This window comes from Lampris incognitus, chromosome 1 (assembly GCF_029633865.1).
Source record: "Lampris incognitus isolate fLamInc1 chromosome 1, fLamInc1.hap2, whole genome shotgun sequence".
Lineage (NCBI taxonomy): Eukaryota > Metazoa > Chordata > Actinopteri > Lampriformes > Lampridae > Lampris > Lampris incognitus.
Window position 1 is genome coordinate 19,664,939 of NC_079211.1, and position 64,841 is coordinate 19,729,779.

The 64,841-nt window shown below is 42.6% G+C and overlaps 3 protein-coding genes across 8 annotated transcripts; 1 reads left to right on the plus strand and 2 right to left on the minus strand.

Moving 5' to 3' along the window:
- Positions 1-2,514: 2,514 nt before the first annotated feature.
- dctn4 (dynactin 4) lies at positions 2,515-16,303 on the minus strand. Its single transcript, XM_056285526.1, has 13 exons — positions 16,098-16,303; positions 15,340-15,410; positions 15,017-15,195; positions 14,689-14,732; positions 14,383-14,490; positions 11,332-11,405; positions 10,964-11,076; positions 10,582-10,691; positions 10,382-10,455; positions 4,961-5,015; positions 4,007-4,114; positions 3,752-3,849; positions 2,515-3,592 (listed from the first exon to the last, which is right to left on the minus strand). The coding sequence occupies exons 1-13, from the start codon at positions 16,230-16,232 to the stop codon at positions 3,373-3,375; spliced, it is 1,389 nt and encodes a 462-aa protein (XP_056141501.1). The 5' UTR covers positions 16,233-16,303; the 3' UTR covers positions 2,515-3,372.
- Positions 16,304-27,133: 10,830 nt separating this feature from the next.
- gpx3 (glutathione peroxidase 3) lies at positions 27,134-30,897 on the plus strand. The gene is made up of 5 exons (XM_056281232.1): positions 27,134-27,303; positions 28,466-28,613; positions 28,724-28,841; positions 29,236-29,335; positions 30,249-30,897. Exons 1-5 carry the CDS (start codon positions 27,217-27,219, stop codon positions 30,468-30,470), a joined length of 675 nt encoding a protein of 224 aa, XP_056137207.1. The 5' UTR covers positions 27,134-27,216; the 3' UTR covers positions 30,471-30,897.
- A 522-nt stretch (positions 30,898-31,419) lies between these two features.
- tnip1 (TNFAIP3 interacting protein 1) lies at positions 31,420-56,443 on the minus strand. Of its 6 annotated transcripts, XR_008810346.1 has the most exons (19): positions 55,750-55,789; positions 55,016-55,199; positions 54,085-54,228; positions 53,859-53,944; positions 53,443-53,502; positions 52,384-52,599; positions 50,438-50,532; positions 49,729-49,897; positions 49,333-49,425; positions 49,141-49,206; positions 47,209-47,340; positions 39,305-39,433; positions 39,078-39,212; positions 38,859-38,984; positions 38,614-38,697; positions 37,883-38,101; positions 37,520-37,604; positions 32,773-32,905; positions 31,577-31,703 (listed from the first exon to the last, which is right to left on the minus strand). XR_008810346.1 is itself a non-coding variant. In XM_056281204.1 (18 exons), exons 2-18 carry the CDS (start codon positions 55,161-55,163, stop codon positions 31,579-31,581), a joined length of 2,112 nt encoding a protein of 703 aa, XP_056137179.1. In that variant the 5' UTR covers positions 55,164-55,199; positions 56,389-56,443; the 3' UTR covers positions 31,420-31,578. The 6 variants fall into 6 exon arrangements, 5 of the variants coding, with proteins under 5 accessions (XP_056137179.1, XP_056137187.1, XP_056137197.1 ...); XM_056281204.1 differs by lacking the exons at positions 32,773-32,905; positions 55,750-55,789 and adding an exon at positions 56,389-56,443 and having other exon boundaries at positions 31,420-31,703; XM_056281212.1 differs by lacking the exons at positions 32,773-32,905; positions 55,750-55,789 and adding an exon at positions 55,911-56,413 and having other exon boundaries at positions 31,420-31,703.
- Positions 56,444-64,841: the final 8,398 nt, after the last annotated feature.

The window sequence follows — 64,841 nt, forward strand, 5'->3', positions numbered from 1 at the left end:
TGATTCCACTTCTAAAAAAAAACACAGTCCACGAACAAGAGAGGATACAGACTCCTCCAAGGAGTAATGAGTAATACTCACGGCCCTGCCTGACAGACCTGAGGTGTTACCTTAATGGAGAAAACATGCCTGCCTCCATGCACATACATGCTGTGCAATTCACTCATGCAGGCACTAAATGAACCGCCAAGAGAAAGGATATGTCATATCACTGTGCGTATGCTGAGATCCCACCTTTTATTAGCCTGACTGACTTCACTGCCTCTGTTGAGGTGTAGCCTTCCTCATTTTTCTTCCTACTTGTATTGTGCATAGTCTGGGGGTGAGTTACTGGTGGTTTGTGGAATGATGTAATTGTGGAAAGGACCTGGACGGAGTCAAACTTGTAATTCAGTAAGGAATTTCTCATCTGGTCAAGGCTGTCTTTATAAATAAAGACGTTAGTCCTCAAATGAAATGAAAGGAAAAGAAAGGTGGAAAAGGGAAGGAAAGGAAAAACAGAGCAAAGTCTTTTCTAAAAAATATCACTGAGTATCAAGTCAGCTCCACTGAAACAGCTCACTGTTGTAATGCCGGTAACGATTTCAACTTAATATTTCTGCAAATGAGAGCACATTGCGCATGAAATAACGCCTGCCTCGATCCAGGGAAAATAAGGTCCTGGCAACCAGAAGCCTGGTTTTTTTCCCCCCGCATGACCATGTTCCCGAGAAAGTTTAATTTGTGTTCATGGGTCAGAGATAAGGTTATAGCACAAATTGCCCAAGCCATTAGCCATATACCAGTCAGTCAGTTGCAATTATGTTCTTTTTCATTAAAAAAAAAAAAAGAAATCACATGGTCTTAGACATGTCTGGAGAAATTAAGAGGAGTGTCTGAAAACGGAAAATAATCAGCATCTACTCTGGTCTAATATTGTCCATGGCTCCCTTACATGGCAAGTATTTACTACTTTCAGGGCACCTTTTTCCCAGTAGTCCTGTCAGACTCCAGGACCAAAGCAAACACACCAACAGTACTCAGTCAGAAACTGCAATTAGCACACATTTCTATTTTTTCCCGTGCTGTATGTCAGTGGTATGGGCTACTTGCGTTTGTTCTGTATTAGCTGATGTCCACAGGTGATTTATGACTCCCGCACAGGCCCCTATTCTGGGCTGTTCATATCTGCCCAAGATAAAGGAAAATCCCTGCTTTATTACCCAGACTGCATAGCAGTGTTTACACAGCAGACAGCCTTTTACCAGAGAAACACGACAAGCCTGCATCAGTTAATGGATTTGCAAACTCCAATGCTACTCAGATGTTCCAGATGAAGAAAAAAAAGCCACTTTATTTTGTCACTGTATTCTTACAATGAATTTGTCTTCTGCATTTAATCCATCCTATTGTCTAGGAGCAGTGGGCAGCTGCAGCGCCCAACTCCAGTTCTTCTTTCCATTGCCTTGGTCAGGGGCACAGACAGGAGTATTGACCCTAACATGCATGTCTTTTTGATGGTGGAAGGAAACCGGAGGGAACCCACACAGACACAGAGAGAACATGCAAACTCCACACAGAAAGGACCTGGGACGGCCTGGGATTCGAACCCAGGACCTTCTTCTTGCTGTGAGGCAACAGTGCTAACCACTGGACCACCTTGCATTGTCCTATGCACAGACAATCCTCAAATACAGAAGGGCCAATACTGAATAAAAAGACAAAACTTTCTGTTGGAACAAACATTTCATAATTTGTTGCAGATGCAAGCAGCTAATTGGAGTCCAACCAAAATTGGGAGTCCAATTAAACCGTTGAGAATCTGAAAGTGAGATCCTAGTGGCTTTAACTGGTTTAGAGTCGGGGAAGCTTGGGTCTGCTTTGGGTCTATGGTCTGCTCACTCAAGGGACTATGGGAAAAGCAGCAGCACCAATCCATGGTCTGTTTCTACCGAATTCCCAAAATTTGACCTTCTAACAGCCCTTTGAGTTTTCATATATGGCCCTGTCACTTGTTTTGTGCTATCTCAGTGGGCAAAAGCTGTTCCCGCTTCCTTCTGACTACATGTCGGAAAAGAGATAACATCTAGCTGCATCACAGCTACATTTGAAACAGGTAATTGTCCAGATGGAGGTGGGGTTTCCCTTCCTGCCTATTCCCAGTACCTTTTTTTTTTTTTAAATCTGTCTAGGGAGTTGAGTCTACTCAATCAAAAACTTGTGTTAACAAATTGTAACTTTGAGTTAGCCATGTAAACTACATGTCACGTATAGTAATTCAACAGCTTGTAAAATGACACAAGAAGCACTATCCTAGCTTAGCTCGGTGCTATTGGTTATGCTCGTCTCAACGCTTCTGTGAGCAGTCGCTGCAAAGCAAGTAACTATTTGTCTATAGCCCCATCATGTGGTAAAAATAGAGTATAAACCATGATCATAATTACAAAAAAGAAAGGTAAAACTCACATTTTCAGGCAAAAACTACTTTGAAATTCAAGTTACTCCAAAGACAAAACAGCTGTGCAGAGAGGTCAGTTACTATATCACATTTTATTAGCCAGTACAGCTTTGAAAGTAAGGTTCCATCTAACTACAAACCAAAGAATGAATTTCAGATTTTACACACAAGATGGAAAACCAAGTGTCAACAGTGTAAGACATCTACTGAAAGAGGTCATTTAATTCTTCAAACCATCGAAACGTTTTTCATATTACAACGGATGATAGTGTCTTTATGCATCAAACTGATGCAAACCTTATAATGTGCATATACAGAGCTTTTTACTACATATGCTAAACAGCCAACAAAACCCAATGCTTGACTTGATAATAAAATGTGCCGAACTGTTTGGGCAGGACCTGCCCCCAGCCAAGAGAACAACCTTGATGATCAAAATTCAGATCATCTTTAACTGTAAAATGACATTGTCCACAATAGGATATTCATGACTGCTACTGCATGCGGGTATATACTGTTAATGAAGATGCGTAAGCAAGAAGTGGGGAACGGGACCCGGCTGGGTTGGGAGTCAAATAGATTGTGAATCCTGATTCTGCTTACAAATTTGATTGGTAACCCACTTTTATACCATGTCTTATGGTAAACTGTCAGTAATAAAATCTTTCAGTAAATATACATAACTTCACTGAGGCAATGTTAAATGATGCATCTCCAGCACTATTTCACATCTGCATTACACAACTCTAAACAGGTGAATCCTTTGTGAAATTGAATAATGTCACCAGGTAGTTATACGCAGAATCAAAGACACCTTTGTGTCATTAAGAAAAGAAAATAAAGAAAAAAAATCCAGGCAAATAATTTGGATCTGCTTCCCAACCCTTGGCCTGAGGAGTAAATGTGTGTAACTGTGTTTGTCTGTGTTCATGTTCTCAAGGAGCAAGTGGTCCCAGACTCAGCTCAACATGTTGTGTGAGCCAAATGGCCTCAGTCGTAGCTTCACTACCCTCCTCACTTGGCCTAATGGGAGCTGCCAGGTTGCGGAAGTCATGGCGTATCTTGAATGACACAGTGACATCTCCATCTTCCTCCTTCTGAGGGATTACCTTGATGAAGAAACCAATCTTGTTGGATTTCCTAAACGCGACAACACTGTGGGGGGAGAGAAAAAAAAAGCATCCATGCTGAGAGTTCATACACAAACTGTGAACCTCTGTGTGTGTGTGTGTGTGTGTGTGTGTGTGTGTGTGTGTGTGTGTGTGTGTGTGTGTGTGTGTGTGTGTGTGTGTGTGTGTAGGTATGCTCTATTACTCTGGGTCATCATGGAAATCCTGGGGTTCAGCCAACTCGTCGTACTCAGCAGCAGCATCTTTTCCCGCCAAGACAAGCTCCTTAGTGGGCACCAAGACCTGCAAAAACGAACAAAAAGACAGTTCAGCATTTTTTGATATCACTTTTTGGTATATTCCTTACAGGGCTATCATAGTTATGTTAACATGACGAGCAAGAAGATGCTTTAAGTCTTTGCGGATGTGGTCCTTAGCTCAGCAGTGCCGCGAAACGTACCTTGGCAGTGCTGTTAATGTCATCTGGGTCTCCCTCCTCACATGCGACCAGTGTCACGTGAGTAATGTTCTCCACTGGGTTGGTCAGAGTCAGCAGCACTTGGCTCTCCTGAGTAGAAACGATTCAAAAGCAGAAGGAGATTTGTTTTTAAGACTTATTTTCATTTTCCATTTAAAGGCTGGTTGAGTGCCTAGCAAGGTAAAGCATGGAGAAATGGATGGTTTAAAGTCACCCCCCCCCCCCACGGTTTGGGCATTAGGGTTTTTGTCTCAACAGCCTCCGCTTGGCTTTTTATTTAAATTGTATGCTCAGCAGTTTTCTTATCATTGTTCCAATTTGGGCAACACAGTGGCTTAGTTGTTTAGCAATACTGCCTCACAGCAAGAGGGATGGATTTGATTCCAGTCCATCTGTGCGGTCTGCATGTTCTGCCTGTGTTTGTGTGGGTTTCCTACAGGTACTTTGGTTTCCACCCAAATACCAAAGACATGCATGCTAGGTGAATTCAGTTCTCTAAATTGCCCATAGGTGTGAATTGTGAATGGTGTGCGAGTGACTGGGTGTAGGCCCTGTAATGGACTGGTGACTTGTCATTTCTACCAATTAACTGCTGGGAGAGGCTCAAGCCTTCCACGACCCTGTATTTGATCAAGCAGGTATAGATAACGGATGAATGGATGGGTATTCCAAGTTGTAGGAGTAGTCATAGTAAAATTAAGTGCTAGTTAGATCGAAAAGACTGGCCTCTACCTAGTTAGCATTGCTGACACACAGCCAATGGCAAATTGAAAACCAAATTAAGCATAACACCAGTGTAAAAACTGACTGTCTAAAAAAGACAGATTATCAAAAAGACTGAAAAATATTTGCTACATTCCCAGTCAAGATTCACCAGTTTATGAAACTGCTGAATTTGTATTTACCAGAGGCTCCAAAACCAATGAGGACACTGACCTTCATGTGCCGGAGATTTGGAATGGACATAATTCTCACTTCAGGGATGTAGCTCCTGTGGGAGGAATAGAAAGCAAATGAATCAAACTGGCTGTAACCAAGCAAGATGGCATTCAGATTAAAAGCAAGGTTGACAACTACATAACACTGGAAATGTGTGGGTTGTATGTGAGTCTACACTTCTAGTTATATACAAAGTGGGAATGTGGCTTCCAGGGATGGGTACCAAAACCCGATATTAAACGGCCACCAGTGCTAAATTATCAAAAAGACCATAGTATTGATAAGCTCCGACATTAACGGTTCTTGCCATCGGTATTGGAGAAATTTAGCAAATAATTTTCCTACTTATTTAGGCTACATAAATGTTACATTGCACCTCTTACCTCACCAACTCAGTTTCTAATTTGCAGATCAAAACATTTGCCTGTGATGCATTTTCACTATTCCCAACCAAGAGGACAGATCTCTCTCTCAGAGCCTGTCATATGTGTGAGCCAAAGGGTGGGGCCAGAGCTCTCTAACACACACACACACACACACACACACACACACACACACACACACACACACACACACACACACACACACACACGGTGACAATGGCGGAGCGAGAACTAAATGGTCAAGTCTGGTTACGCTTCATTAGAGTCAATGCGGACAATGCTCGTTGCCACAAGTGCAGCAAGTCTTTTGCATGTAAGAGTGGATACAAGTGATCTTTCAAAACATCTAGCGAAAGTTCATCAAATACAGGCGGAGGAATGCTGCCTAGTTCGTAGTTCATCTCTTGTTGCCCCATCCACCTCAGGTATGTTATGTCTGCTAGCAGCCTGGAGCCCACACACAGTTAACTGAATTACACAAACATGGGTCAATGATTTAAACACTGTCCAGATATGAGAAAATAAAGCAATATTAATTCTGTTCTTAAAAAAACAAAACAAAAACAAAAAGAACCGATAAGAGTACCGTTAAAAGTACTGGCTCAATAAGCAGTATCGGTAAGAGTAGTAGTACCGTTAAACTCTTAACAGTACCCATCCCTAGTACATGCACATCCAAACCAAAAAAGGGCAGGTGCAGGTCCAAAAATGAGCCAACAATAACAAACGAACAGCTCACACACTGCAGGGCTTCAGTTTTCACTCATTTATTGCAGCAACACTATTATGATGTTTTTAGCACCATCACTCTTCGGACTAAAATCACAATGGGTGCCATCTTAAACCACATGACACTAGTCACATGGCACAGTCACATGACCAGAGTCTCTGATTTGACAGAAATAGTATCCATTGCACAAATATCCATCGCCACATCTGCATGCACATATACATACAATATACATGTATATAAATACACACACACACACACACACACACACACACACGATAGTGTACACAGCTCTGCATGCATAAAATATATTTCAACTGTGTGGGGTGAAAAACAAAATTTCATCTATGTACAAAAAAATAAAGTATGCACGTACAAAAAATTTTTTTGGAGGAAGACACTCAATAGAGTGTCCCCAACTACCGTCAGGCTTGTAAGTTGTCATCAAGTATGAGAAAACACTAAAAAGGCACCTCCATTTGTCCTATAAGTGCAATATTTCCAGTCAGAAACCAGGAAAATAGATGACAAGTAATAGATTTAAGGAGTCACAAAAAGGGGTGAATGTTCATTTCAAGACTTCCATAACACACAGAACGCATATCTGAGATTGATGGCTGTGATGATTTATGCCTATGACCCTTCCAAAATGAACTTTCTGGACATATTAGTAACAGCAAGCCCACTGACAGAAACTCATTGCTACATGGACAGTTGTATCACCCGACACCTTCAAAAAAATCAGCCTCCCTATTTCTCAGTTTAATCAGATACGCCACATATGCAGCTCAGACACTGATTTAAAAAAAAATAATAAAAAAAACGACAGACTTGTAACACAGATTCCTACAAAGAGGGTACAAAAGCAAATGGGTAACACAATTTTACACAATCAGAGTGCCTAAACGCCACCGAGACTAAAACTCCGGACAACGGGATCACCTGCGCTATTCAGTACTCACCTCTGGCCAAAAAAATGTCCGCTGTCATCAAAAAACATCAGCATATTGTAATCACGGACCCTGCCCTCGAAGGACACCTGGATAACCCCCACCACAGATTGTTTTTAAAAGACCCCCAAACCTCAGGAACATGTTGGTGAGGGGGGATTGTCCACTTAACCCCCCCCACTAACCCCACCTACATTTCTGAGTCATGTGGAACCAGGCAATTACAAGTGTAATCAAGTGTAATTTCACTCCCAAAACCACGACATTCTATCACCCACACACAAGGGAAATGTTCACCATTAAAAAGGTATCATCTCATGTAAAACCAACAACATAATATACACCGATCAGCAAAGACATTAAAACCACCTGCCTAATATTGTATAGGTCCCCCTAGTGCCGCCAAAACAGCTCTGACCCATCGAGGCGTGGACTCCACAAGACCTCTGAAGGTGTCCTCTGGTATCTGGCACCAAGACGTAAACAGCAGATATTTCTAAGTCCTGTAAGTTGTGAGGTGGGACCTCCATGGATCAGACTTGTTTTTCCAGCACATCCCACAGATGCTCAACCAGATTGGGATCTGGGGAATTTGGAGGCCAAGGCAACACCTTGAACTCTTGCTCATTTCTCAAACCACTCCCGAACAATGTGTACAGTGTGGCAGGGCACATTATCCTGCTGAAAGAGCCCACTGCCATCAGAGAATACCATTGCCATGAAGGGTCATCATGGGCACTCTGGCCAGTCTACAGCTACACAGCCCCATAACACAACAAGCTGTGATGCACTGTGTGTTCCGATCACAGCCAGCATTAACTTTGTAAGTAATTTGAGCTCCAGTAGCTCTTATGTGGGCTCGGACCAGACTAGCTAGCCTTCACTCCCCATGCACACCAATGAGCCTTGAGCGTCCAAGACCCTGTCACTGGTTCACCGGTTGTCCGTCCTTTGACTACTTTTGGTAGGTACTGACCACTGCATACCGGGAAAACCCCACAATACCTGCAGTTTTGTAGCTGTCTGACCCAGTCGTCTAGCCATCACAATTTGGCCCTTGTCAAAGTCACTCAGAACCTTACGCTTGCCCCCCCCCCTTTTTTTTGTGCTTCCAACACATCAACTTAAAAAAACTCACTGTTCACCTGTGTGCTGCCTAATATATCTCACCCCTTGACAGGTGCCATTGTAACAAGATAACCAATGTTATTTACTTACCTGGCAGTGGGTTTTAATGTTTTGGCTGATCGGTATACATGCTCAAATGCCCCTGTGGACTTGTATACATAGGCAAAACTTCCAGACCCCTCAAAAACAGAATCTCAGAACACACAAGTAACATCAGAAACTATGACCATAAGAGCCCTGTGGCCAACCACTTCAATCTAATGAACCACACTGCTGCCTCTCTGTTATATTGGAATTGGACACGTTCAACTTCCACAGAGGGGAAGTTGAACATGTCCAATCTAAAAACATGAACTATTTTGGATTTATACTTTAGGTACTATGTTCAAGCATTTAAGGACCCTGATGAAGAAATGGACATTGTCCCCTTTTTATGACTCCAAAAATCCACTACTTGCTAGGTATATCCTCTGTATACTACTTGTCATCTATTTTACTGGTCATCTGTGTTTTCCTTTTCTTTTTTGTCTCTGGCTAGAAATATTGCACTTTTTATAGGACAAATAGAAGCGCCTCTAGAGAGTTTTCTCATACTTGATCACGGCCTACAAGCACAAGGGTAGGTAGGGACACTCTATTGTCTACCTCCTAATATTTTTTGTACATAGAGTTTCTACTACTACTTCTTCCTTCGCCTGCTCCCGTTAGGGGTCGCCACAGTGGATCATCAGTTTCCATTTCTTCCTGTCCTCTGCATCTATCGTCCTGTCACACCAGTCACTTACCTGCATGTCTCCCCTCACCACGTCCATAAACCTCCACTTTGGTCTTCTTCTTTTCCTCTTCCCTGGCAGCCCCATGTTCAGCATCCTTCTCCCAATATACCCAGCATATCTCCTCCACATATGTCCAAGCCATCTCGATCTTGCCTCTCTTGCTTTGTCTCCAAACTGTCCAACGTGAGCTGTCTCTCTGATAGAATCGTTCCTAATCCTGTCCTTCTTCATCACTCCCAATGAAAATCTTAGCATCTTCAATTCTGCCACCTCCAGCTCCGCCGCCTGTCTTTTCATCAGTGCCATTGTCTCCAAACCATATAACATAGCTGGTCTAACAACCATCTTGTAAACCTTCCCTTTCACTCTTGCTGATACCCTTCTGTCACAAATCACTCCTGACACTCTTCTCCACTCACTCCACCCTGCCTGCACTCTTCCTCACCACTCTCTACACTCCCCGTTACTTTGGACAGTTGACACAAGTATTTAAATTCATATGCCTTCGTCACCTCTACTCCTTGCATCCTCTCCATTCTACTGTCCTCCCTCTCATTCAAGCATATGTATTCCATCTTGCTCCTACTGACTTTCATTCCTCTTCTCTCCAGTGCATACCTCCACCTCTCCAGTCTCTCCTCAACCTGCAACCTACATACATTTTTTTGTACATAGATGAACTGTTGTTTCTGGGGATATCTTTCATTTATCACCTCACACTATTGAAATTGTGCTTAATGTATGCAGAGCTATGTACACTATTGTGTGTGTGTGTATTTATATGAACGCATGTTATATATGTATGTATATGTGCATGAAGATGTGGAGATAGTATCCATTACACAAATACCTATTTCCATGTAACATCAGACTCTGGTCATGTGACTGTACCATGTGACTAGTATCTTAAGATGGCACTGTACACTGTGATTTTAGTCTGATGAAGAGCAGTGGTGCTCGAAACATCACAATGGTGCTCGAAACATCACAATGGTGCTGGTGCAGTAAGTGAAAATTGAAACCCTGCAGCATGAGCTGTTCATTTGTTCTTTACACTTCTAGTTATGACATTTCTTACTCAATTAACTTGGGTTAAACGTAAAGTTAAATCATTAGTTTAACTAGAATAAATCTTTACTCATACTATGTATTAATTGGTTTTATTTTTTGTGAGAAGTACAAAGAGCACTAAACATAATGACAGTAGCTGTTTACAGTAAAAACAGTCATCCTGAAATTGTGTGTTTTATCAGTTAAGGGGGGGGTGAATGCCCTTAACTAATAGCATTTGTCAATATGAAAAATTCACAACTAACTTACTGAAAATGAACCATCAAAGTATCTGGCACCCACCACACCAAACAGGTTAACAGTTCATTTTGAGGCTAAAAGCGAAAACTGAGAAATGATGCAAATCAAAACAGACTAGTATTAGGATGACCAATACTTACACAGCCACCAGCTGAATTTTGAACTTTATTGAAGTAGGGTTGAATTCTGGCTTGCTCAAGTTGTGCTCACATTTCTAGAGGAGGGAAAACAAGAATTATAAATAAATAACAGTGTAAATTTCATCTACAAAACATTTTGACCAGCCTTTGATTAGAAATAGCATAGCAATGCAGTCCTGTACTGTAGCACCGGTACTGACCCTGCAGCGTAGTGAGCGCTTCATCAGGAGATGCTTGTGCTTGGGGTGGAGCTGAGACGCCCCTGCAGGCTGGAAGTCAGGCTGCAGGAGACGCTGGCGCAGAGTAGTCACTGGAGTGATGTTACAAAAACACATTTTCAACTCTACTCCCAATCAAAGCAGGGTCTTAGCTGGTCCATAATGTAGTACAAAGCAACGACCAAGTTAGTTAACATAAAGTCTCTAAACTAATGGCATGGCAAAGCATTATATGTTGGCTAATTAAAATTAAAAAAAAGATGAGTATGACCAACCCAAAGGCAGTTTTTAAAATCATAGGTTAAAAGGTATATGCAATCAGGATACCATCAGATTGTGTGGCAAGTTCTAGACAAGTGCTTACCCTCTGGTAGGCTGATGGGCCTGGTATAGCAATCTTCAGGCAAGGGTTCCACCTCATCAAAGGCCTGGGCCGGCTCAATGATGATCTCTTTCTGCTCCTCACCCTCTTTGAGGCTAGAGGAGCAAACATAAGGAGTCATTACTATTAAGATAGTTGTATTCTCTTGATGAATTGTGTGAATATGCCACTGATGTGATCAGTCATATACAGCATTTTTAGGCTTGCAGTAATGATGATCGTCCTCACCTAAATATCCCAAGAAATTGGTTATTTATACAGAATAGCATAATTTACAAGTTCCTCACACCCAGAATCTATTCAACTTTTTTTGTTTGTTTTTTTTCATCACACTAATAAAAGCTACTCACGAGAGGCCAGCCAAAGTTGATACGGGCGCACCAGGCCTCTGTCTCTGCAGTCTGGTTCCAAGACCATACTTCTCCTGAAATATTTTGGGGGGGCTAATGAGAACTCACAACATCTCATAAAACTGCTAATTTAAAGATAGTGTGTTAGAAGCTACTAATAACACTCTCAGGTCTAGGCCCCAGAAGGAAACGTATGACATATAAGGAAATGGCATTTGACTTAAATACAAAAAACAAACAGGGGGGGGGGGGAACCAATTGTCTTGTGATAAGTGTGAAAAATAGAAGTTTTCTGGCCACAGCAGGGGGAGAGAAATTATTGGCTGATAGACTAAAGCTTAAGGGCTTTAACAGTCTTTAGTAAAATGTTTTGAGCTGGTGCCAAACTGGAATAAAATGTGTCCTATTCCTTCGCTCCCCCTAACTGAAAAAGGCCATGAAGGCTCCTATTGTATTGGGTCAATCTCTTTACCCTGGGGAACATTCATGTGATCTGGGAGGTCACTCAGCTAAAGATTAGACAGGGTGAGGGGGATAGGAGGAGACTTTGCTACTGTACATGATTAGACTACTCAAGTTGTGAAAAATACGACTCACCACCACATGAATTGTGTGTTGCTGAGGGAGGGTAAAAACCAAATTATCAGTGTGCAAAAGCAAAAAAAAAAAAAAAGAGAGAATAAGAAACCAGGTGAAACAAAGCGATTTGGCAAACATTAGTGGCAATTGGTGACATGCAACAGCAACTGAAGTGATGGAAAATGGTTGCAGGATCTCAAAGCTGATTTAGGTACTCAAATTACATTTTGACATTGCAGGGCAGATTGGTTTGTACTATTTAACATAAATATAATGTAGACAAACACTAGAAAGCAGAGGAAAAATGTTTGACCATGTAGACTATACATATGTACTGCTCCATCAAGAATTGTAAAATCAAGTTCCTCTTCAATTCATCATCAACCATGAGGCTGTAAATTTGGAGTATTTCACACAATAGCATCTTAGTTTTCTGGTTTCTAGCTTTGAGAAAAAGAGGTGAATGTTAATAAAATAGAGTGAACAGCACTAGATTGAAGTCTTCAACATTTGTGAGATCTTTGAATTGAATTCGGTTCCTTTTTATGAACAGCTAATGCCATCCTGGATGGTAGTGTGTTGGAAAGACTCTCACAAGCCAGTCTCACTATAATGAACCATCCACAAATCCAAAAATAAAAAAAATGCAATTGGTCCTCCAAATGTACACAGTCCTCATGTTGATATCCAACAACTGGTCTAATAGACTTTCGAGAAATAACTGACCGGAACTAATATCACTGGCTGATCTGAAGTGCATTTACTAATCCATCTTCAGCTTTGACAAATTTTGACAATACACTGATGAGCCAAAACATTGACCACCTGCCTAATATACCATTGGTCCTCCGTGTGCCACCAAAACAGCGCCGACCTGCTGAGGCATGGACATTACAAGACCCCTGAAGGTGTCCTGTGGTATCTGGCACCAAAACATTAGCAGCAGATCCTTCAAGACCTATAAGCTGCGAGGTGGAACAGCTGTGGATTGGACACAGATGCTCAATCATATTGAGATCTGGAGAATTTGGAGGCCAGGGCAACACCTTGAACACTTCATGTTTCTCAAACCATTCCCAAACAATGTGTACACTGTGGGAGAGTGCATTATCCTACTGAAATAAGCCACTACCATCAAGGAATACCATTGCCATGAAGGGTTGTAGCTGGTCTACAACAATGTTTAGTTGGCACATGTCTAATTGATGTCCACATGAATGGCCAGACCCAGGTTTTCCAACAGAACTTTAACCAGACCATTACACTCCCTCCATTAGCTTGTCATCTTCTCACAGTGTATCCTGGTGTCATCACTTACCCAGGTAAACAGCCATCTACATGGTCTAAAAGAAAATAGGACTCACTGGACCAGGTGACCTTCTTCCACTGCTCCAAGGTCCAGTTCCAGCACTTGCATAGCCATTGTAGACGCTTTCAACAGTGGATAGGGGTCATCATGGGCACTCTGACCAGTCTGCAGCTATGCAGCCCCATACACAGCAGGGTGCCAGGCATTGTGTGCTGTGACACATTCCTCCCGTAACCATCAATAATATTTTCTGTCACTTGTGCCACAGTAGACCTTCTGTCGGTTCGGACCAGACGGGACAGACTTCATTGCCCTCGTGCATCAATGAGCCTTGGGCACCCCCAACACCCTGTCACCGGTTTGTGGTTTCTCCTTCCTCGGACCACTGTCAGCAGATACTCACTGCTGACCAGAAGCACCCCACCAGCCTTGCTGTTTCAGAGATGATCTGACCCAGTAGTCTGGCCATAACAATTTGGCCCATGTCAAATTCCTTCAGGACTTTACTCCTGCATCTAACACACCAACTACGAGAACTGATTGTTCGCTTACCATCTAATCCAGTGTTTCCCAACCCAGTCCTCAAGGAACCCCTATCCTGCAGATTTTCTTTGCAACCCTGAATAGGTACCCGTTTGTAGTTATTCAGCCAATCAGCAATGAATTATGTCAGATGTCGCACACCTTGCATAATTAAGTGCTGTGATATGATTGGTTGAGTAAGTACAAGCAGGGATACCTATGCAGGGTTAAAATGAAAATCTGCAGGATAGGGGTTCCTCAAGGACTAGGTTGTGAAATGCTGATCTAATCTACCCAGACTTTGACATGTACCTTTGGTTGGAGATGATCAACGTTACCCGGTCATCAGTGTATGTTTTCCGATAGTTCAGACTACTGGATCAAATACGCTAAATATCGGATTTATAGCCAATTTTAGATTCTGCCACCAATATCATCAACTTAAAAAATAATGACAAGCATGACCGACTTTAGTGTACAACTGACAACACATGCATTTTTTTTTTTGCAAATTAACCAACGATTTAAATTTCAGCTGTTATCACTCAAAGAAGATGCAAAGTTTTAACAGGGCAAAAAGCTGCCGAGTATCAGCAGTTCATATGCTTAGATGAGTGCTAAGCTCAGAGGGTGCAGTCTACCGAGAACGCCATAGGCATGCATTGTCGTCTCCGAGCCAGCTTCTTCCTGTCTCTCTCTTGTCTCTCTCGTTGGGCCAACTGCTGGTAATACTCTATCAGCTTGTTGATCTATAGGGGAAAGAAAATGCCATATAGTCTAATCAAATGATGCATTTTTAAACAACAACTTGGAATGGAAATAACACAGCCTTTATTTAGAGAATTATTTGTAAATGTGTTTTATCTAAATTATAGACCACATGAACTTGTGATCGGGAAATGTGAACTACTTTTGAGAGTGTTTTAGACCACATTTGGGAAACATACCCGTTGACCATGAGGGTTCTCTGGCTCCTGCCATCCACCACTGGCTGCATAAGACAAACACAAAAAGCTTACAGTTACAGAAGACAATTGCAAAATCTATGAGTGGAAAGATGCCATCTTGTCTTAAGGAAGAGATTTTAGCCTTGAAACAAACCTATCTCTAGGACTTTGAGACAAAGTCATGTATTAGTCATCCCCTCTCATCAACTTTGAAATTGTAACGTGAAAGGTGGCATTTATACCTCATACTTTGCGGATGGGCCTGTGTGATCGAATTTAAATATCCTCATTGTTTCATTATGATCAGTGCAAATGCTGAGATCCTTACCAACAGATTTGTCTGCCATGCCTACATCCCTGGAGGTCCAGCGGCAGAAGCCACAGGCCAGGTAGTAGGCCTTCTTCATGGCTGTCTTGGTGGGATCATCAGGCAGAGGAGCAGGGATGTTGGTTGCCCGAGTAGACAGGGTGTGCATGCAACATGGGCAGTCAAAACAGTTGGCACACCTTGACCACAAAAATAATTGAAGAAGTTAGTAGAATTAAAAAGCACACCCACTGAGATAAATTAATTCTAGTATTTAACACTAAAAGGACACTGCCCTATTTGAGAGATATACAAATATATCACTTGCACTTTTTTTGCCTCACCTGTTCTTCTTCAGCTTTGCCTCTGCTGAGGGCATGTTCTCCAAGCAGCTTGGACAGTAATGGGAGTCCACCTGAACACCAGAGAAAGTAGCAACATTATAAGAGTAACTAGAAAGCAATTAACATCGCTTTTACCAAAGGGGGGGGTAAACAAAATGCATTTTAAGGAAGCATATTTGAAATACTAGCAGCTGAACTGGGTGTAATAAAAAGTTTATAAAAACATCAAAAACAACGTTGCCAAACCAGCACCAGCATCTTTTAATACTCTTGTCTGGGTGTGGTGTCTGATTGTGACCCTTAGCTTTATTTAAAGCTAAGAACTGGCAGCACTGTTCACAATAGCAATATTGACAAGGATAGGGCCATTATTGTCTTCTCCAACATGTTCTTTATTAAAAAAATATATATATTCACAATCAATTAACTGAACAATTAGATGCGCTCCAACAGCGCCGATAGCTAGCAGATTAGCTAGGTAAAGATGTGGACATTCGGCGGCCCGACGTTAGCCAGTTAGCAGGCTAGCCTAGAAACGGAAGACACACGTCAGATATATTCTATCAATCATTTGGTTGCCGAGTAACTGCTGATTGACAAGCGGCTACGCCACAGCAACAGCTGGGTTGTAAGGCAAAGCCCGCCTACCTGTCAAATAAAGGAAGCCGAGGCAGCGTAGACTAGCTGCCAGCTGCTAAACAGCTTGGTTAGCTTAGCATGCCAATTCATGGACCTTAGCGGTGGAAAACGTTACGTACCTCGTGAGACACACATTCCAGGGATCGTAGCTCACTACAGTAACGACAGAAATAAAGCTGAGATAAAGAGGACCTGATCTTCTTTTCCCCACGCACCAGATAGAGAACTCTATCTGGCTGCAAAAGGGATGCCATCTCCGAACCAATGGAGACGAAAACTCAAGTATACACCAGCGCTGATGTCACCGCGAGTCGTCTCGTCTGCGGCTTTAAAAGGGTCCGCTCAGTGGCGCCCCTGGGTGTTCAACCAGGGAAACGTTTACATGCGACGCTGCGCGCAATCGTCTCCGATTACACTGATTTCTTAAATTAATCGATAAATCGGACCGACTTGGGAGAAAATTTGGAGTCGGGGGCGTGAGAGAAAGGCGAACGGGAAAAATGTACAGTATATACAAACAACTGTACTGTGACTGTGACAATCATGACTGTTGGGAGTGAGGATGAAGGTTGGTGTTATGGAGGTATGGAGTGACAGAAAGAAGCGTCCATAAGGAAGAAAAGGAAAAGTAGAAATAGTGGTGGAAGCAGCGCAGGAACAGAGTGTGGTGAAACGGTCATGAGAACTAGGGCAGGCACAAGCCCGAGGGCTGAAAACCAAAACAATGACTGGAATGTTATAATTGTTTTTGCTGAGCATTTCCACTGGTGGCCAATGCTATGATATAGGCAAAGTGAAGTTTGCAAAGTATTTGAATAATACGTAACTTGTATACGCAGTGCAGTGAGTAAAGAACAAGACATTGTATTGAAAATGCATACCCTGGATGGTAAAGAAGTTAAAACCCATATACCTGTATGGGTTAATATGCTTCCAATGTCAAAGAATGGGTCAGTGCAAAGGCAAAGAAAGATGTGCAAGATGTGCTAGTTAAATGTTGCAATTGTGGAGGTGATCAGCTTTTGGGGGGATGTGCAGAACAAAAGCATGCAAAAGACATCCAAAAATTTAAAATGCTAAACAAAGTTTCATATGCACAGGCTGTTAAGAGGGTCAACAATGAACAGGTAGCAAAGGAAAACAGCACTGAAAGGAATAACATGAGAAACAGTCATGATCCTCTTATTAAAGAAAACAGACTCATCAGAGAGGCCTAAATCAGACCTCCTACAAATGCAGAATAAAGGAGGGGACCATCTTAATTGATAAAGTAAATATTGCTGCATTTATATGCAAAGTGGTTTACATAGGATTGGAACAAAATGATAGGAATGAGAGAATCGAAACTATTGTGGAAGCAGCAAAAGAGTACCTTGGGATCATATCAAGTACAGAATGTAAAATGATAAAAGAAATTATGAACCCTTTCGCATATGAATTGTCCAGTGATTACAAAATAATGGTATGTAACATCTTTCAATGGAATGCCAGAAGTTTATTAGCAAATGGACAGGAATTTAAGAAGGTCATAAAGGATTTAAATGACAAACCAGATATAATTTTCTTTAAACAAACATGGCTTAAACCACATCTAGATTTTGTTTTGGCAGGATACAATTCAGTCAGACATGATAGAGCAAAGAATCGAGGGGGGTGGCTTTGTCACATTCATTAAAGATAATTTAGCATACAGAAGAATTAATCATTCAGGTAGACATAAATGCACACTTGTTGAGATGTACAGAACACAAGATTCAAAGTAATTAATCTTTATAATCCACACCATACTTTAACTGCAGCGGTGTTTGAGGAAATAATGGGGGAGGAAAGTCAAAGGGAAGTCTGGTGCGGTGATTTCAATGCAAACAACAGTTTATGGAGAAGTGATCATACTGATAACAGTGGTGCGGTCATTGAAGATATGACTGACACAAAGAATCTTGTACGTATTAACAATGGTAGAGGAACATTAGAGATAAATAGGAATAGGATGTCATGTATTGATTTATCATTGATTTCTGCAAATGTGGCTGACCTATGTGAAAGGAAAATATGTAATAATAACATCGGTAGTGACCATTTTCCCATTATATGTAATATAAATACTGATAAATGTACCCAAGAAAATGCTCTTATATATAAATGGTGCTTTCAAAATGCTCATTGATAACATTACAACAACATTACAGCTAACAACATTAAAATGACTGGTAATTCAAGATTCAGGATCACTTTATTAGTCCCGAGGGATATTTGTCTTGGACATAAAGGCTGCCGCATAAAAATGCATAAAAATAGTTTGAGTCCGTGAGTATAACCAAAGAAGAAGATCGAAAGAATTTGAACCTCTCAAAGTCAAATGAGATTTAAAAGGAATATGAGACTTGATTACAAAGGGCAAGAACTGGGATTATCTACTTTTTTTCTTTGACCAGCACAGCTGCTAGGTTACCTACAAGACTTGTTTTATTTTTTCAGGGAAATAGGTCAAGATGGTTCTATTAATATAATACAATATAATACGGCAGCACGGTGGTGTAATGGTTAGTGCGGTTGTCTCACAGCAAGAAGGTCCTGGGTTCGATCCCCAGGGTATTCCAACCTTGGGGGTTGTCCCAGGTCATCCTCTGTGTGGAGTTTGCATGTTCTCCCCATGTCTGTGTGGGTTTCCTCTGGGGACTCCGATTTCCTCCCACAGTCCAAAGACATGTAAGTTCGGTGAATCAGCCATACTAAATTGTCCCTAGGTATGAATATGTGTGTGTGTGTGTGTGTGTGTGTGTGTGTGTGTGTGTGTGTGTGTGTGTGTGTGTGTGTGTGTGTGTGTGTGTGTGTGCGTGTGCGTGTGCGTGTGTGTGTGTGTGTGTGTGTGTGTGTGTGTCAGCCCTGTGATGGCCTGGCGGCCTGTCCAGGGTGTCTTCCCTCCTGCTGCCCAATGACCGCTGGAATAGGCTGCAGCATCCCTGCGACCCTGAGAGCAGGATAAGCGGTTCAGAAAATGGATGGATATCCTTATTAAATGAAACTTACATTTCAGTATTCACAAATTATTCCAGGGGAAATCTATCTATTTGTGCTGCCAACTCTAGGCCAGTATTTGACTGTAGTGATGTTTAATGCATGTAAGTCAGTCATTACGACCTGTGGGCCAAGCTGTGGGCCAAACTGTCCCCTTTCATAAAAGGCTTCCTCGGGAAGAATGGTCTTCAGCAACGTGAGTCCTACACTGGTGGTATTGTGTGACTCAGAGGTTGTGATCACCACTCCCAGTGGTAGCCCACCTGTAGTTGAATGTGTCAGGAGGAGGAAAATCCTGCCATTCGATCGGTCGCAGTTTCCTGATGAATCAACGAACATCATCTCTCCACTGTGCTTTTCGTGTTTGTGCACTCTTTTCATTATAGGACTGCAGACAACAATCATGGTTTGACCATCGTCTGTGCAAATCTTAGCACATATCTCACATTGTTCATTGTTGTAGGCATTGAGACATTCCTGTAGGTTGCGCAACATGCCATCCCCAGAAGAAAATGGTGTAGTATAATCTGTAATGACAATAAAAACACATGCTGGTACTCTTTTTGACACCCTTTTAAGTAAAACAAAGACATCATTTTCAGGTTGGTTTTTGTAGGTTGGGCTTCTTTAGATTTATTTTTTTTAAATGGGTTAATCTCCACTAGGATAGCTTAGTGTAAATAACTAATGTCCATAGGATGATCACTACTAGTTGTATTAAGTATGAACTGACAGCTGGCAATGAAACACAATTGTGTCAGGGGTATTTTAAAGATAAAATAACGGGGAAATTTGAATGCCATTGATACACTTCAAGCATATGATACATTTTGGGATTGTATTTGAATAAGCAATACGTTAGGAGCGATATTCATGAAATTAACCTGTAACAACACTTCATGCCGGAGCTGGTGGAGCGATCTGCGGAGGCACACACATACGAATCATCCTGCTCCTCCCGAAGGTCATATTTGAGAGTGTTCAGTGCTGAAGCGAGAGAGTGGCCACTTTCAAACAATTTCGTCAGTTTCTCTACTGTTTCTTTTGACACATCCCGGTGCTGCAAGGCCTCAGCACAAGTCAAGTAGTGGTTATGCTGGTTTTTAATGGTCACATGGAACAATACCCCTCTTGATTGTGGCAGTCACCAGATCTACAAAAAATGGAACTGAAACATGGGCATGTTACCTTGATTAAACAGTATGCAACCTCAAAATGATTGATATGGTATTATGATATTATTATTACTATGTTTAATAGCTAACCTGGACTTTCTGTTTTGACTGAAAGTAGTTTTTTTTCAGTACAAGGTAGAGTCCAGCTGGACAGAATGTGTTCTTTTTTTGTAGATGAAAAATGTCGTGTGTTGTGCTGACATCTTAAGTCAACCTTAGAACATAGAAATGCTTCATTAATTTTTTTTTTACTATTTAAACAATCATAAAACAAAGAACATTCATTTATCGTGAATGCTCTTACTCTGTACTTGTTGTGGTGAGCAGAATCCTCAGTAGCAGGATAGGTTTTTGCCACCCTCCAGGTAAACTGGGATGACCTATCAAAGGCCTCCAGCCACCTCTGGACCTCCTCCCTAGTGCTTAATTGTAGTTTCAAAGAGGCCCTGAAATTCCCCCCCTCCAGTGATCGTGAGAACACACAGCATGTTTATACCCCTCAGGGAAAAGTTGCTGTTTAAACAGATTAAATATAATTTTAGTAAATCAACATTATTTCAGAATTTAACTCTAACTGTCTTAAAACAAATTTACAATGAACTATTTATAATAACTGTCTATTTTACTAGCTTTGAATAGCTGTCTATTTTAGTAGAACAAAGTAGAGCGTATACATAGTCAATTCAGTCCTATGAGTCTAGTCCCATGTACCTGAGAGAAATGTCTTTTATTTTCCTTATAAAATTTTACCTCAATACAAAAATGGCTAATGCATGGTCAGACTGGAACTATAATCATAATAACGTGTTTAACAGGGAGTTACTCTTAGCCACCTAACCTCAACATGCTCCAGTATCTCCAAATCATCTTGTTTCTCACAAATATGACGCCACTTAATTGGCATAGCTTCCTCCTCTCTCTCCCCATCCTCTCTCACCTCTCCTTCCTTGAGTAGTCAATCTTTATTGAAATGAACGTATAAATGTTAGATATGGTATCAGTTGGTCCAAACTCTCTATACCAACGTATGAATGAAGGTAAGGTATGAATTGACTTAGCTCCTATCGGCACTGTAGTCATGCCAACATCGTTGGACGAGCTCGTCTAACGATGTTGGCATGACTACAGTGCCGATAGGAGCTAAAATTGACTGTGTTGGTAATAGCTGATGTAGAACGTCTTCTCTATTCCTGTTACGTTACACCAAAACATATTCATATAAAGTTATCAGTTCATAAACATCCATCCATCCGAGCTAAGGGCTATACGTGCTATCAGAGACGAGCAGTTTGTCCTGCATCTGACTCTCTTTGAGGATCTATTCAGAGTGACTAAATTCATGTCTGGTCAGCTGCAGTCACCGGATCTTGATCTAGCATCGGCCAGAGACCTGGCCCAGTCTGTAATCACTGCCATCTCTGAAAAACGCACAGAGGATTCATGGAAAATATTAGAGAATGAGCAGAGGTCCTGTGCTTGAAGGCTGGCATCACTGCATAGAGCCCACCACACAAGAAAAGACAGGCCCAACCACCTCGACACTTGGAGGGTTTTGTAGTCGAGTCTCCAGTAGAGAGAAGGCGTGACACCATGGATGACATGTGAAAGCACTCGTTCTATCATGCTATTGACACACTCTTTAGTGAAATGAGGAGACGCTTTTCAACATAAGCAAATGATGTGCTGATGGGTGTGACAGCCCTGAGCCCTAAATGCACATATTTTCTGGACAAACAATCTATACTGCCACGGTCCCGGTATTATGGAATCGATGAGGAGAACTTGGCTGCAGAGTTACACCAGGTCTGCCGGCTGCTTCAAAGAAAAGAAGAGCAAGGACACACCATTAACAGCGCCATGGAGTTCCTGTCACTTATTGTTTATACAAGAACTGATATGCATATCAATAACACTTCCCGTGTCATCAGCAAGCTGTGAGCAGAGTTTCTCTCGCCTCCGGCGTTTAAAAACATACCTGAGGAACAGCAGTGGGGACACCCAGAGCAGTAACCTGGCATTGCTGGCCATAAACACCAGGAGGACAAAAGATTTGGACACTGATGAAATCATCGATGCCTTTGCCAACAATCAAAATAACAGACGTCTTCTGTGAAGACGTCTAATGGTGAGTGACAGTCTTATAATGGCGCTGTGTTACTAGGCCAAGTATTGCCATGTAACAGTTGTTCTCATGCTCCACCATTATTCTTTATTTATATTCTGTAAGTTATCCTTTATTCTATGAGCTGTGCACTCAGTGCTTACTAGGGAGCCAGCAGCATTGTTATATACCCGGAGATTGTATGTTATGCTAGGCGTCTAACGGTTTGTTACGGTTTTTGGGATGTTGGAGAGAAATGGCAGTCGTGTTGTGTTATATCGCATTTGTACGGTTTTGGTTTTGATCTGGATCGAGGTCTGATACGCTGTTTTTAGACCAACAGCGGTGAATGAGGTTGCTGTCGCCGAGCCCGCTCTGTGTGTGTGTGTGTGTTTGTGTTTGTGTGAGCTTTTGTCTGATTCTGTCTACTTTTGTGATGCTCGGTGTGTGTATTAGCAACTCTTACCACGTGCAATTGCGTTTGGTCGTGTGTGCGTACACTGGTATATCCAGCACCCCCAAACTCCGACTGAGCGACCCCCAATAAAACTCCGCCGGCACCGCCAGTGGTACCAAGTTTTACGCCCACCGGTATGAGAGCCCCCTTCAGTAACTTAATTAATTATGCAGTGATCAAAAACAAATGTTAAATTTTGGCTAGGTTGAAATTTGGATAATCACATTAACATTTATACCTTTGTGCATTTGTGGTGCCCTATATGAATCAGCTTGACATTATCAACAGAGGTCAAGTACCCTGTCTATTCTATTTTGTTCCAAACATGAATCATGATTATGTGAGTAGTGACTAGCTTTGTGATTGTCACCCCTGTTTTTTTAATTCAGTGATAAACAGAGGTTATTATTAAACAAACCTTACTCGTTCATGCCTGAAGGAAAATTGCTTGTCAGGCTGAGTGGGTTTATGATAATTTATGTCAGTATTGGCCAATCTGCAAAAGCCTTCACGGAGGTGGTTATTCAATAAAGATAACATAGCAGAACATGCATCTTCAATAGTTGACAAGAAAACACTGTAAAGAAATGCTAGCTCTTATACAGTTTTTTCTCTCTGCCATAATGCTTTGGAGTAGGCTACAGATATATTTGATATATTTGGATCACCATTTCACTTGGGAAGGCAAATTTTGTTTCAAAATCTCTGTCAAAGACACGTGGAGAAAAACTACAGTTACACACAGGCACACACACTCGTGCACACTGCAACCCCAAATATGAATGTGAATAAGGTTCACAGGCCTCTTGAGGTTTCCAGAATAAATGCAGTGCTCATGGGACTTTTGTTCCTTCAGTAAAGCCTGTCGGCACTCCCTTCTTTCTACAAGGTTGCCAATCACTGATTCTCTTCAACACAAAAAAAGTTGCATCGTGATAAGGTAAGTGTGCTCGGGCTTGGAACGTTAAGCACAATGTGAGTACAGGCCAGCAGGGGAGTGGGGAAGGGGGACAATTGTGCTCGTGCACGGTACAAGGCATCCGTGCCCGAGCCCAGTGTGAGTCCCAGATAGCAAAATTGCTGTGGCCCACACCCGACACTTCATCCGGCCACATACCGCATGGAATGATGGCACTTGGGTGGTCCCCTCCTGTTTGCCAGATCTGGGCCAGAACCAAGCCATAGCAATATGTGCCACATATTTGCCAAAAGTGGCCCATATTTGTCTTGTGATATTTGGGCCATATTCACCATTTACCACATGGGCCACTTCAGGGTCACATCCAGATTACATGTTGCTGAGAGCACAGCATCTTTGCCAAAAAAAGCCCACATTTGATTTGGCATATTTGGGCCATATTTGCTATTATACATGTGGGCCATTTCAGGCTCACATCCATTTTGTCGGGGCCAGAAGAAGGCCATCAGTGCCGCGTCATTGCTGGAAGTGGCCCACATCCGGATGCTATTTAGGGTATGCTCTAAATGTCCACTAAGTCAGTGGTTCGCAACCTTTTCGAGTCACAACCCCCCAGAATAACCAGGTTAGTGTTTGCACCACCATTGCACTGGGACATTTAACTCACGACACCCTGATGCAAACACATCGATCACTCATAAACTGTCTGCTCAAGACTGTTCAGGGATTGGTGTAATATAACACATGAAAGCTACAAAACTCACACAGGGAGACCATTGCTTTGCCCACAGACAGAACAACTAATTCGATTTTGGCTTAAATTGGTGTTTTTAAATTTATTGAAATAACGGCAAGTCATATGTACACACACTTTGACTGACTCTCTCAAACATACAATAACATCTATTTTAAATCAAATTGGTACAGGTGATGTAATGTAAAAACCATTCCCCAGTCTAAAATATGTTTGTTTTATTTTTTCCTCCACAACCATCTGGTGACCCCCTTGGAGGTCCCGACCCCCAGGTTGAGAACCAATGCACTAAGCGACAGGAAGGTTCTACCTTGCTTTCTGAAAAAGCCGATATGATGCTCTTCTTACTCTACTAACAGCTACTGGTGTGGGTGCAGCTGAAGATCTCTATGTGAGTTGTCAATTACTCATCTCGTAAACTTTGACCAACTTTCAAAAGTACCCACTAATTGCAACTTCGACTTTCCTATTTCTGCGTTTGATGCCAACAAGGGACGTCCAAGTAAAATTTTTTCTGCCTGACATTTGATGACTTTTGCCCGAAGAAACACCAGCATTAGAAAAAGAGCCCTTTTTTTCATAAAGGCAGTATACTTTCAGGGTACACAGATTGTCTTGCGGGTCATTTTTGACCTGGCAGATATTAAATCAATTACAGACCAGCTGGACTCTAAGTGAGTGCTCTATGGAAACTATGAAGCAGAGATAACAACCCGGGGGCACTTTCTGTTGATATATGTGTTGCTCCCTCTTCTCCGCTCAATGCACATATGCACACAGACACACAGACACACACACACACACAAACACACGTGCACATGCAAATGGAATTCCGGTATTTTAGTCTCTCTGTTTCTGCATGTCTAACGCATGCATCATGCAAAAGCTGCCCTAGACTCCAATGAGTCAAAAAATGAAGTAAAAAATAGGAGGGTCAGACACACTGGTGTGTGTTTGTGTGTGTGTGTGTGTGTGTGTGTGTGTGTGTGTGTGTGTGTGTGTGTAAATACACTATACAGCTGGTTTGTTGGCTGATGTTCAATTAAAATAATCAAATAATACATTATAATAATATAAAAATGATAAAGAGTGCTAATGCTCAGTTTGCCTTACAGTAAAACTCATTGTCGTGCTATTGTTCCCTGTAATGTGTTACTTTCTTAGGCTGTTGATGTGCAATCTCTGGGGGGGAAATGATCTAAGATAGGAATAATTCATTTTTATACTTGTGCATCATCCATCCATCCATCCATCCATTATCCAAACCGCTCATCCTGCTCTCAGGGTCGTGGGGATGCTGGAGCCTATCCCAGCAGTCTGGGCGGCAGGCGGGGAGACACCCTGGACTGCTTGTGTATCATATTTTGACAAAATGATGAGAGTAAAAATACATTACTATCACCGTATACACAAGAGTTTTTTTATATGTGTTAATTATGGAATAATGAGATGTACACTGAATTAATACTGTCTCTCAAGACTGTGAAATAAAAAACAAACAAACAATAATTTACACAAGCTGTTGACGAGTGACAGGTCAATTTCACAGATTACAAATTTGCCTCAGGGGGCTTTACAGCAACACAACATGTTGTCCTTAGACCCTCTCGTCGGATAAAGAAAAAAACACCTTTAAGAGGGAGAAAAGATAGGAAGAAACCTCAGGGAGAGCAACAGAGGAGGGATCTCTCTCCCAAGACGAACAGACGTGCAATGGATGTTGTGTTTACACAATTTACACAATACAACATTGAAAGAGGATAACAGAGTTATAATGTAATTATAAGATATATGAAGAATATGATGAGGAGGATGCCAAGCAGTGTCCAGATAGCACCAGAACAGCTTAGGACCTGAGCCAGGCGACCACCATCATCATGTAGACCTGACAGGAGGATAAACTACACATGCACACAGCGGAGACTCACATCACACCATTCACATACGCGGGAGAAGAGACAAGAAAAAAAATAAAAACACATTAGCCACACGTCTGAGTGAGAGAAGGCTATAACACTGAAACAGGATAACAAAAGGCAGGTTTATTCTGACTATGGAGGAAACAGGGTGTATGCAGAGTACACCAAACGTGCTGTAACTCTATGTGTCACCCTTTCTGTTCACCCCATTCTCTTCAGCCTTTAACTCACATCTTTTTATCCTTCAAACCATTTCACCTAGTCTGGCCACACAGGGTTTTTTTTCGGGGGGGGGGGGGTAACTGACTTCATGGTTTGCATTGTTTTCGTCTCAGCGACAAAATGTTATCAGTGCCTGAACATATACATATATATAAAGCACAATCTCCAATTAAGATGAACACGTTCTCTCTTTTTTGTGTAGTTATATAAAACGCCACTCCTTTTTTCCCATTTTGTACACACGTTAGATTTTGACTCCCTGAACAGATGCCACCAAAGTCGCAAATCCAGGAGGGAAGGGAAGGGCTTGTAAGTTTATGAAGCTTGCTTCTCTTCATCAACATGTATAGAAGACGACCCCTTCGTGTGCCGTCTGTGGTGCCCCCCCCCCCCTCCTCCCACCCATCCATCCATCCATCCATCCTTCCTTCCTTCCTTTGGGAGTTGACAAGCTGTTCAGGTGCAGCGGATTAGCGGTACCTCTCTAATGGGGGGGGGGGTCACCGAGCACTTGAAAGGCCCATTGGCTCAAACCGAAACGTGCGTCAGCTCGGTAGTCGTGCGCTGTCTGTCCAGAGGGAGGTAACTCCGCAGCCAGCTGTTTCCCACAGCGACCAGGAGATCTCTCAGTCGAGGAAGAGGAGCGTCAGCAGCAGCAGCCGGCCGAGCCACCATGCCGGGGAAGGAGAGCGTGTGGGTCCTGCCTCTGGTTCTGCTGGGTCTACTGCGTCCCTCGGCGGGGGGATACCCGTTAACACAGGTGAGTCGTTCAACCCGTCCGTCGGCGGGTGACGTCATCGCCAATATTTAACACCGGTAGGATTTTGCGCTGGAAAACTGGAGCGACTTCCAATCGAGTCAAATAATTTAAAAACAACAACAAGAAAAACGCCTGGAAATAAGGTGCAGAAAGCTCCGTGCCGAGTGTGAACAGCGCTGAGCTAACGTGGGGCTTTAAAGCGTCGTCAATAGAAAACGTTTTTCATTCTAATGATCGCCAACAGGTCCGCAAGCCTGCGGTTAATACTGACCATCGTTATTACTTTTAGGCGCTCTCTCGATACACACCAACAGAGCTAGAGCTGTAGTAACGCCATGCACATACGTTTTGAAGAATATTAATCAGTATAACGTGTTTAGTATGTGACTATATTTGGTAATTGGTCAAATTAACCTCAGGAGTTTGAATGGGCCCACCACAGACTAAGGAGTGTTTCGTTACAATACCTCCATGTGTGTCTATGGGGCCAGTATTCTCGTGCTCTGTTGGCAGTGTGTTGTGGTTTTGTTGAGGAAACGACAGGAAAGACAAAAAGTCAGCAGACGTGTAAACAGACTTGCAGTGTGCCTTTAATTCAGTTACTGATAGCCTATTGAATGACGAGCTGCTCCTTTGGTGTTTGCATTGGAAGACTGTGCATACCCACCTTATGAACACAAGACTGCACTCGCGGCTATTGTGTTGATGACTTCATGATCACACTATTTCAGGCCTTATTTATTCTCACATCCAAATATGTTTTATTTCCTCCACACTACAACTACTAAAGCATCCCGATACAAGATAACCTGCAAGCAATGAAATTTGTCAAATGCAGAAAAATCTCCTGGATATTTCACAGTAGCAATAAATAGATAAATAAAAAAAACGTGTTTGCCTGCGAAAACCAAGAATACAACTATACAGTTGTTTAGAGGCGAGATTCCTACTTTTGTTTTTTGTTTTTTAACATGGGAATCATGGGTGCAACTTTGAATTCAGTGTTTTTGTTTTTGCAGCTACATGCCTTTGTTTCTAAATAAAAGCCTCGGTCATTAAGAATAAAGTACAACACAGATCAAGTAGGCTAATTGATCACCAGCCTTTTGCTTGGGCTGGATAAAACCACCAACTAACATTTGACCTTTCTTGCCATCCTCAGCTGTGTCGTTCCACAAATGACACCATTTACAGGCACGGCGCGACTGTGCTCAATGGGAGCCGCGCCGTCTCCTTCAGCGAGTACGCAGGGAAGACGGTCCTCTTTGTCAACGTTGCAACATACTGAGGACTCACTTTCCAGTACCTGGGTAACAACGTGCAGCCACAGGCTTTACATAGACACCAGTATCATTATGATGGACGAGTGCATGTTGAAGGGGTGCTGGATTGTGTACATATTTGTCTTTTCTCTCCTCAGAGCTGAATGCACTACACGAAGAGATGAAAAACTATGGATTCACGATCCTTGGGTTTCCTTGCAATCAATTTGGCAAGCAAGAACCAGGGAAAAATCACGAAATTCTACCAACTATAAAGTGAGAAAATCTCTTTTTCTTCCCGTGTCAGACTCTAGAGCCGATGGAAAAAAAGTCACACATCAAGTATGACAAGAAGCTAAGGATTAACATTTAAGACAGACGTAACATAAGATCCTGCATTGCCCGAAAGCAGAGAAGAGGTTTTCACTGTTTGCAAATTCCGTCTGTCAGCAGAGCTTAATTAAGTCGAGTTAAATATGAGAACAGTTTCTCGGAGTCCTCACATGTATGTCTAAGTTCTGATCAGTCACCCCCCACATCCACAGTCAGGTCTTTTGCATGACTTGAACTTAATCTAGGTCAGTTTCCAGGCCAGGGCACATGAAGCACTGGCTGTGTTAAGTGCTTAGAGGCATGCCTACTGATAAGCTGTCCTCTTCCTGGATTTCAGGCATGTTAGACCGGGCAATGGATTTGTTCCAAACTTCCTGCTGTTTGAGCGCGGTGATGTTAATGGAGAAAATGAGCAAAGTGTTTACACTTTTCTGAAGGTGAGTTTGCCCAAGTACCGTAAGCAAGTTGTGAACCGATGTGTGATCTTAAGACATTCTGTGTATCATAAGAAGTAAACTATGTATTGTAGCAACAGCCAATAAACCTAACCCAACCCAACCCCGTTGTCCAGTTGAGGGTGTTCACAACCCTCTCATTAAAAAGTCGCATCTCAGTCCAACTGTTCGATATCAACCCACTCCACAGCCTGGTTTGCGCTGTCACCTTTGGCGGTGGTGCACAAAGCGTGAAGCAGAAACCCTTAAGGGTTCCCTCTTCATTTTACAACGTGCAATAACATCAAGTGAAAATGTGACTCTTCCTTTTACAAGTTTATTGTGGGTACATGCAAACATTAATGTTTTCAGAATAAACCATCTGCTTTCAGTGTATTTTCAGGCATGCAAGTCATTGCTTACACAGGCGCATCTACTGCACACAAACTCCAGCAGAAAAGCAAACACAAAACTCAGTTGCACCTATATAAAATATATCAACGACTTTACAAACGGTATTTTATTTGGCCAAGACATGACAGTTTGGTTTTATGCCTTTGCAAATCTGCATGTTGGGGGTTAATCACTCGACAATGAACCACAGGAATAGCGTGGAACCTTTTTTATTATTATTCAAACGATGAATTTACAACAATAAGGCAAACATTACAATTGAAAAATGTTAATCCTCTAAAATGAAATCAATGAGCAAATAATGTGGAACTGGGTCGTCTCTAGATGCTAACCCTACATTTGCGAAACTCTTGTGGGATTTTTAACCTCACCCTAATGCTTGTGGAGGCTGAATCGAGTGCGCATGTGCGAGGGTTTCGCAAATCTAGGGTAGTCATCTAGACCAGAGTGTGGAACTGTGTCTGGCTCTTCTCATTCGAATCTTGTTCCCCATCTCATACAGAACTCCTGTCCACCTGTTGGGGACAGCTTCGGAAACCCCACGAACAGGCTGTTCTGGGAGCCCCTGAAGGTTAATGACATCAAGTGGAACTTCGAGAAGTTTCTGGTGGGACCAGATGGGAAGCCTGTGATGAGGTGGTTTCCCAGGGTCAGCGTCTCTGAGGTCCGGGCCGGCATTTCGAAATACCTGCGCCTACAATACGCTCAAGAGATTTTAGGTTAGCATTCTCGCTTCGTTGTATAGTTGGCAAATGTGTTACGTATAGGTTTTGGCTCATTTTGTCTCGCCAATAAGACAACTGTAATGTGTGCGCTTGATCCCACGCAAAATCTTTCACGCGAAATACAGATGAAGAGGATGAAGTAAAAATGTAGGGAGTACACATTAAATTGCCGCAGTAATAAAGTGTAATGTCACAGCTAACTGTACGCAACAGCTTCTGAAAGACAGAGGTGGCATGCTTAATGAAAAGGAGGCTTGAAAACAGCAACCCTGTGGTGCCTCTTTGGAGTCTGGGGTAACGGGGCAGCCCTTCAGTGCATTCGGGCTGTGCTGCAATCCCACAGTGCCATGTCATCTCCTAAAACCAGATCCTGTTAGCCATTACCATCCAAGTGTCAATTATTTTCAATAAATCATGGAAAAAGACTGCTGTGCTGTTTCCCAGTAACAGTGGCATGCCATTTTGTGTGTTTTGGGCAGGTGGGTGGGTGGGCAGGCGGGTGCATGTTTCCTTCCATTGCCCTTTTTTTTTCTCTTTTCCTTTTTAGAGTGTATAAAAACACAGGCAATGCCAAGAGCAACATTAAGATGAACAAACAGCTTAGATGCCAACAGACATTCAGAATATATTTATTAAGCCAGTCAAATACAAAAGTCTCACATAATGTGCTTTTGCCTACAGCAAAAAGAAAAAAAGATAAAGTAAAAACGAAACTAGGCTACAAACCAAGAAAATACAACTGCCAGTAATTACAGCATACCTTTCCAAAGTGCAATTCAACTAATGTCTCATTTCAGCTCTCACCAATCAGGACATGGTTCCCAGTAACTCAATACCCGGTTTAAAATGGAGGCTTGTTCATGTTGATCCTTACTCATTTTGAAGCTCTCCATTTGTCGTCTGAAATACACACATTAGGGAAAACCTGTGTGGATATTAAGATAAACAGTGGCTTGATTCAAAAAGGATAAACATAACCAGTTTACCATCAAAACAGCCACACACATTATCATTGAGGAATGGATCTTTTGTCTGGGGCCGTCGGTGCCCTTTATGACCGAGTGTTGCAGCAGTTCACAGGTCAGTCGGCAAGGCGTGTGTTGCTGGTCACTGAGGTGTATACAAAGCAAAGCCAGACGTCCTGGCAGAGGTTTTCTCCAAGGGGTGGTAGTACTGCTGTGACACTAGGTCTGGGGCTCTGAATACTGGTAAAAAGCTTCCTCTTCTCGTCGCTTGAAAAAAAAAAATTTGCAAAAATTTTTCAGATTGAGACAAGTGGAAGCGGTTCTTTAACATTTGCAGCACACTAAATGTGTCATTCAACATGTAGTAGCCAACTGTTAGAAATTAGGAGAGGTAGCCAGCCATGGTATCTATTGGTGGTGTACTTCCTGACTGAATTTAGTCCCCTTAATATGCCAGGGCTGAATTGAGGGCAAAAAGTATGGGATGCTATAAGATGTGCCTGAATATTAGTACAGTGATCAAATTATTAAAATCAACTGTTGTAAACTAAAAGGGTGGCATTTAATGAGATTAGGTCCATTAGAGTTGGGAAAAAAATTTGTTTATGTGTCTATGGTAGGTTGTGTATTGTGTGTCTGATACAAACATACAATGTCAATAGCTACAATATATTGGGATTACACTTACAACATAGAAAGAACAGCATTACTAAAGACAATGATTTACACTTAGTCAATGCAACTATCAAAATAGTAGAATATAAATAAATTATCAATAACCACAATCATGATTTTGGCATGATGCCATCAAAACTCATTTCCCAAAAATTTTAGTATTTCAACAATCACTTTGAACAGTTACACGTATGGGACATGTCTATAACATCGATGGTACTGAAGAAATTATCATAAATGAAATAACATTCACATTACAATTTCTATGATTCAATGTACCTATATAATCATTCATTGTAGGAATGAATATATGTGGTCTTATTCTTATTGGAGAATGGCTTCCTTTAACTCTACAAGTAACAAACTGGTTATGTAAAGTTGTTACATATTTGCAGAGAATATCACATAGGTATATTGTCTGGATAAAAAAAAAAAGCTGATAATTTCCAAATATTTAACAAAAGACCGGTTCCTGCATAGAATCATACGAAGCAGATTGAGTCTCAAAAAATAATAGATAAAAAAATCTAAATAATATTTCATGTAAATATTCAGAATAACGAAAACAGTGTTTCACAAATAGGCTTATAAAACGCAATTATAAACAACATTACAATAGGATATCTACAGTTCAGTAGGAAAATTATAGTTCAAACCACACCTTGTCAACTCAAAACAAACTGATTCATGCTACTACCCAAGCTCCATTGGGTGGCAACGGTGATACTTTTAGTGCTTTCCAGGATCAATATTCTGTCGCTCCCTTTTTCCAAATCCTGTTGCTGTGGACTGATCTATAGATACAAAAAGTGAACAAACTTAACATTTATCAAAAACCCAGAATCCTCCCTGGGTTTTCATTTGAAAATAAGACATTTAGGAACTATATAGTTACAATCATTGTAATGTCCGTAGACGCCTTGTCTTACTGACATAAGAATAATTCAAGAACGAGCCGACTTCGTAGGTTCTTAACTGTGTAGCTTTTACTAGCGTTCATCCGACATACAACCTTCATAACATGCGCGTCTCCCTTCCTGTATACGTCACACGCACCGCACGTACACCCGTGAGTAGGTCAAGCTAAACACGTGACCTTTCATTCATTACATCTCCCCCTCTAAGATGATTTTCTAACCTGTATATCACCCCCCTTTTCACAAAAAAAATAAAAAATCCCCCACAGTACACAAGTCCATACGCCTCACAAATCCAGCCGGATTGCAGGCTTGCTCACCCTGCCAGAGCGAGTAACATATGGTGTGGAAGTTGGCATTTCTGCTGCTCGGGACTCATCCGTGTTTCCATTCTCCCCTGGAGTGACATGGTCAGGATCCCTGCTGACAAAGGTGAGTGTTTTGGGTGTGGCCAACAGGTGGCGCCTGTTCCTTCTGTAATGTTCACCTTGAGCTGTCTCCACTATGTAGGATCTGGGAGTGGAGCTCTGACTGTGAACAACTGCTGGCATTGTCCATGTTTTCTGTCCATCAAGTTTGGTGAGTACTGCGTCACCCGAGTTCAGTGGGCGCAGTGTCCGCACGCCGTTCCTGCGGTTGTAGTAGAAAGCCTGCCTCGATTTGGCTGCGGCGTCAGCGGTTTTGATCAGTTCGTCTTTAGGCCAGGCCGGTTTCAGGTTATGCTGCAATGTGGGTAAGGTGGTTCTGATTCTCCTACCCATGAGCAATTCCGCTGGACTGGCTCCAGTGGAAGAAGAGGGTGTAGCTCTGTATGTCAACAGGGCGAGGAGAGGGTCTTCCTGCCTTAATATGCTTTTGGCTATCTGAACAGCCCTCTCTGCCTGTCCATTACTCTGGGGGTAGTGTGGGCTTGAAGTCACATGGATGAAATCATAATCCTCACTGAACCTCCTCATCTCTTCTGAAACTAGCTGTGGCCCATTATCACTAACTATAATTTCAGGGATACCAAAACGTGCAAATGTAGCCTTCAGCCTAGCTACAACCTGACTGCTAGTAGTTGTTGGTAGATTTAGGATCTCCAAAAACCTGGAATAATAGTCAGACACTATCAAGTAGTTTTGCTTTTTGTACTCACACAGGTCTATGCCAACTTTCTGCCATGGTCTGGATGGGAGCTCACTTGACATTAAAGGCTCTTTTCTCTGTGTGTTCTTGTGTTCTCTGCAGAATTGACATTGCTGTATCTTTGTTGTAATGTGCTCTGTCATTTTGGGCCACCACACTGACTGGCTAGCTCTCTCTCTGCACTTAACTATCCCCTGGTGCCCGTCGTGTATTCTGTCTAAGATCACCTCCCTCATCTCTGTGGGAATGACGATACGACTGCCTCTGATGACTAAACCATCTACCGCAGATAACTCCCCTCTCACCTGATAAAAGTCTCTGACTGTCTCCGGCACTTTATCGACATACTCAGGCCAGCCGTGTCTGATGAAGCCCAACACTGTCTGGAGCTGCAGATCCCCATCCGTGCTCTGTTTTATCTCCTGCATCCTTTGAGGTGTGGCAGGCACCTGGCACACGATGGCATCAATGTGCGCTGCAACATCATCATGAGAAGCACCATCTCCGTAGCGCTGCTCTGGGCCTCTGGAGAGTGCATCAGCCACAGCTAAAGTTTTGCCTGGTGCGTATTCAGCCACTGCATTGAAACGCATCAGCCTCATTAACAGTCTCTGGCACCTAATGGGCACATTATCCAAGTCTTTGCTGTTCATGAGAGGCACTAGTGGTTTATGATCGGTGACAAGTCTGAAATTGTCAAGCCCAAACAAGTACTTCTCGAACCTTTCACATGCCCAGACGCTGGCTAAGCACTCTTTCTCGATCTGTGCGCACCTTGTCTCTGCGTCACTCAGTCGTCGGGAGCAGTAGGCCACGGGCTTCCAGTGTTCCCCGTGCTGCTGGAGCAGAACGCCTCCCAGCCCGTAGCTGCTGGCATCTGCTGACACCACCGTAGCCTTAGTGACGTCATAAAAGGTGAGTACCGGGGCGGTGGCGAGTGCTGCTTTAAGGTCTTGGAATGCTGTGTTCTGTGCAGGTCCCCACAGCCACTCTGTCGTTGCTTTAAGCAGTCCATAAAGCGGCTGACCTACAGTGGACAGCTCTGGGACGTATTTTGCCAAATAGTTCACCATCCCGAGGAACCTCTTGAGTTCCGTCACGTTCTGGGGCTGAGGAAAGTTCTCTATTCCGGCCACTTTGTCCGGGTCAGGTCTGATGCCTGCCTCGTTGATGATATGACCAAGGAAGCGGACTTGTTTCTGTTTGAACTTGCATTTCGCTTGGTTCAGTTTGAGACCTGCTGTTTCAATGACCCCCAGCGCCTCTGCTAGGCGCCGGTCATGGATTTCCTCAGTCTCTCCATGTATAAGGATGTCATCCATGTACACCTCTGTGCCCTCTAGCCCGGTCAGAGTTTCCGCCATCTTTCTCTGGAAAATCTCTGGAGCACTCGTTATACCAAATGGAAGGCGGCAGAAAGCATACCTCCCAAATGGGGTGATGAAAGTGGTGAGCCCCCTGCTGTCTTCATGCAAGGGGATCTGGTAAAACCCACTTGCTGCATCCAACGTTGTGAAGAACTTTGACCCTGCGAGCCTTGGCATTATTTCCTCCATAGTGGGCAGCACGTATTTCTCACGTTTCACCGCTCGATTCAGCCTCCTGAGGTCAGCGCAGCAGCGAACCTCTTTCTTGTTCGGTTTCAGCACCGGCACCATAGCGGCGCACCGTTCTGTGGGCTGAGTCACTTTTTCAATAATGCCCTCATTTTCCATGTGCTGCAGTTCTTTCTTAACCAGTGGTACAAGTGGCAGCGGTATCCGTCTGGCTGTATGCACCGCGTATGGCTGGGCACCCTCCACCAGAGCTATTTTCACTGGGTCTGTTTTCAGCAGCCCACTTGAACCGAAAACTCCACTGACCTCATTCATCCGCTTCACTAGACCCATCTCCACTGCCTCTGGACGACTCAGCAGACAGCTGCCTCTCCCCTTGATCACATACACTGGAAAGGAGTATTGTTTCTCCTTGTAGTTGGTTGTGGCTTGAAACTGTCCTATGCAGCTGATGTTTCCACCTGGGCTTATGAAGCATGTGTCAGGAGGTCCCAGTTTTATGTTTGGCTTCAGCTTTTTAAATGTCCCTTGGTTGATAACAGTAGCGTCAGCCCCCGTGTCAATTTTAAAGGTTATTGGTACATCACTTATTGTTAAACTAACAGTCCAATCTTCCTAACTGCTCTCTTTGCCAACTTCTCCCAGAAAGTACAGCTGTTTAACCTCTTCAGTGACTTCTCTCACCGCTTTAGAGTGACATACACGCTCCCAATGTCCCTTTTTATGACACTTGTTGCACTTACTGTTCGTTGCAGGACACTTCCGCTCATCGGTGTGCTGCGTCTTGCCGCACCTCCCGCATTCATCTACTTTGTTGGTTGCAGGTCTGCTGCCACCATGACGCTGTCCGCCCTTTTTGTTTTGGCGTTCGTCCCGCCATCGGACAACATTGACGTTAGCCAGCTGGGCCTCTGGTTGGTTAGCTTGGAGGCTGAGCTGCTTTGTTATTGCCTCCGCCTGGCGCACTTGTTCAATGACTTTCACCAGAGTAAGGTCCGCTGTGAGCTGGAACTGACGGGAGAGCACTTTGTCTTTTATGCCCACTACCAGACGATCTCTGATATGTTCATCCCTCTTGTCCCCAAACTCACAGTGTTCAGACAGCTCATACAATGTCCGGATGTACATCTCCACTGTCTCTCCTGGCTGCTGGCTACGTTGATAGAAGCACGCCCTTTCATGTATGATGTTACGGCGGGTAATAAAGTAGTCGTCGAACCTTTTCAGTACGATATCATAGTCCGCTTTATCACCCTCCGCCGCGAAGTCAAACGAGCTGAATATCTTTTCAGCCTCGCTTCCCATTGCATAAATCAGCGAACTCACTTGAATCTCCCCGTGTCTTTATCCAGCTTTGTCGCGAGCCTGAAGCGCGAAAACCGTTGTTTCCACTCCGGCCATTCAACGGGGCAGTCAAACTTGAATTCACTCGGCGGATTAAACTTCGGCATGACCGCTCGTGTTCCGATACACAGACTATTCTGACACCATGTAATGTCCGTAGACGCCTTGTCTTACTGACATAAGAATAATTCAAGAACGAGCCGACTTCGTAGGTTCTTAACTGTGTAGCTTTTACTAGCGTTCATCCGACATACAACCTTCATAACATGCGCGTCTCCCTTCCTGTATACGTCACACGCACCGCACGTACACCCGTGAGTAGGTCAAGTTAAACACGTGACCTTTCATTCATTACAATCATGATTCTCAAAATGTACAATATGCTGTTTGTATCACTGCAAATAAATAAAAAGTAGCAAAGAAAATCGGATAGGACACATGTACTTGGCTAGCTGCACCATACCTGCATTCTCTGGTGGTGGTCTTGAGCTCTCCCCAGATCCTCTGGTCCCTCTAGGTTGTGGGAAAGATGACTGCCAGGGAAATCCCTAAACGGAGAGAGGGTGCAGCATTAGCCAGTATCACTTCACATTTCCATGTATCACACACAGCAATCCAATAGACCTTGAGTCTTTCCCTTATCGACCTTTCCTGAATGTAGACTGAACCTCTAAAACTCACGGAAGATGGACATGAGGGACCTTCAGCACCAAGTAAAAACACCTCAAGTTCCTGCTGACTCTTAGGAGAGTAGAGGCCCAAAAAGGGAGCTTGTTTCCTACATGGACCAGAGTCACTCCAGAGACGGCCTTAAGGGGACCCTTACCGGGATAACAGGCTGGAAGTCTCGTCCAGGAGGAGGTACTGCTGCTGCCGCTGCTGCTGCTGCTCCTGCTGCATTGGGCATCCGAGGAGGGAAGTGTATGGGCCAGCCCTCTAGGCCCTGCGGTCCCACCTGCACAAAGGGACCACAGTAGGGAGGGCTCAGCGGGCCATTCACAGAGCCTGATGTGGGGTCTGAGGTACGTCTTTCCTGCTGCTGCCCCTACGAGGGATCACAAGTACAAGCAACGTGACCCCGATCAGAGCACTGCCTATGCTCTACAGAGCGCAGTGCCCCCTGTCATGGCACAGGGCTGCTGTTGAACTTTCAACCCTAACGCCACCACCTCCCACGCAGGAATGTAAACACTCCACATGCTGTTGCCGATAGCACTAACAAACAACCTGGTTGGAGCAAGGCTCCTGCCCTGAAGATATTGATCTGGCCGATGTAAACTTGTTTCAGTCAGTGTGTAGGTACACACTTGAGTCACAAGGGGGCACTAGTCAGCAAGGTTTGCAAAAGCTTTTCCCTACTAAAGCCATTCAAAAGACTCAAAACACACTCTTCCTGAATCTTTTGTCCGTAAAACAATGTAAATAAAGGATGCACGGCCAATGGGACCACCGTGTATTAGAGGATTAACCTTGCCAATGTTTTTGTATCTGGTGGTCATACTGACCTCCCATTTCACTCAAGAGTACCAGGGTTGGCTCTAGGCTTGGATCCAGTACCTGTTTGTGGTGTTGCATCTGCAGTCTCTCCAGCTTACATCTTTCTGTGCGTTCTCTCTGACACTCATTCTGCGCCTGGTGAAGCTGAAACAAGAACAGAGGTGCCCCCCCCCCCACACACACACACACACACACCTCACATCAGAAAAAAAGTCCTGCAAAGGTTGTAAATTAATGTACACTACAGAAACCGGTGTTCACTTTTAAGCATTACGAATGGAGGAAAACAGACATGCATAGCTTACCTGGCTGGTTAAATTAGTCATCTGACCCTGTAGTCTCTCCACCTGCCGCCTCAGGTCCTCTTTTTCCTCATTCATTCGCTCCCTGTCACTCCTCTCTTTTCTGAAGTCCTCCTCAAAGATCTTCACCTGAAGTACAAAACGGAGATTGAAAATGGTAAAGTGAATGTGTGATAGCATTAGGAATGGGTATTTTTGTGCGTGTGTGATTCTTCATCTGACCTGTTCCTTTAGCACTGCTATTTGAGTGAGCAATTCCTGCTTCTTTAGGTTGCTGGTAGCATCGCCATGGTTACCCTGGCCAGGTGGCTGCTGGGAGGAGGAGGGGGAGTGCAAGTTCAGGGCCTCCTCTAAAGCCTGGCAATTAAAGAGAGAAACACAGATACACAAAATATGTCCATGTCCTATGTCTTTCTTTGATGTGCATACAGGTGCAAGCAAACACTCACCCTGTTGAGGCGCTGGATCTCCTTTTCTTGGTACTCCCTCTGTTTGCTTAAGGGCAGCAGCTGGTCTTGCAGGTAGCGAATCTTCTGCTTTAGCTCAGCAGTCTCAGAGTTCAGACACTCTTTCTCCCCCTGAAATACACACAAGCCCCAAATGCACCCAATCACTCTTTATACGGACCTTCAGCACACTTGGCGTGAAAGACAAAAAATCCATTTGTGTACTTGATATGAAGCGGAACTCATAAACTCAGCTGATCTGTGCAAGCAAAACAGGATGTTTGTGTAGTAAATGTAGTGATGCACTCCAAATCGGCGTTCTCCTGTGAGGACTTCATTGCTTCAGTCCACTATAATACTCATCAGTACAGAATGCACATACACAAAACCATTGGTGACATTTCCCTGTAAGGTTTGGCTTGTTAAGATTGTTAGGGGATTATCAGCATTTGTGTAAATGACGAAGCAGGAATTAAGAAGACAGCAAAAGAGTCTTCATCTTTGTGTCCCCAAGGGCATGGAGTGTCACCCCCAAAACTGTGGTCAGTATGCACTAGCGATGCAAATTTAAAGATTTTTTTTCTTGATAAATACTCATTCAAATGAACAAGAGTGGTTGTCAGGCTTGCCGGCTTTCCTTAAAAGAAAATATATTTACTCTGGTCATACAACATGTGTAGGAATACTTAGATGCGAGGGACATCAATACAACATAATGGCGTGCCTATTTAATATCAGGTCCATTCAGGGATTAAGGTGGAAAAAATCCTCATGATTGAAAACTTGTCAACTCAATTTTTTTTTTTATCGCAAATCATCTGGCATGTCAGAATATCAACGCAGGAGATCTTTTCATGACTGTTTCTTGGAATGTTTGTGTTACTGTCAATCTGAAATTAAAAATTTTAAAAAGCTAACTGGGCTTGGTCTTTTGCTACACAACAGATAATGTAAGTTTGTACGAAAGACTGTTACACATAGTAATACGCCTACAAGTGGAAGGAAAGATACTCCACTAAATAGACAAGTTTACTGGTGATAAATTTCCATGTCAAATGGCAACCACTACTTTATATTAATCAATTTTATTAGATTATTTTATAACAGATTATAAATGCGTGTATTTTTTTTTAAAAAAGGAGGCATGGTGGCTTATTGATGTTGTCTCACAGCAAGATGGTCCTGGGTTTGATTCTAGTCCATCCGTGTGGAATGTGCATGTGCTCCATGTGTTGGCGTGGGTTTCAATGAGTCCGAAGACATGCATGTTTAGTAACTGATTATGGGTATGACTGTGTGTTGGCCCTGCAATGGACTGGTGTCCTGTCCAGGGTGTGGCCCTGTCCTCAGCCTTATCCCTACTGGGATAGGCTCCTGCCCTCTGTGACCCTGTATTGCATTCAACAGGTATTGGATAATGAATGGAGTTTGAAGAATATGTGATTCATGATTGTTTGAAAAATTATAAGTACGCTACTTTCAATCAATCAATCAGTCAATCAATAAATCAATCAAGTTGTATTTTATATAGCGCTTTTCTAGCTGCAAAAGCCACTCAAAGCGCTTTACAATTAATTCACACACACACACACACACACACACACACACACACACACACACACACACACACATTTATTTCAGATCCCCATTAATCAGTGCCTCAGCAGTGACTATTCTTCCTGGGATCTAGGAGTACAATAGTTAATTTACAAGTCAACAAGCAAAAACATAATAACATATATCAATATAACAGCAATAACCAGAAACATCACACAAAACTAAACTTATCACACAGCTTTGAGCACTACATGAAATATCCATCATACCCAATTAGACAAAAACAATTCCCGTAAATGAGGAAAAAAAAGATTAATTAAAATAATTAAGATAAAGCAGACATAACTCATAACAGAACACAGTAAACAGACATTAAAAAATAACCGAATCTAAAAAAATCTCTTTCTGTATTACATATTCTCTCAGCCTCTTCTTGAATCCAACTCTGCTGGCAACTGAAACCAAATGTTGTGAAAGTCTATTCCAGTAGGTACTTGCCCTGTCCTGTACATTACAGTCTTTTTTAAGGCATCAGTTCTGGGTTTAGGCAAGGTGAAATGACCCCTTCCGGCATGTCTAGTGCCATAGTCGTCACCATCACCAGTAAGCAACAGCTGAGAGGAGAGGCAAGCAGGTTTGCGTAGTGTATACATTTTTTTCATAAACAGTATCAGGCTACAAGCTAATCTCTCATTGACTCTCATCCATGACAATTCTTTATGCATTCTTTCAACACCGTTTCTAATCGGGCAATGCAGAGTGAGTCTCGCAGCTCTATTTTGGGTAAACTGGATTTGATTTAATTCTTGTTTAGATGCATTTGACCAGACTGCTGGGCAGTAGTCAAGATGTGACAAGACTAGGGATTGTATGACTTGCTTAGTAATTGTGTTAGTTAGAAAGTAGGCACTCCTTCTAATGATTGAAATACTTCTGCTCATTTCTGCTACAATATTATTAAAGTGAGTAGGCCAAGAGAGTGTTTCATCTATTGTGACCCCCGACAATCTGGCCTCCTTAACTTGTTCAATATCAGCACCTTGCAAAGAAATACACAGTCTGTGTTCCTTTCTTTGAGATGCTTTGAGCAAATAACAAGACATTTCATTTGGGATATATTCAGTTTCAGCTTATTTTCAGTGACCCAATTAGAAATCTGCATTAACTCATCTTGAAGTAGACTGCTCAAGCCTATGGCACTCTTTGCAGAAGCACATATTGTAGTGTCATTTATTCATCATCAGCCACTGCTCCGGGGTCAGGTCACGGTGGCAGCAAACTAAGTAGGGCACTCCAGACGCCCCTCTCCCCAGCAACGCCCATATTGTAGTGTCGTCTGCGTAAATTGCTGTGTGAGCATTTTTTTTTTTAATTTTGGCACAAGGCTACTGTTATAGCCTTGTGCAGTCAGCATATTAAAAATGTCACTCGGCCTTAGTTCACCAGCTAATTTTCGGGGTGAGTTTGTATTTAGTCATAAGACATATTGATTTAAATCAGACGCAACTCTAACAGACTTGCGATGTGTTGTGTGGTCACAACTGTGAAAAGCATCTCCTTTCCCCATAACAAGAGGAACCCGTTCACACAAAAGCAACAAGTCTAACAGATAATAAATGCATGATCCTCCACTGAACACTAATTGATAAGAACAGTTGTAATCTGTAAACTGGTGTAATTTATTGTAAATATTCCACATTTCTGAGTTGCAAGCTGACAATTCCATAATTCCTTGACTTTAACATTTACTTTGGAAATTCAGTGAGGGGTTTTCCCCTCCTTCAAATGCTAACTCTAACTCACACTGGAGGAGGCACAATACTCAAGGACAAAACTTTTAGATTAGCTTCAGGGTAGTAAATCACAATAAATCCTTTGGTTAACTCAGGAATAAATGGACAGCTAGCTATGCTGACTGTGATGGTTTTTCCACCCAACCCTTCAAAAAATATTTTTGCAGATTTACATCAACCTCAGGAGCTGCCTCCAAAGGGCCAAAAACAGAGGAGACAGAAAACTTCGATCCTTGCTCACCGCGGATAAACCATTTTCTTGTTTACTTACATGAAATAATGAACACCAACCATGTGAATTGGCTGACACATACAAATGCATAGAAAAAGAAATATCAAATTCCAAATAAACATTTGCTCAAGCTACATTTACTTGGCAAAATAAAGGAACCAAACAAGTTAAAGCTGTATATGTTAAATTCAAAAATAGTGTGTCTACATCTTCAAGGATGATGCTAAAACAGTCTGTTCACAGTTACCAGGCTAGGACCCCCTGTTCAATAAGAATATGGTATGATTTATGTATGTTGCTTCTTAATGAACTTGGTTAATACAAACCCATTTGTATACAGGGATATGATCGATCATTGGCAGGTTGTGCAGGTCTGCCTACCTTCAGAGAGGGCAAAGGCAATTCAAATATTGCCAGGCTTATTTAAAACTTTGAGACCCAAAATCTTGTACAGTTTTGTGTTAAAGATGGAAGTCAGATCAGTACAGACCATAGAAATCATATTAAAGCCAAGAAGCAGTGACCAAATTGGTTTCTATTGGTGTGCAATGAAGCTGATTTTTTTTTTAGCTCAATTCAAGATGGCAGTTGGTCATTTCTTGGTAACGTAGGTAGGATTCTGGGAGAACATTTGCTCCTGCGGGAGTAAAAACAGGACTAGAAGCTTAACAATGAGATTTATTTCAGCCTTAATGGTGCAGCTTCACTGTGTGAATCATACTGCCTTTCAAGTTGAGAGTCCTCAGTGGCTGAATTGCTAGTTCCTCAAGCAATCTGGTCACCAGTTGTGTGTTTTTGTGTTGCAAGTACACAAGAAAGAAAAATAAAGACTCAGTTTATATTTTTTGGATTTCCCCCCCCCTTTTCTCCCAAACTGTATCCAGCCAATTACCCCACTCTTCTGAGCCGTCCCAGTCACTGCTCTACCCCCTCTGCTGATCCAGGAAGGGCTGCAGACTACCACATGCCTCCTCCGGTACATGTGGAGTAGCCAGCCGCTTCTTTTCACCTGACGGTGAGGAGTTTCACCAGGCGGAAGTAGCACGTGGGAGGATCACGCTATTCCCCCCAGTTCCCCCTCCCCCCGAACAGGCGACCCGACCGACCAGAGGGGGCGTTAGTGCAGCGACCAGGACACATACCCACATCCGGCTTCCCACCTGCAGACATAGCCAATTGCGTCTGTAGGACACCCAACCAAGCCGGCGGTAACATGGGGATTCGAACCGGCAATCCCCATGTTGGTAGGCAATGGAATAGACTGGTACGCTACCCGGACGCCTCAGATTATATTTTATCAATTTTCCATTCAACCTTTTTAAGCAGCAGATTAAATTAGTTTAACACCAGATGCCAATGTTGCTAATGCTAAGGCCACCACAAATAGGAGAAAGCTAATAATTATCCTTTATTAGAAATTTTTGCACTGTCAATTTCAAGCAAGCAGTGCCACTTCAGGTACTACTGATCAATGATGTAAACTTTTTAAGAGGAAAACATGAAGACAAATGGGGCACAACTACGCTCATACAGTAACATTAGATAAAGCAGACCTATACATTAAATTTGGAGGACATGAAATTCACTCAAACACTGTTCCTCCTCCATGCGAGGTATTATGGATAATGTGACTTTTAAGAAACATTTAAAGAAATTTTAATTTTAAGAAAAATTTCTACGCACTATGCCTGGCAGCCCTGTGATGGCCTGGCGGCCCTGTGATGGCATCTCTCTGCCTGCCGCCCAAAGACTGCTGGGATAGGCTCCAGCATCCCCGCGACCCCGAGAGCAGGATAAGGGGTTTGGATAATGGATGGAATGGATGGATGAAAAAATCTGATTATCTTAATTTTAGATGCTGAAAGGACACCAGAAACATTCACACGGGACTTTTACTATATGGGGACATCCTGTCACCCACTGCACACCACCATAATGAAGCAGGGGAGTATGTTTAGTGGCAGGCTGCTGTCACAGAGCTGCTCATCGGACAGACTTAGGAGATCCTTTATCCCCAGAGCCATTAAGCGCTTCAACCCTTCCCAATCGGGCAGGGGGGAAGTTGAGTACCGGGCCTGATGCTCTGCACTCTGTCTCTGTTTTGGTTGTATTTCACAGGCTATTTTAGCCCCGCTTACTATGCACTTCAAATCACTTTATTTGATGTCATTGTGCACTGTGGAAATATTTATCTACTGCATCAACAATGCCCATATGTACAGGACCTTGTAGCTCAAGTATTTAGAATACTAGTATGTTCATGTATAGTTCATGTATGCAGGTGACTGGTGTGACAGAGGAAGATGCAGAAGACAGGAAGAAATGGAAACTGATGATGCGCTGTGGCAACCCCTAACGGGAGCAGCTGAAAGTAGTAGTAGTAGTATGTTCATGTATAGTGCACTTACTCTATACAGGCTAATTTTTAATGTGTGTACCACTAAATTTTATTGTGTGTATTTAATTGTGTGTTGTATTAAGCTACTGGATGCCTAAATTTCCTTTGGGATCAATGAAGTATCAATCAATCTGTCAGTAATTTGTAATTCTTGTAGAGTTCAATGGTAATTTTTAGCCCGTGCAACTCTGCCATGTCTGTAATTTGACAAGTAAAAATTCTAGCGTGAAACACCTGCAACAATTTTATGAAGACAAGAGGTCCTCTGACACTACTAAGCCCCTGTAAACTGAAATCTCGGTAACTGACTGTAATTTGAATTTTGTCATGCTATTTCTGTCTAAAATGAATGCAGTGGGTTCAGTGAAATTGATACAGGAACATTCTGAATGTCTTATCAGCGCAAACCTCACATCCAACTGCTACACCTCAACATGAGGAATACGATATGCAGAAGGGGCAAGATCAAATTGATAAACAGAGAGATAACATGATGGATTCGACATATCCAAGTATTGGTTAAGATACGTACTTCTATCTTTCTATCCATATACAGTCTTATCAACAAACATCAGGCTTCGAAGTCTGAAATCAATTGTCCCGAACGTTCACACTACGTAGGCTAAAATTTTTATTATTGTTTTGTTTACAAAATCAGGATTATTCACTGCTTTATGCAGGAATATTTTTTCACCCTGGATCATCCCAAAAAAAGTCATTAATTTGGCACAGTCTAATGTATGCCATTCATTTTAAACCCTGAACTATTGCTTAACATTCACCTAGGCATTGGTAAATGTAACCGAATTGCTAACTTATCTTTATCCCCTGCAAATGTACTACAAAAAAAACCCAAAAAAAACCCAGGTCTATAATTCAGTTAGATAAGGTCCCCACATAATCTAAATCCTGTGTGAATAGGACTGTAGATTATAATGGCGGGCTATGGAAAAACACTTCTTTTGGCAAATTTTTGTCGCCCCCTGTAGGTTGAAATGCCGGTTGGCCTCAAAACCGAGTGAAACGTTGATCCCTGGTACAGACACACCCGTTTAAGATAGCTGAGATCTATTTAAAGCTACATTGAAGTGAATAAGTCAGTGCTTGCAAATCTTAATGTCTAAATATTCAGATAATAAAACTCAATGTTTGAGTGACATGGGCAAGTTTGTTTTTTTTTTTTCCCCAGCATTTTCACTTTATTGACAGTGATAGTAGAGAGACAGGGAAGGCAGGAGAGAGAGGGGATGACATGCGGCAAAGGGCCTCGGCCGGATTTGAACCCAGGCTGCTGTGTTAAGGACTCAGCCTTATGTGGTATGCACTCTTACCAGGTGAGCCAATGGGGTGCCCCCATGAACAAGTTTTTACAATTTACACTAAAAACAAATAAGTCTCAAAATTCGAAGTGAACAAGAGACAAAGTCTGGAACTTTTTGGATGGCTGAGTCTTATGATGACTTGACTTAGAGAACTGGTTCATTTTAATGTAGTGTATTGCGGAAATAAAATGAACCAGGGAAAAAAAACAACTTCTCAAATCCCAATAAATGTGAAAACTACTTTGTATATCCACAAGGTCAGTCAATCATTCACCAACAGTCCAACAGATCCAGCACGTCTCTGGCTCTACCATCCAATCTCTGTGAGAGCGAGCCACATATATAACATGATTTTGTTTCTTAGGGTGGATTTTCTCCTACTCACTCTAGCAATGTGACACAAGCACCAAGTCAGCATTAGTTCTGACTGTACTGTTTTACTGGCTCAACTAGTCAGACATGATTCAACCATACAACACTTTTTTTTCCGTAGTTTGGCATAGTTTTGAATGTTTGGATGTGACTCACTCAGAATCCACCTGAGCACTCTCAGGCCATGAGGACTGACTGACTAATAGGAGTGATAATTAGCCTCGCACTCTTACCTGAACATTCTCAATCTTCGACTTGGCCAGCAGCAGCTTCTTGTCATAATCTCGCTGCCTCTGCTCTCTTTCTGCCTCAAGCTCTAGCACAGTCTTCTGGGAATCCGCCAGTCGCTGCCTCAGGTCTGTGATCTGCAGGGGCATTTAAGCTATTTACTTAAAGACAGTCATCGCTATGTCCAGCAATCAAACTGGCTGGTACCAACAGGCTGACATCTAGTGTTGAAATGTGAGCATGAATAATAATAATACAGCTTTAAAATGCTATACACAAAATGCATACAGTTTAAAATAATAAATAAATAGCTTGAAGCACCAAACAAATGCATTAGCACTCACAGCTCCGTGTTTGTGTAATATCTAAACAAAATTTAATGACGCAAACGGATACAGTGAATGCTCTGCGGGTTAAACCCATGGCTGCATAGTGTCTCCATCTGAACAAAGTGTGTGTGTGTGTAAGTTCATGAATGTGTGTAGGTGTGTAAGTCTAAATGTGTGCATATGTGTGTGTTTGCTGGCCTCTGACTGCACCACAGCAGGAAGTCACCGGGTAGCAGAGAGGTGAGGGGAATTCTTGCTTAAGTGTGACAAGCTTTGTGGTAAGCGAGCTCATTGTGTACCATTGCAAGACTGCATCATTTCCACTGGACAAATACGCACAGCTGTGCCATTGCCAATTCACATATCAAAAAACAATAGAATGAGGCTTGTGTTACTTTAGTCATCTCAATTTGCAAGACTGTTGCCTGAAAATATCCACCTTCAACATTATTTAAGGAAATAAAAATCATGTCCTTCTTCTATTTGAGTCTAAAATGAAGTTATTGCATTTAAACAAATGGTATGATTAGCAGTTTGACAATGACACCGTTATTGACATCAAACTATTTTCTTTTTAATTTCCTGATTGTGTAGTGCCAAGCCCTGCTGTCCTATATTACAGCTCTCATTAACCCCTCTGATTGGGATAAACGAAGAAACTGTTGATAGAAACTTGAAACAATATTCAACATATATATTGTGCAATTTGTTAAAACGGTGATTACTTGCAACAGTAATGGCAGTGGTTCATTATCTGCACAGAAAAATAAGGCTTGACCATTAAAAGCAATATTTAACGCGATGGCAGTTGCCAACCAGGTGCCCTCAGAGTATGCAGTGTTTTGTTCCAACAAGAGGAATTTATTTGAATTCACAAACAAGTGACTCCCTCTCTGGTTAAGGAAGTTCTCATTAGTGAAATCAGCAGGTGTAGAAGTTGGTTGGAGCAGTAAAACCTGTATACTCTTGGGCCTCAACTATACTTGCTCAGGAACCACCATTTTAATGAGTAAGTCGCAGAGTCACTGAGGTTAAATAGAACAATGGAAATCATTGAAAGAATATGTTTCACTTTGAATCCATGGGAACCGATACAGAACGGCCTATCAAGGGCATATTTATGACAAATTCTAAAAACATTTGAAGGGGATAACTGGTGATTTGTACCTTACAGGGTCAGAACATATCACTCTTATACCTGTAGATTTATGAACAGTGACATTTTCTGTCAGAACTTAGTATTATATGTGATCAGAGCCATACCACTTTGAAAAAAGCAGAAGTCATTAATGTTCAGAATGCATATTACAATTACCTTTGGAGGATATCCAAGAAAGTTGAATCAGTTCATCTGGACACTATTTAGAAACGTGTCCAGATGAACTGATTCAACTTTCTTGGATTTCTTTACCTGGATTATTGAGCATGCACCAAGACACTTTGGAGGATATAGTCTGAGCATACGTCACATTTGAACAATATACACTTCAAAGTTTAGGGTGTTTTAAAATGTGAGAAAAAAATTGGTTTGTCTCAACAATTGACATCGTTTTTCAGCAAATAAGCAAAGTCATCCCACACCCTTCTAACCAGACGTCCTTACAGTACCTTCTGTTCGAACTGTGACTTCATGGAGTTCCACTGAATGTCCCACTGCTTGTTCACCTCTAGTACCTATGAGAGACAACAGAAAGTGAAAAAGATGACTTATCATATAGGAAATAAACTTCATACAGACTTTCCCCTATGGTAAGAGGGACCAGGCATGCATTAAAAAAATAAAAATAAAAAGAGACTCACATCCTTTCTCTGCTTCTCCAGTAGCTTGATCTTCTTTTCATACACCTCCAGGTCACAAGGCTTTGTCGGAGTTTTTTCTGCAGCTTTCCCACTCTGGGGGTGGGGGTACATAGCATTTTTAGTTCACAAACGGTGGAGAAGCTTAAGTCATCGCTGCATACAAAAGTAGTAAATTTTCTAAAAATAGCTGCAAATATCAGTTGGTTTTAAAACGAATATATGTTCAAATAAGCAAGTAAACCCCTCAGTTTTATCAATATATAAGAAACTCAAACATTCATGAGCACAATCCGCAAACTTTTAATGCATGTCTGAAAAATAATCCAAGGTGCATTTAAAAGTAAATAAATAAAAAATACAAATATGGAGGCACAAAATCAGGGGTGATTCACTTACCTTCTGCGGTGTGGTGACCTCCATCTTGGATCTTACGCCGGGAGACTCCTCTTTCACAGGCTCCTCTTTACCCTCTGTATTTTCAGTGTCAGCTGGAATAGCTGGTGCAACAACTGCTGCTGCCGCTGTCCCTCCTGTTACCAGTTCCTTCAGTTTCTGATTCTCCTGTCTGGATAAAAGAAGGAAAAATGAGTGAGTAAGACCAAAACCCCTTATTATATCTTGAGGCGATCTTGCAATTGGTGCACTGCCAGGGGTTCCTCTGGTAAGACCCTTCGAAACCCATGGAAAACAATATCAGTAAAAAGATGCATTAGAGCACTAAAACACCAAAAGTGAAAGTATGGCCAACTATCAACATCCTTGGTCAAGCAAAACAAATTGTGATTTCTTTTTTAGCATTAATGCATGATGTGATTCATGATACATGCTAGGGTTATTAAAAAAAAAGATACATATACATCATAAAATAAGAAAAAAATATTTTAATATTGAGAACCTGATTTTTTGTTGTTGTTGTTGATTTGAGATTTGTTGAGGAGAACCATGTCCAACTCAAACAATATCTTACTGGGTGAGTTAACGTCATTACTATGAACTCACATTCCAGGTTTTGTTTTTGTTTTTAACTTTGTTAGCATTAAAAGTTTTTTCCTGGCATAAGAATGCTACATGAGATCAAACTTTAAAATGAGAAAAAAAAAATCACCTCAGCTGTTCCAAGTCTCTATTCCTGAATTGATGATCCTCTTCCATTTTCTTACGAAGCTCATTGTTTTCCTGCCTGAGCTGCTCACAAAGTGTCTATGAAAAAAAATTGCAACATAACTTCATTTGGTTTTTGTTATGGTATGACAGTGTCAGCACTCCTTTTTAATCTATTAACATATATGTCTGATGACTCAAAAGTAGAAGTAGACTTCTCAAAAGATTTTATTACAACAAACAATCCAAGTTCTAATTATATTTCATAGTACAATCTTTAAAATAAATACGAAGAAGTAATTTCTCCAAAAACCTGGCATTCAATGGTTCTCTTAGAACACTTAATTTTCTCAAAGTTTGTGTTAGTGATATGATATTTTGTGATATTTTTTCTGATGTACAATGTTATGTGGGTCTTTTACAGGGGAAATTTTTTTTTCTACAAGTCATGGAGGAAAAAATCCGTTTCAGTAACATATCATTTGGTCTACCTGACTGAACTGGGGCCTGTTTCCCCATCCCTTACCGTTTCCCCACCAGCCTATCAGAACATTTCATAGCATATGACAGTATGTGGAAAAATGACGGGAATATTACCATTGACAATTGCACTGGGAATCAGAAAGTCATCAAATTGCTAATAATAATAAAAAAAGTTCCTTTAAATAACAACGCTTGATATGTAGGCCAGGCGAGTAAATATAAAAGCCGATTAAGATTGCTCGCTATTTAATGCATATGAAGCCGATACTTCCAAGGTGGGCAGAGCCTTTAGCTGTTCTAGGTTTTATATGACAGCTTTCTCCAGTTTTTGGTTACAGTTATGTGCTCAAGTTTATGTGCAACCTGGCCTGCTTTTTTCCCTCTACAAAATGATCTTATATAACAGCTATAAAGAATATTTTTGTGTGAGATACAAAAACAAAGCTGACTTCTCTAACAGTGAAGAAAGTACCTTGTGTGCAGAATTCCAAACACTGCATTTAGCTGGATGCAATCTACACCACACCGGTGTACTGAAGTTGCATCACAAAAGTCAAATTTAAATAAAAGTGAACATTCTACAGCAGTTGTTTTCAACCTGGTCCTCGGGGACTCAAAGTACTCATGGTTTTGTACTCTGGCAAGTAGTTAAAGGTAGAACAAGTAGGATTGCCCTAAAAATCAATGTACAGACTCATACAAAAATAAGCCCTCTCAATCATCACTTATGACCCACTAGACGTGTGTGGCGGTGTCCGTATCTGCAGAGACCCTGTCCTCTGCCTGTATTTTCTTATTTTGCTGTGTACAGGACATTTCTGGGCATTAATGTTTGGGCAGTGGGACTCTAAAAACATAGCAACCAAGTGCCAGACCAAGATCATAAGCACACATCCAAGAGGACGCTACAACAATGGCAGACACAGCGCCGAAAAGACACGACTTTAATGAGGCAAAACACCAAGCGGACAAAGCTCGTTCCAAAACGAGAGAATATCTAAGATTGTCTATCAGCCGCTTGCGAGCACTGAAGGCGAAGATGGGAATGAAGAGCGACGTGGAGTTGGCCTGTACACTGGGATGTGTTTTGGCAACTGTGGTCAGGGGGCGTGTGCTTCTGGTGTCGCTGAGCTGGGGAGGAGGGGCCAACTTTGTATGTTGTGTTTACAAACTGCAACCGACAAATTCTACTTGTTCTACCTTTAACTACATTCACCTGAAGCACTACTGTGGGACCCCCCCCAAGGATTTGTTTGAAAATCACTGGTCTTCAAAAGACACATGGATCCTCACCTTTTAGTAATTTCATAAGATGTGCTGTATACTAAATACACTGCAGACTAAAGTGAAATTCAGAGGATTTATAGAGCTCTGTATGTGATTATTTAAAACTAGTATAACCAAAATGACAAAACTACTACCTATGCACTTATATCTCTTTTTTGACTGCCATCTGTGTCAGTTCACCTGTAGGAGAGAGGTCCTCTGCTCATTCTTCTGAACCTTTGAGGAAAGATGGTGGAACTCAACAGCCATGCGGCCAAGGTGGGCCAACAGCTGGTTTGGATTGGACTCCTCTGCAAAAATGCTGAAGGAACTCTCCAATCTCTGTAGCTGGCTAGCTAGCTCCATGTTTTCCTGTGGCAGGACAGGAATTACTCCCGTTCTTGCCATTGCTCCTGCCTGGAGTCACAGACACATTTGCAAAGGCAGTCCAAATGACTCGATGGGGGAAGGTAATCATTACAAAATACAAATTAATGCTGTTTCACAGGACAAAGGAATATTCATACAAGTAGTCATCTTCTCATTGTCTCCCCGTTATTTCTATTAATAAGGGTAGTACATTTGTCCAGTTGGTCCTGTTAAAAACTAGTTAGGCCTGTTAGACCAGACAAAAGACCAAAAAGTCAATGTTAATGACAGGAGCTGCAGCTGACTGCTCCGCTCTGGTTTGTGAATAATTTTAGAACATGTGATTGTCTTGTCAATCTCATGACAAGAGGTTAAATTCCACATGTGCCTGAAATATTTTGTGAAAGACTGACCTACTAAGGCATTCACTGGGATGTTATGTGTGTGAATCAGTGGCATAATTCTAGTCAGTGATAATCCTGGACTTTCCCTCAGCTGACTCAGGCTGGAGCTCCCACTATTGAGTTTGTGGGTGAGTCCAGGCTGGAGCTCCCAGTATTGAGTTTGTGGGTGAGTCATTGTACCAAGGATAAGTTCCCGATATAGAAGAAATGACAGTGGAGAGGAGCAGCTGAGTTCAGCTTAAAAAGTTTCCTGCTACTATTTTTTTCCAGTGTTACTTAAAACAGCATGCTTATTTATGCTTAGTCATAGTTTATCTAATAGATCATGATATTAAAAACGTGCGCTGAAGTAACAACAAACCATTAAAAAAAAATCACAAAATGCAAAAAAAACAACATCTGTTTAGAAAATAATAGCGTTCAGAAAGCTGAGTAAAATAGTCAGAAGTAATCAACCTTATCATGCCAGATGAAGTCTGGTACTTACAGTTTGGGAATCTGGAGTCTTTTCTTCTACATTCACCACCTCATATTCAGACAAAGCCTCCTAAAAAGACCAAAGGATTAAGTAACTGCACAGAAAGTTGAGAAACACATTACATTCAAATAGAATGGAAAAAGGAAGACTCTCATTCCAAACAACGCTCTGCATTCAAAAAAATGCTTCAATAAGCCCAAAGAAGTAAAAGTAACCACCTTTGTTTAGAAAAGACTGTCCAGACACCATTTTTGAGAGCCTCGTGCCTGATAATATTAATGATTCTACAATAATATTAATGAGTCTATAGTCCTCAAACTTTCATCTTACGGAAACCCCCTGCCACCACCAAAAATATACATATATATCCAGTAGAGTTATTAGTTACCTAACGCAAACCTTCAGTTTAAGTATGTGTTACTTACATTGGGCTTCTCAGGATGGAGAGCATTCCCCAAAGGGCATGGCTGTTCCTCCCTTTGGTCAGTACTGGGATGCCCATGTGGTTTACCTTGAAGAGAAAATGACCATAATAAACACAAGCCCAAAGTTTCAGTCATGCAAAACAACCGATTGCTAACATTGTCTACTACTACTACTTTCGGCTATTCCGTATTAAATATCTATTACCAGCGAGTTTGTAAGACATACTCTGTTTCTCAGTTTGAGCAGGCCCCCCAACACACAGACTGGTGGCAAAGCTTGAGGACTTGAGGGCCTCGTTGTCTCTAACCAGCTCCTCTACCCTCTGACGGAGCCTTGATGCCTCTGACTGAGACTCCTCTAGTAGGTCACCTACAAATAAAATCAGCACAAGATGAGTTCAGAGACCTAGATCTCTGCCAAACCCAGAATTTATTCCAGGTAATGTAGCACAAGATATTTGTAGGGTAACCAAACAAACCAAAGGCTAAATGTCAAGAAGAACTGTGCAATGTAAGCAGGCGTTTCATAACACAAGTAAGTCATTAAACAGAAATTGCCAAGGCAGATTTACCGGAACTTATCTACGTTGCACCTGAAATGCCTTTGGTGACTCATCCATTGGGTAATCAGAGCCATACATTCAATAACATGTACCAGCAGTACATTTAATAACATTAGACTCATTGGTATGCAAGCATTACAGTAGACCACCAATTAACAAAATCAGGTTTCACTGCATTCCTCCGTTTATGCCACGAGACAATATTGGCCTTACTACTGTATGAGCAATTTCATTGGTTTGCACAGATATTACAAAATAATTCCCAAGTTTTGAGATGTGGTGGGCACTGGAGGTTCAAAATCAACATCAATGATTTAATTAGAGCTGCTACAAACGATAAGTTAAACTCATTTCCTGTACCGAGGTGAATTTATGACTGATCTAAAAAATAAAGAAGGATAAAGAAATAGGGAATAAGAGGAAGAAAGAAACTGAATATCCCAACACAAGTTCAACGCTGATAATTCTAATTTCTGTTAAAATACGCAAATGTTAAGACACATAGCAGGACACCTGGCTTTCAATGTAAGAGAACAGCTTACATTAGCTCCGTCTCCACTGTCATGGAGTAACCAAGCAGTTTTTGGCACCTACCTAAGCTCTTTAGTCCCTTCATCCTCTCCCTCAATATACTGTTCTCCTCCAGTAGCTGTCGGTAGCTGCTTCCACCTCCAGCCTCTTCTCTGGCCTTGGCCTCAATCCCGCCTGGATCGTAGATGCGGTATGGGCCTTTCCCTTCCATTGCCACCGCTTCACTTACTAGACATGATGCTCTGAACTAAGCAGACGAAAACAATTTTAAATTCATTGCAATGTACAAGATAATGGAAACTAATCAGCAACACTTTATGGGAAAACAAACAAATGACCAAACGCAAATATATTTGTTCTTTACAGAAAATAAACACAGCTCTGAAAGGAGAAGCGATAAACATAGAACACATGTTACATAATATGTATATTATCAGTTCTCATCCTTTCTATTTACAATGCAAAGTGACACATTAGAATGTCACCATCAAAGGGACTTCTACAAAATGCCATTCATGGAAGCCATTTAAATGTGCACAATCATGTTGTAAGAAATTAGAGATAGGAGATATGTCAACATTCACAGTCAGTCTTCATGCATCGTAAGGCAATATGTTCAACAGAGGCACATTACTATGAGGTGAAATCACTACCTTCAGGTTCTCACATTTAAAACGCCATATAAATTAGTGAAGTACCGCTATAACAACCACTGAAAAATAAAACAACTGTATCTCGTGGTGAAGACAGCTGAAATATCATGCACCCATTCAATCCTATGTAAAGTGTTACTGTACCCCCTTGGAGTCTTTTCGACCTCTTTTTCTCTCTTCGTTCATAACTCAAAGAGCGGCAGACCTAATGTATCCACTCCAGCAAAGATATGGACCGTTAGTGATGGTAATAATGACAAGCCAGTTGGCAAAAAAAAAGAAAAGTTAAAAGCAACCAAACATACCTCTCTCTTTTTAATGAGTCGGGTTCAAGGCAATAGCGAAACAACCGACACGCTAGTGTCAGCTCGCATCAGCTGACAATAGTGAGCTTACGTTAACATGTATGTTGATTCAACTGAACTGCTGTGTTGATATCCGAGGAAGAAACGAGCCTACTGTAAAGGGAAAAAACTCAATGGCATGGGGAGTCTGCAGTCAAACGGCCATCCAGCTAGCGAGCTGACCAATGTCAGACACAATACAAGCTAGCGGGCGTTAGCTACGTTGACTGGTAAATGACTACTGGTACTAGTTTTCGTTGTTGTCATGCAAATAGCTAGCGACAACGTTAGCTAGCGGTTGGCTAGCGTTAGATGATCGCGGGGGATTCGCCGACAAATTAAATCCTACACTTATTTTAGCAACAAGCAACACGTTAGTTCGGCGGCGTAATAAGAGACAAAAGCAAAGAATAAAAGTGGTGTCTTTTGTTTTAGCTACCTCTCAGATTGAGTGGCCTCTCATCTCTTTCTCAGACATCTATTGCGGAAGTGGTCTGTGCTGTAACCTGGGAAATTCCACCTTTGGTGGAAATAGCGCTCGTATTTAAAGTTTATTTGGATAAAGAGGATATTTTATTTTTTATGATAAAAACAAGGATAGAGAATTTTTTAATTTCTGTTTTATGGTAGATTTTATATTCACAAATGCAGATGGTCAAGTAAAAAAAACATTTTTCAGTTCAAGATGGAACTTATTTTGAATCTGCGAAACGTTAAAAACAAAAAGCCACTAAGACTTTGAAAAATATACGATGCCTTGAATATATGTGTTTAATTCTTTTTTCCATTGTCCACTTCTATATTGTTTATAATTTTTTTTATTGTTATTATTATTTATATGTTTATGTTCTCTTTGTAATGTTCTGAATTGGATTTAAATAAAGTTTTGTTAAAGCAAAAAAAGGGCACACATTAACTGACAGCTCAGAGGGCCAATGGGCGCGGAGCTAGACAAGAGTGGGTCTCCAACAGCAACAGCGGGGCTAGCCAAAAGAAAATCGTTTGACCACCATGAATGTTCAAAGGGTAAGGGGCCAACGGAAGAATGAGGGATTACTTAAAAATGACAAAAATTGGATTTGTCAACCACGAAAAATTATTCTCTGATCATTTGGTTTCACGTTCCCAATGAGTCAAGCCTATTTATTGAGAGGATTTTGTTGTTGTTGTCTACTTCGAAATAAAGTAGACTACATACAGAAAGGCGCACCAAAGAACTAATTTTTACTGAAAATTTGTTCAATCAAATATTTTGTCTTGAGTTTCCTTTCGCATCACAAAGACCACAAATTTGTTTAAAATGCTTTTAAATATTTTGAAAATCTTTTTTTTCAGCATCTTTGTAATATATAACATCTATATAATATATAACTCACCGTATAACTCAGTTTTGGCCAACTTGTCACAATAATGACATCTTGTGGATACTACTAAATAAAAATGAAAAAAACCTTTCTATAAACTTAAATGATCATAAACTTGCTTGATTGCTTTGCTATGCTGACGTTAAGCCACTGAAAACTGACAATGCTAAAAACATCTTATTGAGTTCAGTATGGATCCCTATAGCTCCAAGAACCTTGGCTATCGCCATATCATCGCCATATCATCTCCTACATTGCTGATTAGTGTACTGTCTGAGATGCTCACACTGGCAGACTATTTAAAACAAATAACCTTTGATAGTTTATATTAGTAGCATACTCGTTTCTAATGTGTTGTGTATTTCAGCTTTCCAGGAGCATAATTTGAGTAGCAAGCCTGGCACTAATTGAAACAAAGAACACTACCTCACCCCCAATTCTCAAGATTTATTTCTGCGTTCAAAAGCACAGCATCCATTGTTGAGTTGTTGCTGTTGTTGACTATCAAAACACTTGATTCGCACTTTCAGTAATCAGCAAACTATACAGTGATCACATTCAACAAAATCTCCTGATGGTATTTGAAAATGGCAGATGTTGGCAAACGTGCTATGTACCCACTATACTTTCTTTCGTCATCCTGGCTTTGATTTGTTGTTGTTATTCATATTTCTTGACGATAATGGTCAGGATGTAAATACGTGGCACCTTTAATGGTTACTGTTTGGATGGACTTCCCTAGGAAAAACGATACAGTAAGCATGGCATTGCTCATGTTTTACTGCTTTGACATAGCAGCCAATTGCAGAAGCAAAAAGGTACAATGGTGAGTTTGAAGAAGTAAAGCTGTTCTGGCTAGCACAGGGAACTATTATAAAAACTGTAACCCATTCAAGTCAACCGGACTCCCATGTTGCAGCATGGACGTACAAATTGAAAGACCAGGGCCAGACATTTTGAATCGCTGCTACAGGGCGTTTATTGGTCATAAATTTTGCCCTGTGAATTAAGAATTTGGGGAGTCCAGAACTGCACCAAATATATTTCATTTCCTTAACATGCTGTGTGAAGGATTTGTGCAGGCACTAGTTACTGCCAAGCTGGGCCGTAGGCCAGACATGGTAAATGCAAGATGATAACTATTCCTACAAATAAATATTCAGAAGACCATTTTATTATGTTTGAAGGATCACACCATGACACCGTGTCAGCATCAATGCCACATTTTGTTTTACCCTCCATATCCAAAACCCCTTACAGCAGACTCAACCAATCAATTCAAGAACAACCATAAAGGCATCACATACCGATTGCAGCACAACAGAACAGTGTTAACCCAAATGCAGCACTGATGACCCAGTGTGCAGATATAACATTACCCCGCCCCCCTCCCCGGCATGGTTTCAAACATGAAAAGTTGACACAAAGTCCTCTAGGTGGCCAGGGTGTGAATGTGTGTGAACAGGTCGCGGGGAGGCATGAAGCTGAGGCTGAGCAGGCCGAGGTGAGGAGACAGAAGGCAGGGGCAGCTGAGGCCCAGGAATGTCTGGGGCCTGTGTAGGGGCTGCCTGAGGCCCCAGCGCATCCTGTCATGCTGAGGGTATGGTTTGGGGTGTGTCACCAGCTGTGTGTGGCAGAGCTGGCACCTTCCGGAGGCGGCTGGAGTGCCACCTAGTGCTGTCGTTGAGGAGATAGGTGGCTGGGCCCAGCTGATGGGTGACTTGGAGAGGAGAGGACCAGTATGAGGCCATTTTATTGTCCTGGTGGGGCCTATGGACCCTGACCCAGTCTGAGGCATTGATGTCTGGCACCCTGGCTCGTTTTGACTGGTCAAATCGCTGCTTCATCTGCCCCTGTTGATGGGTGACTGAGGCTCTGACCCTAGAGGGAGGTGCCTGGGGTGTAGAGGGGCAGAGCCTGTTGAGGGGCATGTTTAGCTCCCAGCCAAGCATGAGAGAGGCTGGAGGGACGCCCGTGGTCGAGTGCTGTGTGGCCCTGTAGTGCAGCAGAGTATGATGGATGGCATGTGTGAAGGAGCACCCTTGGGCCAGGTGTGCTCTGAGGTCGTTTTTCAGTGACTGGTGAAAGCGTTCAATGCCGCCATTGGCCTGGGGGTGATACTACACAGTGCATATGTGACAGATGCCCTTGCTTTCAAGGTAAGCAGTGAACTCTGCAGAGACCAGTTGAGGATCATTGTTGGTGGTGATGGTCTTTGGGAGGCCCCAGCGAGAGGAGTGAGAGTCCAGGAAGTTGATGATGACCTGAGAGGTCACAAAGCCAGTAGTGGTGAGCTCAGGCCATTTTGAGTGTAGGTCGTAGGCAACCACCAAGAAGCGTTGGTGGTTGGGAATCCCATGGATCTCTCCGCAGATGTACAGCTGCAGGTGTTCCCAGGGCTGAGAGGGCCAGGCAAGAGGTTGCAGGGGTGGGGGAGCCTGGTGGCTAGTCTTGCCACTCACGAAGCAGGCAGAGCAGTCCTTGACCAGGGCCTCAATGTCTCCGTCTATCCCTGGCCACCACACCAGGTCTCGGCAGTGCTGTTTTAGCTTCACAATGCCCAGGTGGCCCTCATGTGCCATGGTCAACACACGCACACACAGAGCACCTGGGACCACTGTGCAAAGCCCGCGTGCTACACAAGTGTCATTCCAGCAAGAGAGCTCCTGTTTGACTCGGGAGAACGCAGCCAGCTCCTCTGGGACCTTGTGAGGCCAGCCATTCTGGATGTAGGTGCAGAGCTGAGAGAGGACAGGGTCCTGTTCGGAGGCTTCCTTCAGCTCCTGCAGAGAGACAGTGGCCTGGGGGGGTGTGTGTAGCATTTGAATAATGTCCTGTTCCACACAGTCAGTGCCCGTGTGTAGGGCTGGGGCAGAGACGGAGCGAGAGACCAGGTCAGCCAGAACATTGTCTCTGCCTGGGGTGAACTGCAGGACACATTTCTCAGCATTGAGAGTTAGCTTGTGCTTGGCTCAGGCTGCAAAGACCCTGTTGAGTCGCTTGTCATGGATTTCAGTGGTGGTCCCGTGTATGACTATATCATCCAGATATATGGCCACGTCCGGTATGCCAGCAATCACAGAGACCATGACTTTCTGGAAGCAGCTAGGGGCGGAGCTGAGGCCAAACGGCATCCGGGTGTAGCAAAACACTCCTGCCTGTGTCACGAAGGCTGTGCGGTTTCTGCTGCCAGGGTGGAGAGGCACCTGTAAGTATCCCTGTCTGAGGTCGAGCTTGGAGAACACCGTAGAGCCATAGAACTGAGCTGTGAGCTCTTCTGAGGTGAGTGGTGGATACTTGTCAGGGATCACCACCTTATTCATTGCACGTCGATCGACACAGACACGCAGGGCTCCCGACTTCTTCTTAGCCACCACGAGGTTTGAGACCCAGGGTGAAGCATCCACAGGCTCAATGATGCCGGCTTCCAGCAGTTGTTGCAGCTCGGCCAAGACCCCATCATGGAGAGCCAGTGGGATGCAGCCCAGACCCTCAAACAGTGATGCCCATTTTTGCTGCCATGGCATGGCGACAGTCACGAAGAGAACAGGTCCAGGCCCATCAGGTTGGCTCCACGGCGGCAACACGAAATACAAAACTGGGCACAAGCTTGGTTCCATAGCGGACAGTCACTCGGAGAGAACCAACCAGATCGATTCTTGAGTTATCATAGCTGCAGAGGGCAGCTGAGGGTACGGACAGCGGTAGTGAACTGAAAAATTGTCTGTAAGTATCAACATTCAGAAGACACACGCTGGCGCAGAGGAACGCACTCATCATTGAGGTTGACTGTGCATGATTTGAATGGCACTGGCCCGGGGGGTCACATTGTGAATAATGATGGGTGCAGACTGGGAGACGTGGCTCTCTGACCCAACAGGGGAGGAGCGACAGACGTTAGCAAAATTATTTTGCTTACCGCAGCCACGGCATGTCTGGCCACGGGCTGGACAGTTCTGGGCCCTTGAGGCGTGAGACCGAGATCACAGTTACCGCAGGGCTGTTGTGGGCGGGGCCGAGAACGCAGTCGTTGCCCCAGTTGCAAGACATCCGAGGAGTCGGGGTCTGCTTCGCTGTGTCTGGAAAGCGTCCCGGGGGGAAGCCTCGAGTAAAGAAAGCAATCTGAGGAGGCAACTTGACTGGGGGTGGCCACTTTTGTAGTTAGCATGGCTGCACACTCAGCTGCACTCTCCACTTGCAATGCAATGGTAATTGCTCTAGACAGCGATAGATCATCTGGTTCAAGTAAAAGTGTCTCACGCACCTTCGCGCTATTGGTGTGTTCAAACTTGTTCGCGTACCATCTCGTCCTGCAGCGCGCCAAACTTGCACGAGCTAGCCAGCCCTCGCAAATTAGCTACATACTGCTGCACAGACTCACCGGGCAGTTCGTGTCGCTGACGGAATAAAAATCGCCGAAGGAGGGCACTTTGTGGAGTAGCGAAATGGGTGTTCAGAAGCCCCAGAGCTGTGTCATAGTCAGCGATGGTCCCTAGCATCCCGAGCACACGCTGACCCTCAGCTCCCAAGCAGTGCTGTAACAGAGCCTTCTTCCGCTCACTTCGCTCAGCCCCGAGGCTATGAGGTAAGTTTCGAAGGACTGTAACCAGCGAGTCCAGGGTATTGGAGGCTCGCCAGGCAATGCCAGAAAGGGGGCAGGCGGTGGAAAAGAAATGTCACCCATCCTCGTCGCCAATATTATGTTTGAAGGATCACACCATGACACCGTATGAGCATCAACGCCACGTTCGTTTTACTCTCCATTTCCAAAACCCCTTGCAGCAGACTCAACCAATCAATTCAAGCGCAATAGAAGTGTTAACCCAAATGCCGCACTGATGACCCAGTGTGCAGACATAACACATTTCACGCATAGACCACCTGTAACATATAGAGCTGCCTGCTGCATATTGTAGCGAATTCGGGGGACAACGCAACCACAGGAACTGCCGCGGCCGGGAAGCGAACCCATATCGCCCGCACCGCAGGGGACATCGCTAACCGCTCGACTAAGGGGTCAGACCCGCAAACCAGCGGCCAGCGTGTCTTCTTATCCATGCGCGTTACACTACCCTTTAGTCTAGCGGTTAGCGATGTCGCCTTGTGGTGCAGTACACCCCGTATCGACTCCCGCACCGGGGAAGAAAATAACCGGTTACAGTAGTTTACTTTTGGATGTAGCAGGGTGGGTAGTTAAGGCAATCCTTCCTTGCCGACCCAGAGCCGGTCGCGGCGCACCGCAAATGAGGAAGTACGCCCGGCGGGGGCCGGACCGGCAACGGGCGGAGGTCCCCCTGCGACCCCGAAGGAAAGAGGAGAAGATCCCCGCGCTCCACACCGCCGTACCTGTTGAGTCCCCCTCGCGTCTCGTTATTGGCTTATCCCGAACTACACATTTCTTTCAACAAACACCTTACTTTTGTTGTTGTTGTTTTTTGGCTTCTAATTCGCATGCACCTTTCATGCTGCGGAAACAGAACAGCTGATTGGCTGGTGGCTGCTGAGGCCAAGCTTATGACTGTTCAGCATTACCGGCTGTAGCGGAAATGTCATCTATCGCGTAAGCCTGCTGGGCTGCAAGCTGTACTCCTCTCAGCTTTCATTCGCTTTTCCTTCTTTTTCTCTGAAGATTAATTCTTTAAAAAATGTCAAGGTGTCCCAAGTACAGTAACGGGAAATGAGTCTGAACACGGAGCTTGTGTCAAAACGCCTGGGCTTATGTAAAATGCACCTTGGCCTGCTGAGCCACGGGGGTAGTCCGCTCCACTACCTCTCTGTTAGAAATCAGCTGACAGTCATTCGTACTCTGATTGAAAAGACAGCATGTACTTTTTTTTTTTATCATCTAATGCTCGACCTCATTTGTGTTCTTGAGGCTTGAAACCCGAGGGCGCTAATTTTGAAGAGATACTGGCTCTTTGATTCAGTGTATTTGCATATGAAGATGTAGTCTCAGCCTCAAATCTGTCTTATGTTTTACTCTTGCTTTAATTTTTTTTTCCAGAGAACAACATTTTTACTATAGCAGAGCAGAGTAGAACAGATTTAATTCTCTCGCTGTCTCTCTCTAGCACTGTCTCGGATATTTTAGCCTGACAAAGACTAACCAGGACTAAAGACACATTTTGCTACATTGTCCATCATATTTCCCATGGATTTAATATTCAATTTGTTAGTCAAATTCTGACCCAAAAGTGTTAAGTTCTGCTGATTACGTAAGCTGCATCTGGATTCATACACCAATTTAAAAACAAAAACAAAATCAATCTCCTTCAAGATCATAACAGTATCGACAAATAATTTTGAGCAGTTGTCATGTTATTTATGTAAATGTTAATGAGCAAATTTTAAAGTATTTAGGTTAGACTTTTAGTATATATATATATATACTGTTAAAGTATTAGCTTTAGCTCGTATATTAATAATGATGAAAGGAGAAATAGGAATAATTAAAATTAAGCTTTACAGTGTGTTGGATATTATCTTCATGACACACACTGAGGCTAAGAAAGTATAAACTCTTCAATTTGCCATGGAAAAAAAGCAACCAATGCTTACGTTTAAGACACATACCGTGGAAAGATATTTTTCTATGTATTATATTATAATACAAACAAACAAAAACTCACCCACACATTCTGCTAGTGTCGGAGAGGCACTTTTTAAGGAAACTGGTGAATAGGGGGGGAAGCAATTTCACTGTGAGACTCGGGGAATTCCCACATAACCCAGTAAAGGGCCTGAACAGAACCTGGTATGTGTCCAGCTGTGTGGCCTGCCTTTAGTAAATAAAATGACGAGTGTAAAATATGAATGCACTAAATGCATCTCTGTTTACTAGTGCAGCCAGTGAGCTTCATATTTCTATGTATCAAACCAAGGCTAAATGGAGCGACAGAGACCACAACCAGACATCACCTTGATATAACGACACATATTACAGACAGAGTAATTGCCAAGAAGTCCTGGTGACTCCTACGACTGTAATTACAAGTATGTATGTGATTACGGCTTATTTGGCCAAGCTGTCTTCCACAATCATGGAAACAGTGAATTAAACAGAAATCCAAAGCCAAAGGAAACCCTCCCATGCACAGTAATGCATTTTGACTATACCGCTGAATTTAATCTTTACATTCACTAAATAGCATCGAATGGAAAAACTTAAGGTTGTGCATGCCTTAAAAAAGATAGTTTGACTGCAGCAGACTGTATTTGTTGCCATGGATTTTGGCCTACTGCAGGGGATTTCCTCGCCGCATGCATCTTTTTTTCTTCTTTCCTCTTTTAAGATGGCCTGACAACAGCTGCACTCACACATATGCAGTGAACTAAGACAGACTAGAACAGAGAAGGTGTAGCTTCACTATCAGTTGACAGATGTTTCATATCACTGTTTGAGCAGGTATTTAAGTGGTTCCAACATGCATATTATGGATAAATTAGGCAAAGCCTCCTGAGAATAAAATTGAAGTGACCTCACATCGTCTTTGTTCTATAAACTATGGTTTGGTATGGTCTCTATTGA

What these genes read in the sequence shown, in the direction of transcription:
- dctn4 (XM_056285526.1), bottom strand. Translation starts at nt 16,232, where the DNA reads ATGGCATCCCTTTTGCAGCCAGATAGAGTTCTCTATCTGGTGCGTGGG. An exon ending in TGGAATGTGTGTCTCACGAG is followed by an intron (nt 15,411 to 16,097) that starts GTACGTAACGTT and finishes TCTGGTGTTCAG; the next exon opens with GTGGACTCCCATTACTGTCC. An exon ending in AGAACCCTCATGGTCAACGG is followed by an intron (nt 14,491 to 14,688) that starts GTATGTTTCCCA and finishes TTTCCCCTATAG; the next exon opens with ATCAACAAGCTGATAGAGTA.
- tnip1 (XM_056281204.1), bottom strand. Translation starts at nt 55,163, where the DNA reads ATGGAAGGGAAAGGCCCATACCGCATCTACGATCCAGGCGGGATTGAG. An exon ending in AGAGACTTGGAACAGCTGAG is followed by an intron (nt 49,898 to 50,437) that starts GTGATTTTTTTT and finishes TCTTTTATCCAG; the next exon opens with ACAGGAGAATCAGAAACTGA. An exon ending in ACTTCCAGCCTGTTATCCCG is followed by an intron (nt 37,605 to 37,882) that starts GTAAGGGTCCCC and finishes CTCTCCGTTTAG; the next exon opens with GGATTTCCCTGGCAGTCATC.